This window comes from Coturnix japonica, unplaced genomic scaffold, assembly GCF_054131305.1.
Source record: "Coturnix japonica strain WE unplaced genomic scaffold, WE-NBRP24 Scf071, whole genome shotgun sequence".
In the NCBI taxonomy this organism is placed as follows: Eukaryota; Metazoa; Chordata; class Aves; order Galliformes; family Phasianidae; genus Coturnix; species Coturnix japonica.
In genome coordinates, this window is record NW_028188974.1 from 88426 (window position 1) to 158813 (window position 70388).

General features: G+C 47.4%; 3 protein-coding genes and 1 long non-coding RNA gene across 7 annotated transcripts in view; 3 read left to right on the forward strand and 1 right to left on the reverse strand.

The window, feature by feature from the left end:
* Positions 1 to 16372: 16372 nt before the first annotated feature.
* Positions 16373 to 18198, reverse strand: LOC107315471 (inositol 1,4,5-trisphosphate receptor-interacting protein-like 1). The gene is made up of 2 exons (XM_085533942.1): positions 17788 to 18198; positions 16373 to 17562 (listed from the first exon to the last, which is right to left on the reverse strand). Exons 1-2 carry the CDS (start codon positions 18196 to 18198, stop codon positions 16429 to 16431), a joined length of 1545 nt encoding a protein of 514 aa, XP_085390068.1. The 3' UTR covers positions 16373 to 16428.
* Positions 18199 to 18589: 391 nt separating this feature from the next.
* LOC146751602 (uncharacterized) lies at positions 18590 to 21388 on the forward strand. The gene is made up of 3 exons (XR_014941327.1): positions 18590 to 18655; positions 20134 to 20208; positions 21120 to 21388. It is a non-coding gene; the product is annotated as an uncharacterized LOC146751602 (long non-coding RNA).
* A 28775-nt stretch (positions 21389 to 50163) lies between these two features.
* LOC146751603 (uncharacterized) lies at positions 50164 to 55004 on the forward strand. The gene is made up of 3 exons (XM_085533944.1): positions 50164 to 50292; positions 50375 to 52807; positions 52928 to 55004. The coding sequence occupies exons 1-2, from the start codon at positions 50164 to 50166 to the stop codon at positions 52316 to 52318; spliced, it is 2073 nt and encodes a 690-aa protein (XP_085390070.1). The 3' UTR covers positions 52319 to 52807; positions 52928 to 55004.
* Positions 55005 to 62706: 7702 nt separating this feature from the next.
* The window catches only part of LOC146751604 (uncharacterized), an 8060-nt gene continuing 378 nt past the window's right edge, over positions 62707 to 70388 (forward strand). Inside the window, exons 1-10 of one of the 4 annotated variants that reach the window (XM_085533947.1) lie at positions 62707 to 63124; positions 64326 to 64406; positions 65980 to 66057; positions 66400 to 66459; positions 67173 to 67241; positions 67383 to 67454; positions 67546 to 67647; positions 68348 to 68491; positions 69207 to 69348; positions 69534 to 70388. The exon at positions 69534 to 70388 is cut by the window's right edge and continues 377 nt beyond it. In XM_085533947.1, coding sequence (XP_085390073.1) covers positions 64367 to 64406; positions 65980 to 66057; positions 66400 to 66459; positions 67173 to 67241; positions 67383 to 67454; positions 67546 to 67647; positions 68348 to 68491; positions 69207 to 69348; positions 69534 to 69630 — 804 coding nt within the window. In that variant the 5' untranslated portion in view covers positions 62707 to 63124; positions 64326 to 64366 and the 3' untranslated portion in view covers positions 69631 to 70388. Of the gene's footprint in view, positions 65308 to 65979; positions 66058 to 66399; positions 66460 to 67172; positions 67242 to 67382; positions 67455 to 67545; positions 67648 to 68347; positions 68492 to 69206; positions 69349 to 69533 lie in introns of all 4 variants that reach the window. The other 3 variants (XM_085533945.1, XM_085533946.1, XM_085533948.1) reach the window with 3 other exon arrangements.

Sequence of the window (70388 nt, forward strand, 5' to 3'; positions counted from 1 at the left end):
TGGGATTTTGGAGTCGAGCATATAAAGGGTCTGAGGAGCGCTACACTCCAACTGAGAAGGAGATCTTAGCCGTGTATGAGGGGGTTCGGGCTGCTTCTGAAGTAGTTGGGACAGAGGTTCAGCTTCTTCTAGCACCTCGCTTGCCAGTAATAAACTGGATGTTTAAAGGACAGGTTCCCTCCACCCATCATGCTACTGATGCCACTTGGAGTAAGTGGATTTCATTAATTACTCAACGAGCTCGAATGGGAAAACTCAGCCGTCCTGGAATTCTAGAAGTGATCATGGACTGGCCTGAGAGTAAAAAAATTGAAATACCACCTACAGAAGAGGTATCACGTGCTAAAGAGGCACCACCATACAATGAGCTACCAGAAAACGAAAAGAAATTTGCCCTATTCACAGACGGATCATGTCGTATTGTAGGGAAGCATCGCAGATGGAAAGCTGCTGTATGGAGCCCCACACGACAAGTTGCAGTGGCCACTGAAGGTAAAGGAGAATCAAGTCAATTTGCAGAGGTAAAGGCTGTTCAGCTGGCTTTAGATGTGGCTGAACGGGAGAGGTGGCCAATGCTTCATCTTTATACTGATTCATGGATGGTGGCAAATGCCTTATGGGGGTGGTTGCAACAGTGGGAGGATGATAAGTGGAATACTGATAGCAAAAAAAATACAAAATTATTAAACCATGACACCAGCACACTGTCTGTGTGATACAGACGTGCTCCTCGTGGCCATTCACAGAGGTTTGCTCCAAGTCCTCAGCTCCAAATGCAAATAAACAATTATAAGTCATCAATATGTCTGATATCATGGAATTCTTGGCTGGCAACAGCTATCCTGTGTTGTATAATTGAAAGAAATGCAATGGAGTGTTATTTAATAGGTAATCAATCAGTGCTGTACTTGTACACCTGAGCTAATCAATTACTGCAGGAATGCCAGTGCTGGCCACCTGCTGGGAAACCACCTGTGTACATCAGGGCACCAAAATGCTCCCCTGCTTGTTGTGGGTTTATTAACAAAATTTCATGAAGAAATCTTATGTTCATAGATGCCAGTCATCTAATAAATGTTGTAGAGTTGTTTCTCAATCTAAGCTTTTTAATTTTTATTATTCCATAGAAAGTCTGAAAATGTAATAAAAACAGTTTAATAATTCTAAACAAACAAATGAACAAACAAACAAACAAACAAAAAACCTAAAATGGTAATTCAATGTTCCTGACTTGCTTTAAAAAGATCCCAGATTTAAGAAGTAATTAAAAAGTGCAGGAGAAAAAAATACATCCTAGAAAGCCCATCTGTGCTTTGCAAAAGTGGCCTCGTTGGTTCTGGGCTGTGTCCTTCAGCCCTATGCTTTGGGTGCTGGGTGCCTGCCCAGAAGGTGTTCTACAGTCCACTACCTGCATCTCATCATGTGCATCCCACCTGAGCACTGGGATTCTACAGCCCTCTGTATTGCTATTTTATTTATAAAATGTTACCAATAAAGCCAGAAGCTTCAAACAGATTAGATTCATTCATCCAGCCTTCACACAACGTTGAATTACTCACACAAACCAGGCTGTCTGAGGCAACGACAACAGTGTTTTCACAAATTGTTTAATTAGACAACTTCTGGGCAATTTCTTCCAATGGTTTCACTTCCCCTGCCCACAGATATTCTGGTGCTCACCACATCTGTCATAACAACCCTTCCTGGATGCTGGAGTTTTGGGGCCAAGCCCAAATTTTTTATTTATTTTTATTTTTATTTTTTGCTTTGAAGGACAAAAAGAAGCATAAACAGCAAAGAACCTTCTTTATTTTTTCCTTTTTTTCCCCCCCTTTTTCTTTTTCTTTTCCTTTTCTTTTTTTTCTTTTCCTTTTTTTTCTTTTTCTTTTTTTCCTTTTTTCTTTTTCTTTTTCTTTTTCTTTTTCTTTTTCTTTCTTTTTCTTTTTCTTTTTCTTTTTCTTTTTCTTTTTCTTTTTCTTTTTCTTTTTCTTTTTCTTCTTCTTTTTCTTTTTCTTTTTCCTTTTCTTTTTCCTTTTCTTTTTCTTTTTCTTTTTCTTTTTCTTTTTCTTTTTCTTTTTCTTTTTCTTTTTCTTTTTCTTTTTCTTTTTCTTTTTCTCTTTCTTTTTCTTTTTCTTTTTCTTTTCTTTTTCCTTTTTTTTTCTTTTCCTTTTTTTTTTTCTTTTCCTTTTTTTCCTTTTCTTTTTCTTTTCTTCTTCTTTTTTTAAGGAACAAATTATCATCATTTTGTTTGCTTAGCTGAGAACTCAACCAAGGTCTGGCGGGCAGCTCTGAGGGCACTGCAGGGGACTCCAGGCTCAGCTTCATCACCCCAGGCTCAACCAGAAATCCAAGGTCCCTCCTGCAGCCACAGCCATGAGTCACTGATGTCTTATGCAAGAAAATTCCTCTTCCCATTTTAAACTATGGATGAGAATTTCATCAGAGGGAAGCAGCTTCGGAACAGACGTTCTCACAAACTCATTCTTTGGCTCTATCTGTTTCCAATGAGGCTTTACAATCTGCCCTTCCAATAGTATTCCCATCTTGTGTGGTGGCTTTTATCCAAGTTGGTTAATAATTTCTGTTATCGTCCTTCGAGCCTGAACAATTTTAGCTCCTCCAAATCCCTTGTTGTTCCTTATTAAGACACTAGCTACTACTGGAGAAAGATGACTGATTGCAATAGCTGTAGGCAGAACTCATGCTGATTAACAAATCACTTGAAAATAATATGCTTTTTAGCCATTAGAGTTATTAATAGTATGTTTGCTCCCTTTCTTGGGGCATTTAATGCTCAAGGAATTAGCCAATCTGGAGAGTAAATCTTTTAGTTCATAGTGGACACCAAACTCAATCTGTCTAGCTGGAATGGGACTATACACTCATTTTCTTTTCAAGACTCCACAGAATTTGACATTTTAGTAGAAACTTAATAGCTTGCAGTAATTTTTTTTACTACCCGCAGCAAGATTAGCTGCTAAGATAAGGAGCTGATGGAGCTGGTGAGTGACAGGGCACGTTCACCTCATTTAAAATATGCATAGGGGAAGGGAAACACTTTGGTACAGAAGTGCTGCTGCTGCTTCCCAGGCATCCAACGACCCTCAAAAGACACTGCCGTCGCACTGAACCTTGCCTATGGGAGCCTAGTCAGAGAGACAGCAGGTGTTTCTAAATGAAATCTCCATGCTGCCTGATTTTAATGGGTCCTTTACTTTGTAAAACCAAGAATTATTAATTAATATTTATACTTTGTTTACGAGTTAATGGGTAACTGGCTTGGGTAAGATCCCTGGATGATCTATCAGTTCACACTGGGAGTAACTGTCATGCAGAACAAGCAATGCTATTAATCAACACAAAGCAGAAGATCACATGGAGGATATTCTTTCTTGCTCTCTTTTTCAGTTTTTTGTCTCCCTCTTTGTTCTCTCCCTCTGTGCACTGTATCATAGAGTGATGGGTAAGACTGTATTTCAGCCTCTCTTGAGGAATGGTTTTGTGGTAAGGAGCCCAACAGCCTCTGGTGTCAATGCTGCTCAACAACCAAAGTTAGTTAATGTGTAGGAAGAAAACAAGTACCTCTGGCATAGGTGTGGTCTCGCAGTGCAGAGCAATGTTCACAATAAAATGGCTGTCTGGGATAGAATGGGACTGTTCCCATATGATGAAACAAATATAGGTCTAACCTGGCATAAAAGTCTACAGCAATTAAACAAGTGGCTGTTCATTTTGGTCTTTTAAAGAATTTCATCGTATCCTGACGCTGTAAGCCTTACCAGGAAACTCAGTATGTGAAAACGGAGGAGTAATGCTTGATTTGATTTGATTTGACTTGATTTGATTTTTTTTTTATACTGATTACTGTGAATATCACAATGCATTTGAAATACCTATATTTGAATTGCATTAATCTGCAGAGTGTTTCTGAATCTTTTTAAAAATCTAGCAGTAAAATAATGTCTGCTTGGCATTTAATAATGTCAGATACAACAATAAATATTCACTTAGGCTGACTGTTTTTTGCACTGTTCTGTCCATCAAAATATGAACAGAAAATGTGTCCCATTAGTGCAGAAAATGTCTGGAAAAGATACTCCCTGATTAAGGCAGATGTGTCTGCTGATGGTTTGATTTGGAACATGGATTGCTACAAATGAGTCACATTCCTGGGAAGGGGATTTAACGCTCAACAGGTTCAGGCTCCAGGCTTTCCTCTGGCTCAGTCTCACTGCTCTCTTTCTGCTTCACACTTCTTTCGTACACAACAATTCAGTTGTCCCTTATTAAGAGTGCTCCCTCTGTCAGTTCTTCCTCAAGTGCATAACCTTGCTACGCCCAATCATATTAAAGAGTGACTGAAATGGCTTTGCTTTCCATCACAAAAACAGCTGCTACATCAGTTGTAAAATCCTGTCATTTATCTTTTCCCATTTCTATCATCTTATTCAATGCATGAGACAGACACAAATGCTCTGTATTATAGATATTAATAAACCTCCAAATTCTGTGCTATTTCCATGCTGGTTAAACATGGAGTAATCCTTAAATGGAAAAATAAAGCAAGATAAATGCAACCAAAACTCAGAAAGCCAAGGTATACAGCTTTTGTCTATGTACAAGCAAATCTTCATCCAAATGGCTTAAAGGAAATAATGGTGATATGCACATTCCATGCAATTATCATAAAAAGGAAACTGTACAACAGAGCATTTGTCAGAAATCACTGTGAGTAAATGACGACTTTCAGGAAAATCAGAAACATTCTTTGCTATAGTCACTGTCTAAAACTGAGGAATAGAATGAGATGAAATGAAGCAAACCAAGAGATCTCCGATGGAAGTTTTAAAACATTACAGCTAAAAGCAGAAGCTGAAATAATAAAATGAAACTGGTCAGACCCTAGAATTAGAGATTATGTGATAGAAACACATTTTGTTAGATTGTGGGTGACATGCAAGCCTGATTTCTTTTAGTTCTATTATAAGAAACATCACTGGATTCAAAATATCTTGGTGTGGTTTTCAATCATACTTCCATTTTACAGATAGATTTTCAGTTCAATACTCATGGTGTCCTTTGAGAAACGAGCAACTACATAGCTGATGTATACATATTTAGTATGCACATGGCAATCAATTCTGGAGGGGCTGGAATTACATGATCTTGAAAGGTCCCTCCAGACAACTGTTCTGTGATTCTATGATATATTCTAAGTATACAAATACACAATAATTAAATGTTTATATAACATGTGTAATATATACGTATATTTAAGAACAGCAAATCACACACAAAAAAAATGTTAGACAAATTTTGGAAGAATGCAATTCCAGTCCTCTGCTCAGATGTGGCCAGCCTGGAGGTTTGTTTCCACTGCAGACCTGGGCCAGTCCAGCTCCGACTCTGACTGGGGATGGAGAACCCACAGCTTCCTTGGGCTCCGGCAGAGTTCCTGGCCATCCTCTCGCCAATAGCGTCATCTTGTGCCTGCTCAAAATGTACCTCACTTCAGCTGTGCCCTCTGTCTCTTCTATGTCCTTCCATGTCCATCTGCCAAGGGCCTGGCATCCCAGAGGGCAACTGGATAGAGGAATAAAATACCCATTCTACACCTCTCACCCAGCTGCCAATACTCATTCACGCAGCATTGCTTCACGCCACCCATTGCCCATCATGCCTTGGTCTCTAAGTGCTACAAATTAGGAGGTTTTTGAAAATGCACAAGGGCATAGATGTTGAAAATATGTACCATCGCTTGGCTAGCAGAGCTCCAGTTAAGCCTTTTGTGTGTTTCTGTAATACACAGATTTTGTAAGGTAAAGGACGATTTGCACTTTCCCTAATAGCTTACTGGTAGTTTGTGTTCATGGCTAACACACACCACAAAGATCTCTCCAGCTGCTTGTCATATCTTTGCAGGCATTGTTTAAAGGATGAACTGTACTGAATAAGTTTCATTCTGCATACATTATTCATCAAAAAAATATTACTTCCATGAACTGCAATTAGTACAGTTGCTGTCCATAGACTTCAGTGTATTTTGCCATGAATTTTTCTATAGCTTTTCAAAGAATACACAGTTCCAGGGTTCTTTTTCTCTGTGCCTTTTTTAAACTTTCTTCAACAATCACTTGTAGCTGGTGATATGTTTCCATTGAAAACCATATTGTGATACAAAGCAGTGTGACAGCTGCAATTTTACACAACATGAAATATCAGCTGAGGAAATTACAAAGAGCATTTCCCTGAAACCACGATTTCAAGAACAAATCAATTACCTCAGTGAAGCTGCTGCTCAAAAATTAAACAACCCTGATTATCCTCAAGTAAAGTTCACATCTGAGGAACTCACGCTGAGGCCCACTTGGAGTTAGCAGAAAATCTTTATTCTAGGGTAATTGCAAGGAAGGAAGATTGCGATCCCACACATGTTGATAAGGAAAACCATTATTTATTACAGCTGTTTGTCTTGCTCCAATTCATAGGAAGGAGAGGAGGTTCTTTGATATATGTATACCTGACATGAGATTAAGAAACAAAGAGTTCAAATGTTGGTCCAACCAGCTTATTACAAATCTTAATCAGGGAGATGGGGAAGGGGAGGACTGGCAACTATTATGAATTAGGGTGATGGGGAAGGGAAAGTGGGCAATAGGAAATATAGGAAAGAAGCAAAAATTGCATAAAGCAGGGATAGTCACCACCAAGACCTAGCAGTGTTCTGTTGCATGCCATTGCAATGCCCCAAGGCAAAAGTGCAGGGAAGAGCAGCAGCAGAGTGGCCGGCCTTAGGCAGCAAGCAGGTAGAGACAGAGCAGGCCCAAGAGGAAGGGGCAAGTTTCAGGTAGCAGGCTCAGGAGAGTCTATCAGCATGCAGGAATCATGTTGTGAAGCACCTGATGTCATGTTTATTGGTCCCTTTTTTATCCTTCTTCTGCCAATGTGGCATTCCTGGGTACTTGGGTAAGAGCCATGTGCAGAACCCCCGAGATGGCATCTCCCTTGAGAAAAGACTGCTTCCCAGCCACTAAGCTGTGGCTTATCTCTTTCTCTATCGTTGCCCTTGGACTGCAAATCTTCAGACAAAATATTTCATCAACTCTGACTGTGATTTGCCTGGACTTGTCCATATGTGTCCCTAGGTTGGATATTAGGAAACATTTCTTTACAGAAAGGTTGTTAAATACTGGAATAGGCTCCCCAGGGAGGTGGTTGAATCGCCATCCCTGGATGTGTTTAAGAGCCATTTGGATGTGGTGCTCAGGGATATGATTTAGCAAAGGGTTGTTAGTGTTAGGGTACTATTGTTAGGCTGCTGTTGGACTTGATCTTCAAGATCTTTTCCAACCTGGGTAATTCTATGATTCTATGATTTAGACAAAGGATTTCTCAACCCTTGACCAGGACTTGTCCATCTGTGTCCTCAGCAAACTTTGAGACAATGGTGTGAAAGAATAATCTCTTACACTGTTTTATAGAGATCCTCAGATGAAACAATAACAGAAATGTATTAGTAGTCTTTGTGTTTAGTTATCCCTCAAGGCAGCCCTATGACTCCCTCATAGCAGCTCCTCATGTCAGAATGCAGCTCCATGGCAGCCTAAAGCTCCCCATGGCATCCCTACAGCTCCTCATGGCACCCTACAGCTCCTCACAGGGAGTGGAGGGGTAGCACTGAGCTCTGCTCTCTGACAGCCACAGGGTCTGAGGGAACACATGGAGCTGTGTCAGGGAGGGCAGGTGGGGGTGAGGGAAAGGCTGTGCCCCAGAGGGCGGTGGGCATGGCACAGCTTCCAGGGCAGCAGGCACAGCCCCGAGCTGCCGGAGCTCAGGGAGTGTTGGGACACCATTCTGACACCAGGTCTGGGTGGTGCTGTGTGATCCCTGTGGGTCCCTTCCAACTTGGAACCTTCTATGTCCTATGGTGACCCCACCACGCAGCTCCTCACGGTCCTGGCACAGTGGCTCTCTGTAGCACCTGCCCCTCAAAAAAGCTTTCCCAAATCTCTGATATTTTCATGGAAAGAAACCCACGCAGTTCTCAAGCACCTCTGTAACACGTTCCTCCTTATGCTGTTCTATCAGCCAGCTGCAGAAATCCCAGCTGCTGCGGATGCCTGTGCCAAACAGTGACCATGCCAGTGATTGTAATCTGGAATTTGGGCTGTGTTCTAGTCTTGCTTATTTTGCACTGAATACATGAAGGTATAGTCTGCTTCTGTTTTAATCAACATCAGGAAATTTACACTGTTGCCTTTCCACAAAAGGAGAAAGAGAATCATTTTTACCTAAGGTAAATTAGCATGACTTCAGTGAAACTAATTAAGTTATCCCTAAATTATGTGCAGAAATCAAGGGAAGCGCTTTGTTCTCCCTAGAAGGCTGTCTGTAAAAACACACTGCTTTTTCTCTTTTCTTAGGCTTTCTGCAAAATTACTCCTGGGGAGCCCAAATGGCTCCAACTGCCAGGAGACAACCAGCACTGACAGCTCCTGCAGCACTGAAGGCAGCCATGCAGAAATGCAGCCATGCAGAAATGCAGCACTGCTCCTTGGCCACTTTGTGTGAAGTGCTCAGGCACTGCCCCCGTCAAACACAGCTCTGTCTATGAGCTCAGCAGCCAGTGATGAAACTCTGGGAAGAGAAGCTGCCTAAGATCCCTTTTATATTCTTGGCAATCATATTTTGAATGTAAGAATTTTCACTCAGTCAAAAGCACCGATACACACTGCAGGTGTGTATCACAAACAGGTTGCTGTTTGTCTCCCAAACAGAAGGTTGTGTTGAGTTATGGAAGTAAAAAATACGTATATGGTACTGTATCCGGTTCTTGAGTACTGTATCCAGTTCTGGGCTGCCAGTACAAAACAGACAGGGATCGTCTGGAAAGAGTCCAGCTGAGGGCCACAAACATGATAAAGGGCCTGGAACATCTCTCCTATGAGGAAATGGGTGACCTGGGTCTGTGCAGCCTTGAGAAAAGAAGACTCAGAGGGGATCTGATTAATGTTTATAAGCATTTAAGTGTGGGAGATAAAGGCACATGGCCACCATCTTTTCATTTGTCTGTGTGGACAGGACAAGGGGAAATGGCCACAAACTGGAGCATAGGAAGTTCCACACCAATATACAAAGGAACTTCTTCACAGTGAGGGTGATGGAGCACTGGAACAGGCTGCCCAGGGGAGTTGTGGAGTCTCATTCTCTGGAGATATTCAAGACCCATCTGGATGCCTACCTGTACAGCCTGCTGTAGAGTGCCTGCTTTGCAGGGGAGCTGGATTCGATGAGCTCTGCAGGTCCCTTCCAACCCCTACAATTCTGTCATTCTGTGACATCTGAAAATGGGGAAGGGGCTTACAAAAATGAAATAACGATTGCATCTTAGGGATGTAGTTGCTGGCTGATACAGCTAGAACACTGGTCATGATAATTCTACACACAATTCTACAAGTTAATTTTGTTCGTTGCTGTTCAGCATAAGTCTGGGAAGCGACCCATTTAAAAAAGATTCTGTGCCAAATGAAATAACCCTCCTTGGAATTGCAGCTGCTCTTTGAGAGTGTGACGTGAGTGGCATGGTGAGGGCTGCAGCAGGGCCGGAGCTGCTCTTGCAGGACCTGGGGCTGCCCCTGGGGGGTGTTGGAACCCTGGGTCCATTCACCTTAATTACTCCATCCTAACCACAATACAGTAAGACACAAACCAATGGCAGACGGCTGTGTGTGATAGAGTTGTGCTGGATGATGTAGCACAACCAGTGACATCCCATAAATCCTAACAGTATTAAGCAGCCATGTATAATTTTGTACCTAAATTCTTTTTAAAATTTGGCTGTATGTTTGAACTAGGTAACTGTTCATCTTACTGATAAGACATGGGGATGCTGGGTGAGGGTGCTGCTTGCCTTCTGCACTTCTTATCTGAGCACTCACAGGAACAATACTAGGCCACAGACACTGTTCCATACCTTGTTTGTTCTGGGTACGTATAATGACAGGACAATACAAAGGGAAAGTCAGTTAAAAAATGAGGGAACAGAGTAAGAAGAAGTGGCACAGTGGCACAAGAAGTGACACTGCAATGGGAAGAAATCTTTACAATAAGCAGTTTAAAAGGACATGAAAATAAAAAAAAATGTTCCCATCAGCAGAGTATAAATCACAAGTCAACCACTTTAACTCCAGGAACTGCTTAAATTGAAGTATATGTTTGAAAAGAGTTGTGAATCCTTGAAAGAAATTAGTTTACTGAGAGTACATACATTAAATAGTTGGCAAGAGACTGCTTAATGTGTTACACTTATAACCATAATTGCACATAATTCTGTAATTAATTTCATTGCGCGTGTGACACTATACATGCCAAACATAAGTGCTTGTGTGCAGATGCACACTGCTTATAACGTGGTCATTAATTCCCCCACTGTTGACAATCAGCTCATGGAAATAAACTGCCAAATCCCAGTAGGACTCCAATGTGTCAGATGTGTTCCTTTCTTACTGCAGATCATATCCTGTGCTGAGTGCTGTGCTTCTGAGCAAGCAGAAAACAAAATTCTCATGAATTGAATGGTGTCACTTACTTCACAGCTAATTACACGTGGTTTTGTTCTGCTCTGGGTTAAGTGATCTGTTTGCAAAATTTATAATAGGAAGAAAAAAAGAAAGAAGAACATGGCTATTCCACAGAAGTCTGTAGTCCTGTGAACAGGATCCTGGCTCACCTAAGCCAGGGCTTGGTGACTTGTATTTACAAATGAGGGTGGTACCACCTGTTGGTTTAGGACCCTTCACCAGTCTCTGGGTGTCTGTTGTTTCCTGCATTTGGCGGAGCCTTGCAGCCGGAGCTCCAGGCTGGTGCCTTCCAGTGCCAAGCAGTGCAACTACAATGGGGGGCAAGTGGGAAGCCAGTCATCATGGTAACACTGGAGCACTTCTGACATCCTCCTCTCCAGATCCTCCTCTCAGGCATGTTAAACTTGACTCTGTGCTTATCTCAGGTCACTGTGCTTAGCGAAGGCCTTTACCAAAACAGTGTTGGAAATGTCAGTGAAGCAGCTCCTCAAACTGTTTGTATCCTGTTCCCCTTCTGCAATCTGGTCAGCCTCCACATGTGAGGCTTTGCTGCTGCTGCTCAGAGAATCACCAATGTGGGTTCCTCTGTAGGCAAACCAGTCAAAGCCCCTTGCATTATGCATCTATCCAGTGCACCCTCAATAATTTTGCACATGACAGCAAGTTGTTAGGAAGTGCTGATCTGCCTTAGGGTAAACAGGCCCCACAGAGAGACCAGGACAGGCTGATCAATAGGCTGGGGCCAATGGGATGAGGTTCAACAAGAGCAAGTGCTGGGGTCACCACCCCTGAGTGAAAAATCTTACATGCTTGGAAGAGGCAGAACACAGCAAAGACCCATTCCATCTTTATTCTTGCAATCTGAGCTGTATTTTTCCTTATTGAAGAATCCACCTTTGCTGGATTAGGACTTTTCCTGAAGTCATTCTCTGAACTGCATAAAGGATGAGCCAATGTCTAAATCCATACTGCTAGCACAGGAAAAGCAGCAGTGCTAAATAAACACGGGAATATATTTCCACAGGTTGGAAATTCTGGGCAAAATCAGTGGATAGAAAACTAAAAAAGGTGAGACTAAAAAGGAAGGGAAATAAAAACATTCCATCCAAAAATGACATTTCACTGTCACCATTACTAGAGATATATTCTTGGGTGCTCTGCTTTATATATGAATCTTACTTTGATGTTAAAAGAATATCATAAAGGCAAGTATGAGACTCGGCTACCAACTAAGAGATTTCTTTGGCATTCGCCCACCAGGATCCGGCTCTGTCTGCATTCAGAGGCTGCAAGGCAGAGAACATGCAATGGTCCAGCCAGGGAAATCCCCCCGAGCACAGTGCCTCATGGACAGCCTCCCGTTCCACTCCTGCACGCTCCAGGCCCTGCAGGCACCCCCCAGAGTAAATGAATGAGCTCAGGAAGCCAGTGTGATGGTGGCAAGGCTGGGTGGTTGGTTACAAGTGCAGGCAGAAACTGGCAGCACTGCCCACTGACTCTGTCAGTGTCTCTTTGCTAAGTCCTTTGTTGTCAGTTTCTCTCATCCGCTTGTGGATGGACTCCTGTTCTGGGATTAAGAGGTATGAAGCCAAGCGGCATGTTGCATTTCATTCTTAAGGAGCATTTGTTGGGGTGAAAGCAGCAGAAGCAGAGATCCAGGCACCCTCTGTGCAGCCAGAACTGAGCTCCAAACCTGTAGGGCCATCCCCAACCTTGGGACTCTGGAAGCACTCAGCTGGCCACTGTCTTCTCCCCTCCCCATCCACATTAATGACTCCAGCAAGAAGCTGCTCCTCCCTGATCTCGCTAAACATCAAGTCATGACTCGGGGAACAAAAGAACCACAAGGAACACTTCAAAACTTTGAACAAAAGATGAAAGCTCCAACAATGTCAACCCAACCAGGTGTTGCTGTTTACCATGATGGCCTCATAATCCTCCAGATGAAAGGGGCCCTTTGCCACCCTTCAGGCAGTGAGACAGGGAGAGCAGCCGACATGATAAAAATGCTGTGATACATCCCTTTCATCAGCACTCCAAACAGTAAGTACGCAAAAATTATGGTTTGCATACAGCAATTTCTCTTTGCTTACACCATGCATTTCACTTAACTACAACCTATCCCACCGGGCAAACACATACAGAAATCCAGGAGCGCATTCACTGACTCCCATTTAAAGCTTGATTCAAACCAAAGAATGATCATTTAAAAGAGAGATGAAGGTTTCCAGCAAATGAAACTCACCATAGCAAATAAGGGGCCAAATACTGTCGTGAACACAACACAAAATCATGGGTGCTCTGATCTATTATTTTGGTGTTTCCTTGCTTGAAACCCTATAGGCAATCAGCACTGCATGGCAATGCTCCTATAACACAAAGCCTCTTCCTTTCATCTTTGCGGTGCCACCAGCGATGGAATTAGATGATCATTGTGGTACTGTTCAGCCCCAGCCATCCTATGAGTCTATGATGATGATTCTGTGATTCTCTAACTGCTCCTCAGTGATGCTACAGCAATGCAGCATCCCAAAGATCAGCATGGAAAGGAGCAGTGAGAGCACAGCAAAAAGCCTCCAGGTAACAGCAGGGACAGGAAATGCTGAATGGGACTCTCTCTTCTAAATGGTCCGAGACAATAGCTGTTAGAAGGCTGTCATGGTTTTGTAATTTTGTAATTTTGCTATCAGTATTCCACATCATAACATCATGTCAAGTATGGATACTTCTGTTGAATGTGCAGTCCACAGAAGAAGACTACATATCCCAGAGAACAACAGGAGTAACAATAAGTCACGGGACCAGGACTCTATATAATCTCGTTCCCAGGCTGGAGTGCCCTCCTTCTTCTCTCGAACTTCTCGGAGAGTGGGAAGCGTTCCAGCCGTGTCGCCTAGAGTTCACAGTAGGCCTCTCGGTTTTCGGAGACTCTCTCTCTCTCTGTTTCGTTCGATTTTGTTAGCCTTAATTATATTATATTGTGTTATCTTGTATTTCGATATCATATTTAGTAAAATAAGTTTTTCCTCCTTAGATTGTCGCTGTTTTATCCCACTCCCCTTTTCCCCCTCCTTTCCAGGCCCCGGGGGGGGGGGCGTGGGGTGGCTTCCCCTGTCACGGGCATAGGTAAATCTAAGTAACCCGTGACAAAGGCTTAGCACCAGGTCAGGTTTGATAGGAGGAACTGCAGCTCACTATCATATGAAATTTCTCCTCGTTCTGGTTGCAAATTGCTGGAAGGCAATTCATCTTATCTACCACCTGCTTTCAGCTATACCTTGGCAAGTCCCTGTCCATGTGGGATTGCTCTGTCCTTGCTACCTGCAGGCAGAACCCAGAGATATGTTCCATCTGCACAGGTAATAATCAGGTGGCAGGAGATGTGGCTCATCCACCTTTAGCACAAGGATTTACAAATCCTTCAGGAGCCCATGGACACAGAAGGGCAGAAAGTGCCATTTTTAACAGCAAACCTGTGCCAACCTCCCACTGGTCACAGAGTTCTGTAGTATGTTGGGGTGCTAAGTTGTCTTTGCGAGGATTTATGAGTACATACAGTAGTTCTGAGTAGATGGAGTGTTCTAGAATAGCTGAGTTAGGCCTGTAGGTTAAGAGTTAGTGGGCTGCGGGTTTAGGTAGGTGTGTGTATAGGTTCTCTCGCGTGCCTCGGGTTTTGCGTAGCGGGTGTACGTGTCTGCGTGGGATTTAGGATGGCATATAAGGTGTGTGACAGAGCAATATATTGAGAGAAGACATGATGGCATCCATGTTTGTGTCTCTCTCCCCGGGACAGTTGAAGTCCTGGGATAAGTCAGGTTAATTGGCGAATACGTCAGTAGTACCTCTCAGATTACTTTCAAGAAGCTGAATTTTTTACCTAATCCTCTCTCTAAAGTGGATTTTTCATCTCTCTTATTTACTGATAAACTTCCAGGGCTAAGCATCTACAGCACAAAACAGACCTGTGTAGTTCATCACCATGCTATATTTTTGGTCCAACATGATGAAAAAATGGAGCAGACATTTAGAAAGATGACAAGAAGATCCAGAGCAGAGCAGTTATAGTCATTGATTATTATATCAAAATATTGTTGAAGGAATATTAAAACCCCTGCTTCAGGGTATAAAATAATATATACATTTTTGTCAAACAGGTGGACAGAGTAATATATGTTTGTCCACTGTGCTGCATTTATATACCCTTCTGAAAGGTCTATCATTTTTATATATGTAAAGGTATATTATTTCTATATAATACTGCTATCGATGGACATGAGATCTGGTCCTAGTGAACTATACAGGCCTTTATGCACCATTTGTATTCGTAAAGCATCTACCAGGATACGACCCCAAACAGGACACCCAGGGCAACACCAGCAGTATTTGGTTAAGAGCACATGAAAAGAAGCATATTGCAACAATAATCAGACAGCGATTTATGTCACCCATCATACAATCATGAAATGGCCGGGGTTGCAAAGGTCCACAGTGCTCATCCAGTCCCAACCCCCTGCTGTGTGCAGGGTCACCAACCAGCAGCCCAGGCTGCCCAGAGCCACATCCAGCCTGGCCTTGAATGCCTGCAGGGATGGGGCATCCACAGCCTCCTTGGGCAACCCGTTCCAGTGCGTCACCAGCCTCTGAGTGAAAAACTTCCTCCTAAGATCCAACCTAAACTTTCCCTGTCTGAATTTAAAGCCATTCCCCCTTGTCCTATCACTGCCCACCCTCACAATGTCATGGTTTTGTACATTTTTCTATTGGTATTCCACATCATAACATCATATAGAGCACAGAGAACAAGTACATGTCCCAGAGGGTCTCACAGTCAGAGAGGGAAACACATCACGGAAGTGATGCTGTCTCTCTCTCAAACTGCCTGGTAGCGAGTCTGGGTGTGCTTCCAAGCCGTGGCACCTTCAGTTTCAAAGTAGGCTTCTCGGTCTTCGGAAAACCTCTCTCTCTCTTTCCCTTTTATTTTACTTGGCTTATTAGCCTCAATTTCCATTAGATTGTAATTAGTAAAATAATAAGTTTTCCTCCTTAGATCGTTGCCACTTCTCTGTTTGTTTCCTTGAGTCCAGCTCCCATCTCCCTACCCCTTTCTTATTTTCCCTTCCTATACGCTGGGAGCCAGGGGGAACAGGAGCCTACTGCCCCTCCCCGTCACAGACATAGATTGATCTAGATAACACCGTGACACAGCAATTCCTCCTCTGTATACGCTCCCTTCAAGTACTGCAAGGCCACAACGAGATCTCCCCAGAGCCTTCTCTAAGCTAAACAAGCCCAGTTCCCTCAACCATTTCTCACAGGAGAGCTGCTCCAGCACCCTGACCATCTTAGTGGCCTCTATATTCTTTCAATATACGTACACACGACGGCGAGATTGAGACACAACAGGATATATAGTTTATAAGAGTTTATTAAAAGTTGTTGTTGTTTAGGGAAATGGGGAAGGGAAGTCGGGTGATAGAAAAGAGATAGGAAATAAAAGCAAAGAGTCTTTGTAGAAAGCAAGAGAGAATTAGTCACCACTGGGTTTCCAGCATGACTCGTAGTTCAGATGTTGATCTTCAGTAGAGATGGTCGTCAGAGGGAGCAGGGAAGCATCTGTTTGCATCTTGCCTTCACAAGATACAATGGTTCCATCCCCAGATTTCCCATACCAAGATGGAGTCATTTGGTCACAGGCCGGATCTTCCACTGGTAAGCACTCTCCAACGTGACACTGACTGCCACAAGGAAACAGCCACCTCTGGCCTCCTAAATAGGTCTCAGAGTCTTATTGCTCACAGGATGTGAGCTTGCAGCCAAAACAAGAGAAGGGTTCGGACAAAGGTCTCTCTCAGCGTCCGAACAGCAGCAGTCTGATGTAGCGATCTTTCAGCTCCCTGAACTCACGCAGCGCTATGGAGTGGGCGTCCGGGTCCTCCTCCAGGTGCTGGAAGAGGTTGAGCGGCTTGGCGGATCGGAAGGACTGCGGCAGGACAATTGTGCTGTGCACCGACTTGCTGCCAAGGAAGAAGTGGTTCAGGCATTTCTCATCCAGGCAGAAGCGCAGATACCGCAGGAGATTCTCCATCCGATTCAGGAAATACTTCCTGCGCCACTTCTTCAAAGGGATGATGGCCAAACTGTGGAGGACAAGAGTCTTGATGACATAGGTGGAAAAGCCCATGCCCACTAAGATGCTGGCAAGCAACGTCAGGCAGTGCAGGTGGGAGCTGTCCTGTCCGGTACTCCTGGCCGTGTGCTGGAAGAACTTCTTTTCTGCCACAGCACAGCTCTGTGGCCATGTTGTGCTGGGCGTAAAGCCGGCGTCTGTGTTCTGGCTGGTCAGGTAGATGTCCGAGTTGTCTTGCTGCACCCCGAACAGCAGCTCGACGAGGACTTTTTCCCCGCTGGAGGCTTCTGTCAGCTGGAGCTTGCAGGAGCGTCTGGAAGGCAGCACCTTCAGGTTGTAGGCGTGCGCGTGGTGGGTGGTCTTCCAGATTGCTGCCACCTGTACGGTGAACCAGGTGACAGTTCTCTCCACATCCAGGTAGGAGTCAGTGCAGAGAGTCTGTAGCAGGCTGGGGTCCTGATTTTGGCTCAGCTCTTCCTCATGGTGGTGGAGGAAGCACAGCACATTCCCCAGCTGCTTCTCCCTTTGGCACATGCACTGAAGCTCCACGCGGACGCGGGAGTTCCTTGCCAGCCCGTGCCCTTCATCTCCCAGCTCCAGGAGGAAGGTGTGCCCGGGGGGAGGCTCTATGGGCACGAGCAGGCAGTACACATTGTCCCACTCCTGGGGACTCCAGCCTTCAAAGGCACTGCCCACCCCAATGGCGGGCTGCAGCACCGGGAAGAAGCTGTTGGACCAGATGAATCTGAAGGTCTGCACGAGCTCGTTCATCAGCTCCTCCACTATAGGGCACCTGGTGGCCCTTCCTTCCACCTTTTCCAGGGCACGCCTTGTGAGAAATTTTGTCAGTGCTGAATCTTTGAAGTCTTCTTCCTCGTCATCCTCCTCTTCTTCCTGTTCCTCCTTTTCCACCAATTCCACCTGCTCCTGCTGTTCTACCTGCTCCTGCTGTCTGCCCTGTTCCACCTGCTCCTCCTGCACCTGCTGTTCCTCCTGTTCCACCTGTTCCTGCTGCACCCGTTCCTGTTCCTCCTGCACCTGCTGTTCCTCCTGTTCCACCTGTTCCTCTTCCGCCTGCACCTGCTGTTCCACCTGTTCCTCCTGATGTTCCTCCTGTTCCTCCTTTTCCACCTCTTCCTCTTCCTCTTCCTTCACTCCCGATGCCTCCTCCTTGCCACTGGAGCTGTCATTTTCACTGCTGCTTTCATCACGCTTTTTCATTTTTAGGGACTGCACCATGTTCCAAAAGAGCAACAGAATCAGTCCCATACTGAAACAGATCTTCCAGTGCTGCAGCAGAGCAAAGAGCAGAGATGACATGTCCACCCAGCTCTGCTGCTCATTCCTCTGCTCAATCTCATGCTGCGGAGGTATCATGTGCTTTTGCAGATCAACCTCGCGCCGCTGCACGTTCTCGAGCATGAGCACATCAGTATTGACACTGACATTTAGCGCCCGCACCAACAATGCGAGAACAAACACCAAAGCCATGATCTGCAAGAGATGGGAGAGAGGGGCTCAGTGGGGCTGGGAGGGAGCGGGGCCAGGAGCCGCATGGCCCTGTGCTCAGGTAGGAGCAGTGGGTACGAGGGAGCTGGGTGGCAGCAGGGACCGAGGCCAGTGCTGGCAGGGACAGTTCCAAGCACTGCCCGTGGTGCTCCCACAGGGGCCGGTGTTTGCACCACATCCCTCGTCCAGCCCGACCTTCCCCTGCTGCTGCACTCACCATTGGCCCAGGTCAAAAATGCAGCAGCGCTGCCTGCCTGTGGCCCTAAACCCATCCCCTGCATTGTGATGCAATGCATTCCTGCTGATGTCACAAATGGGCTGCCCGACTCCACCCTTCTCAGCTGCCCAGGGTGGGCACATGGCCACTGAGCCACGGCACTGCCTCAATTTGGAGGCATATCTCTGGACAGAGCTCCTGGGGACGCTCTTTACTAAGCAGGTGGGAGCTGCCCGGGCCTTTCTTTAAAATAAAATGGGGTGGTATTTCCCATGGATGCTGTGCTCCTCATGTGCCACCCCACAGGTTATGTTCCAAACACACTGTCCCTGGAAAATCATTTGGACAGAAAAGGAAAATCAAAACTACTGCTCCTGAGGAAACATAAGAATTTGCAGCATATGCAGAAACTCATTTTAGTGCTGAAATGCCACAGAGGGAACAAAGCTGAAGATCAGTGCCGGTCATGTCAAAGTCTCAGCACCTGACATCACACAGCCCTTTGCTGATTGCTCCCTCAGCCACCGGTGGTCTGAACGTCCTCTGAGCAAAAGGCCAGATGGCTCGATCCAAGCAGCTCAAAGGGGCTCTAACAATGATGATTAGGATGCCCACATGTGCAGCAGCCTCTTCAGCTGCATGGGCTCTGGCTCCTTTGGGTGAGCTTATGCTGTAGAGAAAACAGCAGGAGCAACTGCTGTCTACCCCATGTTGCAAAATCACATGTGCACGAGGCAGGAATATTTCTCAAAGGCCAACAGAGAAAGGCTTGGCTGGGAGCCTGTGGGTGTTGAACCAAGGCAGCCCTGCAGGCACAGAGTGGTCTGGTAGGTAAGGAGACAGCCCTGTAGGACAGGAGCGTGATGGCAGCTGTCAGACCAGCTGTGCTTCACCTGCATACCTTGCTGCCTGCAGCACAAGGCTCCCAGCCATGGCTGTATTGACTTCTGGGAGGTAAGGCCAGAGTCACCTCCTGAAGCCAGGGGAGATCCCAGATCAACAGGGTTGGAAGTCATTTGAACCTCACGAGATCCCCTAGACCAAATCCCCTGCTACAGCAGGTTCCCTAGTGTATGTTTCTCCACAGAAGATAATCGCTCTTCTTCTCTGTTTCCGGTAACAAGGATATCAATAAATATTATTAACCAACAGAAGCTGTGTAACCCAGTGAAACAGGACCTATTCTTTCCTGAATCTGAATTCAGCATTCAGATTTCTGTACTTCACCAGTCTCTGGGTGTCTGTTGTTTCCTGCATTTGGCGGAGCCTTGCAGCCGGAGCTCCAGGCTGGTGCCTTCCAGTGCCAAGCAGTGCAACTACAATGGGGGGCAAGTGGGAAGCCAGTCATCATGGTAACACTGGAGCACTTCTGACATCCTCCTCTCCAGATCCTCCTCTCAGGCATGTTAAACTTGACTCTGTGCTTATCTCAGGTCACTGTGCTTAGCGAAGGCCTTTACCAAAACAGTGTTGGAAATGTCAGTGAAGCAGCTCCTCAAACTGTTTGTATCCTGTTCCCCTTCTGCAATCTGGTCAGCCTCCACATGTGAGGCTTTGTTGCTGCTGCTCAGAGAATCACCAATGTGGGTTCCTCTGTAGGCAAACCAGTCAAAGCCCCTTGCATTATGCATCTATCCAGTGCACCCTCAATAATTTTGCACATGACAATAAACTTCCAATCTCTACTTTTTGCATTTCAGGTAAACAACTAAACTGAATACTCATTAACAACCAAGAAATAAATCCGGACAAGCACTTGAACTGCACACTCACAGGTGAGCACTCACCACAGTGTGAATGCAGACTGTGTGCACAACTGAGACAAATGTAGTTTGCAGCCCTGGAAGGAGGATGCTCTCCACTGGTTCCCATCATTTATTGCTCAATTTCCCTCAAGTGAGACAACGGAGAGAAAATCAGCTCTGTATGCAGAAACCAGGAGCTGTCTATTAATGTGCTTGATTTTCACTAACCTGAAAATCATGCTTATCTTGTTCAAGTTTTTATGCAGGTCTTACTTCATATTTTTGAAAGAAATCTTTCTATGAAGTCACAAAAAACCTGTGATTTTTTGTCAGAAGTACTTTTCTAAACAAAACAGTGATGACGTATTTCCAGTTCTTCTCCAGTCAGTTCACACATGGCCTAGTGCATCCCCTCCAGTGGTGCACTCCCCATGTGAGACAGAAATGCGATGAGAAATGTCATTAAGTGTCATTGTGTTGTTATAAACTGTGAGGTCTGGAGGCTGCCACGTGGAATCACCTCTGATTGGGAGTGAGACACTGAAGGAAGCTCTCATTTTGAAGGGCTTTTATCCAGTTACAGTGGGCTCATAGTTTCTCTGATGATGAAAATATAATTGAGGAAGGTGCTCCTGTCAGCAAGACTGATGCTAAAGTGCTCCCAAGCTTGGAAAGTGTTTTATTGTTTTTCTGTTGTTATTGTAGCTTTAAAAGACAAGAACGGGAGAGATGGCCAGCAATTCTTTTTGTTGAGTTTGAACTTGTTCTTGGTTGTGGCTGAGGCTCCTTCTTAACAGTTCGGGTTTAGTTCTAACAATGAAACTTTTAAATAATAGACATTTTTCAAACCATTCACAGTGCAGGCTGAGTTCAACTCCCTGGGAAGCCGTCTGTGCAAAATCATGTGTGAAGGAATACTAAAAGTAAGTTTGCTTTTCCAGGCAGAATGTACTGCATAAAGCAGTCTTTAAAGCAGCCCATGCCTATGAGATCACACAAGTCATCTCAGCCTCATGCAGAAAGCACACAGTGAGGGCACGGGGCAGTCTGACCTCTACGCCTTTGGAAATTGAAAGGATTCACTGAACTTCTCCTCCAGAGAAAAGAGAGCTGTTGTTCCTTTTAAAGACCTATTTTATTTCTGAACCACAACACATCAGACCACGACCCAGCATCTGCCTTAAGATATCAAAAATAGTTTTCTTTTCAATGCTGTGTGAAATTTCAGGTTTTCCTTTTCTCATTCTAAGTGTGTAAATGCAGCACTGGCTGCTGACTGCCCGTGCTATGCTAACTTGTTTCAGAGATAATAGAGGTTTCTTCCATGAACACTGAATCTTATTTGCTGACTATTTCCAGTGGAGCACTCAGGAATATTTCTTTTAGTTTTCTTAAAAAGATAATCAAGAATATACAGATGTGCTCACAGTCTAAGTTGAGTTTGTCTCTATACTGACATCTTAATGCCCTTTTTTCCTGAAATCATGTTTCTTTTGACACCTGTCTGAGAACTGATCAGGGATGAGGGGAAGTCAGAGTTGCACCATGGTGATGCCACAGTTTTCCCTCACATTAACGCTGCACGGGAGAGTTGGTGGAGACAACTGCGGGGTGCTGAGCTGGGAGGAGGAGGAGGGGGAAACGGCACCTGCTGAGCCTTCTGTGCGCCGGCTGTGCTGTGCTGGGGCTGCATGGACTGCAGGCACTGGCTGCTGCCTGCCTGCACGGGCTGCTGGGGGAGCATGGAGCTGAGCCCAGGCAGTGCCCCATCAGAGCAGCCAGCCCATCCCTGTGGGATCGGATGAACCTTTACTGCTTTGCAGTCTCTATGGGCTGAAAACAATCCTGATATAAATAATTTATATGAGAATGTTGTGGAGACAGATTTTCAGTTGTTTTCATTCATTCTCAAAACATGAAATGGTAAATGAGATAGATTTGCTCATCTACACAACACTGCTCTCCTTCACTCTCAAGCCCAGACCAGAGAGGCAGGATGACCTTCTAAGAATCACTGTGGCCCCCCAGGACCAGCAGAGGGAATCCCTCCCAGTGCTGCCTTCTTTTATCACAACCAGAGCAATGTAATCACCGAGGTCTGCTCCTCAATCTGCATGTGGTGCTCATCTCAGTCAAAGAATGTCTGTGGAAGGTTGGCTTTGATTTTTTGTGTGGATTGCATCAATGACACGTTGGACTCCAGACTCAGTGGGATCATTTTTCATTGCGCTCCTTCCTCTGCAAATCTTCCAAAAATGTTGGTTTCTGCTGAGCTAGAGGAAGGAAGGAGTTCAGGCCTCCTTTAATTTGAACTAATTCTGAATTATTCTTCCATGAAAGTGGGTGATGAAATAAAACCTTCAGTATATGCAAAAACAAAACAAACAAAGCAACAAATGCTTCACTGTCTTTGCATCCTCTAGTTGTATATAGCTGCATCTTGAGAAAGATGAAAGGAACCCAGTGCCTGAATACCACAGTAAACACAGCAAACATTCCCTTCAGTTTGAAAATAAATTCCAAACTCATGGGAGTGGAGCATTTTTCTCAGCACGTTCCTAATTTATCGAGAGCACTAAAATCAATAAAACTATTTCTCTTCAACTTGGAAGCAGACCCAGAGCTCATGAGCATTTGTCTAATTTTAAATAAAAAAGCAAGATCACTTTTCACGTGCTTAGTTTACCCAGAAAATACTGTGTTAGCTCGATTCAATACATCTTTAGGACACTGAAGCAGTCTTCAATGTGTCTGTTTTCTAGTGGAGAAAAATGGAAATTCTTTGATCAAGAAAAAAGACCAAAGTTGCAAAAACTGACCAATAAAACCATTCCAACGTAAATCACATCATTGGATGCACTGGTAACATACATGTAAAAATCTGGGAAAGCACCATGTGAGGATCACTTTTAGGTAACATTTGTGTAATTCATAGGATGAGTTTTGCATGTATCAGCTTTCTATAAGTATTCAGTTAATTCAGGTATTCATGAGGCTTCCTACTGAAGCACGGAATTTTAAGTTAATATTGCAGGGTATTTTGAGACAGGATATTCAGAACTGAAAATCTCAAATATTTGTATCTGGGAATGGGTCCTGAAAGTCCTATATAGATTGAAACAAAGACAAATTGAAGACTGGTACATGTTTCTTTCATAAAGACACATAGTGAAATCATAGAAATAGGACTCCTCTATTCCAGACAAGACTGATTCTGTAATGGCAGAAGTTATTCAAGCCAGAGAAATATCAAGAAGAAGAATGCTAGCAGCATTTAACCAGAAGTATATAACCAGAAATCCGAGAGCAAGGAATATGGAAGTAAAGATGTGCAATATAAAGGTCTCCATCAGACTAACTCATTTAAAAATCTCACATTATTATACTTGATCTACATTCATAGAAATAGAAGGTGTCTTAGGACACATTGTTCCTGTAAGTTTTTTGTGTATCATCTTTGCATCATTCTGAGAAGTCTGTTCCCAGGCCTGCCTGCTTATTTGCTTTGCTCGTTCTTCACTCTGGAATAGATGTAACCCTAATTGAAGTCTTGGGTCACCCTCTCCTAAACCTGAAGCAAATGAAGAATAGAAATATTTATTTTCTTTCAAGCTGTTGGTTCTTATACAGCATTTTGAACTCAGCGTCACAAAGAAACACAAGTATTTCATCAGGCAGTTGTTTTTTAGAACTGCCCTTGGCCTACACTGTCTGCGGTCAAGTGAGCTTCACATTCATCATTCACAGCACACAGTCATTGGTTTTCCTGGTACTTTGCAAGTGCATGGGGAGACACTGTTCCTGATCTGAGTTCGCAGCCTAATGAAAGACAAAATAACAGAGACACTTGTGGCATTCAAAGTACAGGATTGAATTATGGGAGAATAACACACATCACATTCAAAAGTGTTTTCCTGGCAATGTCTGTTCAGAGGAGAATGTGAAAATTTGCTTTCACTGAATCTGAGAAGAAGAGGAAATACCATAATATATTTTCTGCAGATGAAAATGATTTTACAGTGATTTGCAGATTTTGTGTAATTAATCTGAAAATGGGTTTAGAGTTACAGTATGTCCAGTCTGGCAAATTATGGGGCTCAGCCCTCACATAAGCCAGAATTCTTGCCTCCCCAGTGTTATAGGCTCTGTTTAGGGTTCCCACTTTGTTGTGAGAAGACCTACTGAAATTTTTGTCTCTGATCTCATTCATAAGAAGCTTCTGACAGTGGGGTAGAACTGCCTGCACAGGCTAACCATGGTGTTGCCTTATTTGGCAAGGCTACAGGCAACAGATGAGTTCAAAAGAATTCAGGCAGGCAAACTCTTTGATCGCAAACCTTTCCCTCACAACAAGGGAACCCCTCATGCCAATGGGAGACCTGCTGTGCCTATCAGAGACATTTCACTGCCTTCATCTTCACATGGAGTCAATAGAAGCCAAAACTGGAGCACAGGACTTCACCACCTCTTGTAAAAGTCTCATTTTGTTATGACCCTCAGTAAATTTCTCATCTACTTTCCTCCCTTCCATCTACTCGGTCACATCTGTATGTACCCTCTATGATCTTGGTTTGCTTTCACTGCTCCTCTGCTGTTCCCCCTTTGCTCCTCACATTTGTCTGGTTCATTATTTTGCATCAAAATTACATGCATTAATCCCTCTTATTCTAAATATAATCCTATAACTGATCCTATTTGCCTTTCCTATCATAATTCATACTTCCTCCAGCTGGAAAATTACTTGACAAGCAATACAGACTGACTTTCATCTGTTCTATACCAATGACCAAACACTTGCAAACTTTGTCCCAGCTGTTCCCAGTTAGTTTGATTCCCCAAAAACACAGCACAGTGGAGAGCGATGGATTCCTCTCACAAAAGCCCACTGAGTAATCAGCTCATCAGCATAAGGAATGAATGGGCAATTGATTCCCTGCCAGCCCCTCTCTTCCATGTATTTCTCAACTAATAATCAAGCTTGGCACTGTTTATGCCATCAGCTATTTACATCTCACTATTTCCGTACTCACCTCTGCACTCTGTCATTGCCTGAATGTGTTTAGATCCAGCTACTGACTTGAATTTTCATCTTACAACTGTCTACCTGAGCAAGTTGATTCCCATTTGCCCTATGGTCTCTGCTCAACTTTCACACTTCGATTTTTTATAATGCCTATACTAACCAAGTCCTAAATGTACTGTTAGTAACTCCATTAGCCACAGAAACTGCTCATATGAAAATCTCTGAAAAACTCCCCTTGGAATCCACACTTAATCTCCTATCCATCTTCTGTTATATCGACTGTGAATCTAAAAGCCAAATAAGTAAATTAACTTCTATTTTTCAAAAATAAAAAACAAAGCAACAACAAAGAATTAACATAGGATCCACTGTCTGAAATATGGCTGGTGCTTTCTATTTCTGATTTCAGCTAGATCTGTTATTCCAAAATGAATCTGATGAAACTGACAGTTACGAGGGAAAAGTCGGGCTCATATGTCTGTTTCCCAAGTCAGAAGGGAAATAATTCTGCTTTAGAAGAAGAATTAACAGGTGCCTCCCATCATTTGCTTATTTAAGCACTTACTAAATCTCAGCAGTATTTGACAGTATAAATGGTTACTCCAGTGTGCTAACAGGAGACCAGGGGCTATTTCCTTTGTCCCTTCCAGTTTCAACATCCATCTGCTCCTCGTGCCTACAAGATCTCTTGGCACTGGGCAAAGCCCATCGCAGTTAAACTGTGCCAGGTGCTTTGGGCAGGACCTGAGGAAACTGGGAATTCCTGTGTTTTGGAAGAAGTACAAGAGAATGACCAGCAAGGTTTTTTGGTGGACTTGACAATAACTGGGCCTGACAGCAAGGGATTCCATCTGTACAAGCTTCAGTCCGTGACAGCCTGGTAGGTCACATTAGATTCACAGAACAAGAAATTCAACACATACATGTCTGACATTTTCAGTAGGATGAAGGGCTAACATCTTTTTTATAACTAAAGATACAAACTGTTTCTGAAACTGTCTACTGCTACTGCTTGTGGACAGTCACTGCAATTTTCACTTTAAAACAGTTGTTGTGAGTAACTTCCTTGCTGAGCCAGATGGCACAATACTTGCATCATTTCATTCAACAATGCCGTGATTTATTCATTCATTTTTTAAGCTATCAAGCCCAGGAAAAAAATACCTCAGTGCTTTAGCTCCTGTGTTTTTGTTTCACTGCTCTATATGCAAACCTATGGAGCAATATGATGTGAGTTGCTCTCAGGCCACTGATTCCTTCCAGCTCCATATGTGTTGTGCCAAGAATGTTAAAACTGCTGAAAGGTGTATGTTATGGTAGTAAGGGGCACTGGATAAATGTTTCTCTTCTCACACTCATTAATTAGGCTAATATTGTATCTAAAGAAATCATATGTAGTATTTAAAGAAACAACAAAAGAAAACTATAAAACTGATTTTGGCATGAAAGGATGCACATCCTGAGACCATTCTTAACAAAGTGCAGTTTGTAGCACACTGCAGGACTGAAGATGCAGCAGACCCTCATAGGCAAAGCTATGTGTAATGGTCACTGCTGGAAGGGCAGCAGGAGAAAAGGAAGATGAAGACATTACTGGACAAGAACAGGCTGTTACTTGGTGAGACACAAGGAAGTTGCATTGAGTGGAAGTGGTAGTGGGTGTGTGTGTCAGTACAAAATCATACAGCCCATCTTGTGCCAGACACCAGCGCTGCTAAGTGCAGCATCTGAGTGCTTTCTACTTCAGTGTTTATAAAACCAAATAATGTGATCTACCAAGGAATAGCAGAGAACTTACAGCCACAGGCCTTCTGTGGAAGGCTGGAAATTTGCTTTTGACCATCTGCAGAGGCTGCTGGGCTTTAGGGAGGTGCAGACAAGGTAATCAAAGGACAGAAAGACAAAGCTTGGCTTTGGGCACATACCCAAACTTTCACAATATTCCTGGGTAAATTAAAGGGAAAATACACTCCTAAGGTAAGGGCTTGTGAACTGTTCTGCACCCAAAATTACTTTCTCAGAGAGGAGTCCAACCCTGCAAACATAGTGCAGAATTAAAATGCTTAAACAACCATTACAGCAGAGATGTGAATATGCTCCTGTAATTATATAGCTGTTTGTTCATTAAAGGAGAAATTTAATGCAATTAAAATATTTACAATCCTGCACACTAAAATCCAAAACAAAATTAGTTTGTACCAGAGATGCAGGCTGTGTTGCCTCCCCTCCAAACTGGCCTTTAGATACCAGAGCTTACAATGGAGAACTTTCCCCCTTCAGATGATGTAACCCAGAGTTAAGAACTGAGCTGGTGACTGAAGGGTCCCTAATAATCTTTAAGATATCAGATTCATGCCAGGCATGCCGTGTAAAGTTCTTGGGATCAGAAACCAAAGGAGAAAGGACCCTGGGACAGCCACACAGAAGGGTCACTGGAGCTGCACTGCTTGCTGTGTCTGTGTTCTTTCAGACTGGCACATGGCTATGTGGGATGGGAAGACATGCTGCTCAAACTCTTGCCCTTTTGCGCGCTCCCTGAGGGCTGGATCTCTGAGATTAAACATTTTCACTTCTCTCTTCAAATGAAAACATAACAGAACAGTCCAAAGGCCATCCCTACCAAGAGTGCAAAGTGCAGACACAGAGAGGCACAGAACCACAGCAGACAGATGTGAATGCAAGCTGCAAGCAGCACATTTCAGATCCAGCTGCAAGGAGAATAGAGAAGCACTGCAAGAGCACGCTCCTCTCCCATACAGATAGCTCACTGCTATATTGGACCTGAATTTACATGCCATTTCACTGCACCTCAGCCTTCTCCTTGCCTGTTGTTACCAGCTTGCCTGTGTCACTCACTACTGCGGGGGGGGGGGGGGAGGGAGAGGGAGTAGGGGGGTGAGGAGGTGGTACACCCTTGTGGACTTTTCTTATTGAGGTACCTGTAGAAGACTTTCTTGTTCTTCTCATCAAGTTTAGTTCAAGCTGGGCCTTGGCTTTTCTGACTACATCCCTACACAAGCATCCTCATACTCCTCATACAGGACCTCTCCCAGTTTTTACTGCCTGTGCATTTTCTTCTTGTTTTCCAGTTTGACAAGCAGGTCCCAGTACAGCTATGCTGGTCTCTTACCTTCCTTTCCTGACTTGCTATACTTGGGGATGGAGATGTCTTGTGCTCTGAGGAAAGCATCTGTAAAGCTTTCTCTCATTCTTCAGCCATCAGAAATCATCCAGTGAGTGCAAGTAATGAGGATGACATGGTGCATGTAGAAAATGTAATTGGCAGAGCTGAGGGGACCGAGAAATGTGAATGAACCTTCAGTACTTTCCAGCAAGAGTGGCTTGGTATAAGATCTGCTCTTAGCCAAAGAATGCAGGGCAAGCTGAGGAAAAGCTGGAACGACAGCTTGGACAGTTATAGTATTTAACTTTATTCTAACACTCATTACTCATGGAAAACTTAAATGAATAGCACACTGAAGGCTGCACTTGACTTAGATGAAGTGGATGTAACTAAAGCATCTCTGCTACATCATTCAGACTGAATGTATAGTAACAGGAAATCAATTAATCTCCACCAATATTTGTTCTTTTTAGTGTGAAACTGCTTTAATGAACTCATTGTGAGTGGTCAGTCACCACTCACTCTGGAAGAGCCTCACACATTTGATAAAGCACCGTACTTTTAAAATTCATGTTGGAAAAGTGACAAATGTTGAAGATGAATTGCTTGGCATATGTGATCAGCTAATGAAATATCTTCCTCATCCCTATTATTTAATTCATTTTCTGCTGTTTTTCCCAATTAGGCAGTAGTCTTCTGCCTTTGGCTCTGAGTCCAGAAGCAAGCCTGCCATTATCACTTGTCAACATTTAATTTGTATGCAAAAAACTGCTTTAGTGGAGGTGGCAGTCACCTAATTTTTACCTGGTACTTTCTGTAGTCATTAAAGTGTTTGAAATGAATAAAAGCCACCAGCAGCCCAGGGTAGGTCCTTCACTGCAAACAACATGGGGTAAGGGAGCCCATTGCTTGATGGAGCAGCTACAAAGGTGTGTAAGGGAGTCCCTGTCAGCTGCATGAGGCACACCTACACTGATCCAGGCAGAAGTCAGTGTATAGAAGGGAGAACTGAAATGCATGGAATCTCTAATAAGATAATAATTAAAAAGAAAAAAACAACCAAGCAACCAAACAAAAGAAAGAAAACCACTGAAAAACTGAAAAACACCACAATCTTGGGCCCACGTCACTGTCTGAAGCTTCATACCAGCTGGAACATTTGCAGCCAGATAAGCAAAGGGAAGCTCCGTGATTGCACTTGTTTGCTTTGGTGTCAATTTTCTCAGTTTTGCACACCACTGAATTTTTTGACTGCACACAGGCAGGTTTTGGTACATAAGGAGAAGGTAAGTGTAGCTTCTGCTTGTTGCAACACAGCCCACGATAGAACAGATGTGAAAGAGATTAGAAGGGGGAAGAGTGGATGAGCCTGTGCTCCTGCCTTGCAAACAGAAGGTGCCAGCAAAGCCCCACTGCTCTGCTGGGCAGCAGGGCTGCCAGATGTACCCACACCAGTGGTTGTCTGGCTGACACACCCCAGGGTTGGTAGGAGGGTCATCGGTAATGTAGAGAGCAGAGAAGAGGGGATTACTTTGGAGCAGATGTTTACACCTTTCCATCTTACTTCTTCTCATTGCTTTCATTTGCATCACCTGCAGGAGCTGCCTCATCCCCACTGGAGCCAGTTTCACCACTGAGGATGATTATAGGGCTCTTATCAAGTACATGCAAACCACTTCTCCAAAGCAGGCATAGAGAGTGCTGATGACACCCTGATGAGAGACAAGGAGTATGGGTCATGACTATTGTCTGTGGGCAGCTCTGGCTGCACCTTCCTGAAGAAGGAGCAGAGGTTACCCACAAGTACTAACTGGAGGCCAGAGTGTCACGGTTTGAACTAAAAATCCACCTGCGCCCGTGACAGAGGCCGTGGGCCCCGGAGGGGCCCTAGGCCGAAAGGAAAAAGTTAATTAGGAAAAGAAAACAGCGGCAACGATCTAAGGAGGCACACTTATTTACTAAATACTATATCAAAATACAGGATAACACAATATAATACAATATAATTGAAAATTGAGCTAACGAATCAAGCAAAATAGGAGAGAGAATGAGTCCCGTAACCGAGAGGCCTACTGTGAATCTAGGCGAACGGCTGAAGGCTCCCACACACTCCCCTGAACGCCAGAACTCGAAAGACGTCAGTCTGTTCTGCGACAGAGTTAATATAGAGTCCAGGTCCCGTGACCTATCGTGTTGTTCCCTGGGAGATGTAGTCTTCTTCTGTAAGTTGCAGATTCAGTAAAATTATTCATGCTTTATATGATGTTATGATGTGGAATACTGATAGCAAAAACTACAAAATTATTAAACCATGACACAGAGCTACAACAGATAAAACCTGGAATGCCTCACCTGGTAATCAGGTGGCTTTTCTAAGCAGGAGGTCAGGTGTTGCATGATTATGGTGATGGATGTAAGAGTGCTGCACAGCACCCCAGCTCAGGGAGCAGCAGCATGACAGAAGCTCATTTACGTCCTCTCAGTCATAGAGCTTTGTTGTTGTTGTTGGTGGTGGTGGTGGTGGTGGTGGTGGTGGTTTATTTCCCCCTCAGAAAAAATGTAGTAATCCAAGCTTGCCTTGACAAAGTCCTTCAGCCTTATCTTCCACACGTTATCACTGTTTGGAGGTCTGTGCAGGGAGAACAATGTCCTGAACTACTTAGCAGCAGGGAGGCACCCACTGGCTCTCACCTGGCCTGCCCCAGAGGAGGGCTTGTTTCCTGGTGTTTCTCATTTAGAGCCAAGGGAAGAGATCTGAGTCCCTCAGGCAAGAGATGGCTATAAGAGATGGGAGGCGCTGCAGCAAGACAGGACAAAGTGCACTAAGCTTCCCAACAGCGAACTTAGTGGTGGCAGAAGTCACCAGTGTAGGAGAACTTTAAGGAAAAGTCAGTGCCCTGTTTTCCAGCAGTGGCTGTTCTGAGGACATCCCCACGTGTTTTTTCCTCTCTTCATGCAAGTGACAGGAAAGGAAATAGGTAGTTAAACACCTTATGAAGATAGCCTAAGATTGGGAGAAAAAGATGATTAAAATATATATATATATAATAAATGTTAATTAAAATATTAATAAGGAAAGACTTCAGTCATTCATGTATAAATGAAAAGATAGTACTGTGGGCATGACATGGGAGCAAAGCAGAGCTCTGACCCCCAGCATGTACCTCACACTCATCCTTCTCTGAGCACACAGCAGCAATCTTTGCAATTTGTGTGGCCATAATTATATTCTCAGTATCTCTCCTTAAGCTGTCTTTGACAAGTCATTTATATTTTGCCTGCTTCCATGAGCTTTTATAGAAAAAAATGTTGGCAGGCAGCTCTCTGCTATCCTGCCTGTCTCTTGTCTGTCTGATGACTGATTTCCAGTGGGAGTCAGTTTTGATACTTGAAAGGATCCAGACTGTTATTACTGCACATGTGAGTGGTGCGATGGAGGTGTCTGACAAACGCAGACGGGTATTTGAGTGAAGGGTTCAAAGGCTGAGGGAAGTTCTGGATCATGTGTAAACCACTGTCCAGTGGCTTGTGTCTCTGCATCACACAGATAATGGAGCAAAGGCAGCACCAGAGGAGCACAATCAAGTGAAGGGAAAACAGAACAAACTGAATATTTCAAACAAGCCAGCAGAAATAGTAAATTCTCTGAGGACTGAAAAATACAACACACGATGGGACAAAAAGAACTGATCCTGATTTATGTATCTAGGCAAAAACCTCTCCAACGGGGAAAGAGTGTGCCCCTGATCTGCACTAGTATCAAGACTTTGGGCAGACAAAATTGGGTGGATACTACAGAAAAGGGAAAAAAATCACACCTGGTCCAATAAACAGTCTGAAGCCAATGTGAGGGTTGTTGGCAGCTTGATGTGTCCTCAGCCTGGGCTTAAGATGAAGTTTGTAGGTGGGTAAACAGAACCACCCTCAGCTGAGGACCAGGCACTGGTGAGAGTTTAGAGATGAGCTCTGCCAGGACAAACACCATGCATGGAGCCGGGCAGTGTCAGCTGGTTACAGGGCATGCCCACGTTGCACTGCTCAGGGCCCAGTTCCAGCTCAGAGCATCGTGAGCAACATGTGCAGATCTTGCACAGGACAGCTGTTTTTTCTGGAAAACACACAAAGGTTACGCAGTTTGCACCCTCAGCCGTGGCCCCCCCCGTATCTCATTGCTTATGTCAAGCACACAGCTGGGCTGATACAGCACTCACATTATTGCTCACAAACTGCTGAGGGGAAGGCACGTCAGATGTGAGGCAGTGCTGTGCCCTCAGCAGCCAACAGCTGTGAGCCATGAAGGAACTCACCTCTTGTAGCCAGGTGGGCAAACACATTTCAGGGAGCCGGGGGAAGGATAACAGCCATGTCTTGAGGCACTGAATGCACAGGGAAATGCCACTCATATGTGCAAGGAGTCATCATCACAGTGAGGCACTGTGCTTCCTCACCACAAAACCAGTCCTGAAGCCTGACTCTGCTGTGACAGTGGTGGTGCATGGTGTGATCCTGGCATTGAGTGGGCAGAGCAGTGAGTGGGGTTGGCACTGTGCAGGAGCGACCCAAGGAGCTGTGCCCTACAGCAGAGCTGTGCAGGCAGTGCTCTGCAGGTTGGGGAGAGGTCTGCCTTGGCCTTTTTGTCATCAGTCCCAAGCAGGTACTTCCTTTGCTGGGCTTGTTACAGCAGGTGCATTATTTCTGGGGGTAACTACTCATTGTCATGTTCTAGTACATCTTGTCAATTGACTTAATTGATTTATCAACTAACTTAGTTGATTCAGGTGAGGGTTGGCCTCTTCTCCCACATAACTAGCAATAGGACAAGAGGGGCTGGCCTCAAGTTGCACCAGGGCAGGTTCAGGTTGGATGTCAGGAAAAAAATATTCTCTGAATGAGTGGCACTGGAATTGACTGCCACGGTGATGGAGTTACCTTGCCTGGAGGCAACATGTAGTGCATCACTAAGGGACATAGTTCAGTGGAGAAATATTGGTGGTGGATGGATGTTTGGGCTGGATGATCTTGGAGGTCTTTTCCAGCCTTGGTGGTTCCATGATTCTATGATTTTAACTTTTTAATTTTTTTTTTCTCACAGTTGGATTTGTTTACCAGTTTTATCAGTGCAAGCTGTTTCCAGGGTGCTCATGGATCACACATGCAGCCATCCCACCCAATCCTCCCAAACTGTCCCAAATCCACCCTGCTCCAGAACCATAAAGCAGAACAGGATTCCCTTAAACTGTTCCATGTTTTGATCTGCAGAAGTCTTTCGGGCTGCTCATAACATCTTTCCACTGTTCTTCAAACAAAGAGAAGAAAATTTTCCTAAGATCAGGAAGTCCATAAGAGTTAAACAGCCTTGCAGAAGAGACACATCATCCCATCCTAACACAGAGACAAATGCTGTCAGAGCCTTCATTAGCACTCTGCTTTGTTTTTCACTAATCAAGTCAGTGTGAATGATGCTGCTCATGATTGTGCTTGATTGTATTAGTGTTACAGATTGAACAGTCCATTTTTTAATCTGCAGAAAGCAGCAGCATTATTGCTGAACTATATTTAGAGATTTTATAGATAGCATGCTCTGTTCTCTTACTGCTTCCTTGTAATAGGATATTACATGTAGAGCCCCAGGGAAAAGGAAATGTGCCCTACACAGGTGGCTGCGTGGTAATTTTGCATGATGAGCATGTGCATTTCTGAGTCATCAGTCATTTCACATCTTCCTGTCTGACCAAAGACCATGATGGTTCCATACAAAAACACTGTCTCCTCGGATGTTGGTACAGATCCTGCACAGTGGTGGGGGTTGAGGCAGAGCCTGGCAGATGCTAAAGCCCAGAACCCTCTTCTGGAGATTGGTAAAGCCAGGTCAATAACGCAAAGGAGAAGGGAAATTTTATGATTTCTGGTGTAACTTCTAATAGTTTTATTAAACTGCGGGCAGTTTCAATGTCAGAAGGACGGAAGATTCTATATGCTCTCAACTCCTACATCCCCCACAAAGGTGATGAGAAGATTCTCTTAGTCCCACCTTTGTCAGGTGTCAGCAAGAAATAAGGTCAGTAACTGTGAAGAGAATAACCCTACTCTCATTTTAAAACTACTGTTATTTCTAATGGTACTTTCAGTTTGGTATTTTTGGATTCCTAAAATAAAATTAGGTAAGGTTGATAAGGAATGCACTCATAGGCTGCACAATTGCTGATAGAGGAAAAGATAATGCTCACCTCCATCACACTCTGACTTCAGTGCTGCTAAATAAAACCCAGAGGTGACACTATAGTTTTAAACCTCATAGACAAAATCACATTTTGTAAATCACATCCACCTTGCCTGCACTTATACTATATCAAAATTAATGGAGACATTTTCTGCTCCAGCAGTAAAAAGTAATTTATACGTCAGGCCTGAAGTTATAATTGCAGGCAAAAAATATGTGAGCACGGGAAGCAGATTTCTATGTAGCTTTAATCACCAGCCACGGTCCTTTGAGGCCACAGAGGCTTGAAGGTGATGGTGCAGCACCATTGCAGCCATAGCAGGATTTATGGGCAGCTCCACATGGTTTCCAAGAGTGGGGAGCAGAGCCCTGGCAGCCCCCTGGGGCACAACTGGAGCATCGGGGCCCCCACCCCATTCTGGCCCAGAGCTCTGGCCAGGGCTGCAGTGTCCCATGGGGAGGGCCTGGAGTGGAGGCACTTCTTTGTGGGAGGGATGGCTCTGACATCTCTCCTCCACTGATGGCCCTTTGGGGGGCTGCCAGGACATGGCTCTGTGGGACCCCCTGCACCGACTACCAAGCACCTGCACCACATCTGTATCACATCCTGCCCTAACACCAACAGTGTGTAGAGGTACAGGTGCCATGGGACGCAGAGCCATACCTAATGCAGCCATGAAGAGAGGGAAATTGAGCATTTGCCTCACTTTTACAAGGCTCCAGCTGATCCCTTTACACTGAGTAAATTGGTATGTTTGATTCCTCCACAGGAAGGAGCAGATAAGGAGACAAACAAAATCAAAACAAATATGCACAGCCAGAGCAGTAGATTTGTTTGCTTTAAAGAATGGAGACCATGGTTAAGATTCTAGACTATGAAGCTACAGGATGCTTGCAATGACATTAGTTGAATGGTTCATACATTTGCTCCAGTGAGAGGTGGGTACTGACATGTGTGACTCCGGAAGGATGAAGGAAGATCTGGATCCTGCAGCTCAGCAGTGGAGGGGGGGGGGGGGGGCAGACCCTCCTCAGCAGAACCTGCACACCCACCCACTGCCACTCTGCTCTGCTCAGGCTGTGGCACTTCTCAGCCAAAAAGGGCCATGCAACCATTCTCTAAACATCTTTGTACTCATTTACTAATCCATTTCTGTCAAATATTCTTGCCTGATGTCAAAAGCACAGTTTCTATTACTCTGCTCCTCACATTCACTTTACCTTAATGCTGTCTGTAAATACAGAATTTGCATAATGAATGGTATTTATGAAAACCAATTGCACTCTGTGCGGGTGACTCTGTGACTTCTTCACCTCTGAACGCAGAGGTCTGCAGTTACACAACAGTGGAAGGGAGTAAGTGCTGCCAGCACACAGATGGGGCTGCGAGGTGGTGGGGAGGGTGTGACAGACACTAATGGGCTGTGGGAGCTGAATGCACAAAGCCAGTGCCGAAACAACACACAGCTGATGGGATGGGAAAGCACAGTCAGAGACCCACTTCTCAGCTACAGGCAGTTTGTTGCATTGCTACAGCAATTGAAAAGCCATTATTAGAGGATGATGCTTACAGACTTGTGTAACATTCAAGTATTAATGATGCCACACAGAGAAAAGTCATCCAATTTTGCCTCTTTTTCAGAAAAAATGAATTTAGTTGCAAACCGCATTCTGGGCCTAAGACTTTATTCATGCATTCTCTAATTATCTCAAAGTTTGTGAAATCAAGCTTTCTCCATTCATATGCTCGTATTTCCTATTACCCACATTTCTTTCTGTCTTTGTCATGCTACAAAAGCCTCAGTCCATCTTTATGAAGTCTCTGAAATAGAAAAAAAAAATGAAAACACCAATGGAGAGGGACTGCACTGGAGTTGGGGATCAGCACTGAACCAGAGGGTCATTTGAGGGGTGGGAAATGGGAGCCAGGACCAGGCCAGGGGCTGAGGTCCCATTGCCTGAAGGCAGTTAATCACAGGGAAATCATCGTATTCTCAGCCCAGGCTCAGTCTTTCAGTGAGAAAGATGTGAGATAAAAATAAATTAAAAACAAAACAAAAAACTAACCAACCAAATAAAAAAACCCACCATAATGGCAGGTTTGGGTTCCTAGTAACTGCTTAGTGGTACCTGCCAAGAGCAATACGCATCTCCTTCATTAAGCTGATCACCTCTGGACTGCACCAACAGAACGCTCACAGAGAAGCAGTGGGAGGTGGCAGGAAGGGCAGCCCCCAGCACTGCCCAGCCCCAACCCCCTACAAGGTCTAGGAGAAGGAACAAGGCAGCTCAGGGAAGGCAGAGGTCTACCCCCAGTCCCCCCGCTTGTGCCACAGGACCCCAACTCAACCTTCACCCCCTCCCCCCATTGCCTCTGCAGAAAAGTTCCACAGGAGTCCTTGGGTTGCCCCGCCAGGTGTTTCAGTGCTCGGATGAGTTTTGCAAGGCTGGGGGCTGCTGTCCTGGAGTGACATCGGGACATGCTCAGCCAACAGGCCTCTATGCGCTGTGCTGCTGCACAACGTCCTTTCCATTTTAAATGCAATCAACTTGCTCTCCCAGTGAAGCAAGGAGAAGTACAAAGGAAACAGTAAATGTGCACTACTCGTGACACATAAATCACAGAACAATCCTGCAATTATTGTTCTTTCAGATAAGTCATAAATAATATAGCAGAAGGAACGAGGCCTAATGAGAGAAAAGGAATCCGCACTGAGATTGTTTATCAGCCCTGCCCAGAAGAGGAGCAATCTGTATTTCTAACAGTGAATTTCCAGGCAAGCAGCAGAGACTGCTTCAAGAAGTGCTGCTGCTGGTCTGCTTTGTTCATGTGCTGCAAGATGCAGTGCAGAATGTTTCTCAATTGTTTTCCTTCCCTCTTCCCATACCTTATCTTTTGCATAGACACCTCTTCCTTGTGCTGAAGAACTCCATTACATTTGGTTATGTCCTTTGTGAAGTTCACCACCACATTTTCCAGCTTGGCAGGATCATGGCTGCACAGAGCAGGGCAGAGGCCAAACCAGACAGCGCTGCCTCAAACTCTGAGTATTCAATTTGCCTCTTGCTGTCTCCAAGACCTGATTCAGTATCAAATATTTGCAGTGATGACATTTCATTTGCTTCTTGCAGAAATACCAGATACCTAGTTATGCACTGTGTACAGTTCACTATAAACCTCTGCCTTTTGTTTCAGCAGTATAAACTTCATCAGTGATTTTATACCTGATTATTTAAAGCCGACACCAAAGGCCTGAAAGAAGGACCTCACACAACTAAGTATCAAGAGAGAAAGTGATGAAGTCCACTAGCAATGGAAGTTTTTCAGCATAGGCTGAATCATCTGCAGGCTTTGTGTTCCCACTATGTACTGAGTTTTCCAGGTTATCTATTGAAGGAGAAACAAGAATGAAGTGTCCTTGCAAAATAAAATTTGGGAAGGATATGGGGTCCCCTCAAAACAAGACATAGAAAAAGCTGAAAAGAAGAATTTCAGCCCCAAGGATCTGGTTAAGCAATCTTATCTTGTAAATATATGGCAGGAGATGCTAGCTTAGCACCTGCAAGTAAATCTTGTTTGCAAAAGCGAGACTTTACAGGATACAAACATGGTTCTAGTTGGGCAAAGCAACAAACTGGTGAATCAAGGAGAACGTGAACCCTGAGTAGCTCAGCCAATGGAGAAAGGGGAAGGGCTCATTAGTGTCGGGGCTCAGGGGACTGTGCTCCCCAGAACCTTGAGGCCCCACAGGGATACAAATACAGAAAGATGAAGACTCTCTTCAGTCTCTTTCTGGGATTAAAAGACAACTGAGCAAAATGTTTGGAGCTGAAATTTTCCCAACATCTATGAACAATATATACTGAATATATTACGTAGAAACAAAAGACAACAAATGCTCTCTCCACACATCCCACAGCACTGTTACTTTGCAGAGAACATTTGGTGAGAACTTTATAAAAAACTTAAGGAAATCCAAATATGCTGCAGGAACCAGGCATCTCTGGGAACATTTTTTATTATTATTATTTTTTTAATCAGTAAAGGTAAGAGACAGCAGTGCTGCTTCCTGCAGCTCCCAACACACCTCACCCACAGCAAAACACTGACTGTGCTACAGGGCGCAGCCTAGGGGAAGGAGTGATGCTAGGACACTGCTAGGACACCACTGGGAGCAAGCAGCACCGTTTGCTCTGAACAGACCGCAGGGAAGAATCCAGACCCAAAGCACAGGACAATGAAGAGTGGAGAGCAGAAAGTATACAGATCCCGAAGCACCAGCTAAGCAGAGAGGAGAGTAACAATTAAGGTAACATTATAATATAACATAATTAAGTAACAGCAACAATTAAGGGTTTTATAGCTGCAACTTGCAGGAGCAGGTGTTGTCCATGGGGTCAGGGGATGGCATTAGATTGGGTGGGATCCCAAGTAGCAAGGGTATCCCTGGGCAGCAGCAGCACAGGGTGGGGGAAGCACCACGTGGAAATGGGCAACATTTCTGTGGGGAACTGCATCACAACGATCAGAACTGTGTAAAGTCCATTAAGTGTTACACTTAAAAACTGAGTTTAATTACCACCTTTCAAAATGAAGAACACTCCACATGTGAGTACCAACTTCAGAGGAGAAAATCATGGTTTGTGTTACAACAGAAACACAATAGAAAGTGCAGTAATAACAGCATTGTAGGCTGTAACAGAGATATGCTCAAACAGAGCAGGTATGTACACAGAAAAAAAAAGAAAAGATAAGAATCTGCCTACTCTTTCAAAGCCTCAACTACACAGCGATCTCCAACAAGAAATACTCACCTCCACTGCCAACCCGTTAATGAGGTCTGGGAAGGGGAGGATCCTGGTTCCACCTCTTTCAGTCAGAGCTCCCCTGGGTTGGCTCTGCCTTCCCACCATGTGCTCCATCATTGCTTCAGGCCACGACAGCATTTCCACTACAGCAACAAGTATTATTGAAGTAATACAACTTGTGTATGAGTTAATGTTATTTGTTTGCTGTAGTCTTATGGTTCCCAGCAATGTTTTTGCACATGTAGCTGCAGTGGGCATCCTGCCTTTTCCCATGAGTAGTGGGAATGAGCAGGTGAGCACCTGCTGCAGCCATGAGATCTGGATTATCATGAATCTGATTCCTAAGATTTCAATAATGCTCGGTAATGCCATGGTTTTGGTTATATATGAGGTGTGCCCATGTAAGTACAGCGCACAGCTGGGCTCCAGTAACTTGTGTGACCCTAAGAGCCCTGGCAAGAGCAGCCTTGCCCCAAGGATGGCTCAGGCTACATACACTTACTGCACTTAGTACTCAGGAAACATCGCATCTAAATCCCACAAATCTCAGGGGTGAAAACATCATGCCATCTTTGTGTCTTTCTGTTTCAGCAATGATGAACAGTTTCTCAGTTCAGTTAGTGCCTTAATTCTGACAGGACACAGAACTATAATGCTCTTTTGCTCTTTTACTAATGGAGGACAGCTCACTAGCAATTTCTGGCTGATCAGTTGTCTACCTTTCCTGCTTTCATGACAGCTGTAAGAAAGTACTCTTAAATGACAATCAACAGATGATGATTCCCACCTGACAATGCAGCATAATGAAAGGAAATAATTCTTTTCAGTTTTACTCAGGGCAGTTAAACTGTAAAACAGACACCCATGCTATCTTTGGGCCAGACCCTTCTGTCCTAAAAAAGGCAGAAATGGAGAGATGGTGACACTCGGTGAAGCTAGTGTAACTTCTGTGAGGTCAGGGAGAGAGGAAATGGGTTATGGTCCAGGGGATTGGGTGATGATGGGAAGGGGCATCAGCACACAGGGGTTCATCCAGATGGACGGCAGTGGCAGAACCAGCTTGAGATAGCCATCATCAGGACATTATGTTGTATAAAAAATAGACGCACAGAATCATTAAGGTTGGAAAAGACCTTTAAGGTCATCAAGTCAACTGTCAACCCATCACACCATGCCCACTACACCACATTCCTACGATAAATACTAAGAAAAGAAAAAGAGAGAAGAGAAGAGAAGAGAAGAGAAGAGAAGAGAAGAGAAGAGAAGAGAAGAGAAGAGAAGAGAAGAGAAGAGAGGAGAGGAGAAGAGAGAAGAAGAGGAAGAGAAAGTTGGAGGAAGGGATTCCTCAGTGAGTTTCCACTTCAATCAATATTTTTGTTCTGTGTTCTGTTCCTTCCATTTTCTTTTCATCCCTTTTCCATTATGGAAAGATGGAAATGAACTGGGAGAAGCAGGAAATGGTGACCTGAAATTGCAGATGAGAAGGGGATTAGAACTGAAACATTTTCCAAAAAAAGAGAAAATTCTTCCCAAACTCTTGATTCTTATTTAAGCAAAATTTGAGGGGGGGGAAAAAAAAAAAGAAATATGTTTATGCTTCATTTTGCTGAATTATTTATTTATCCTGCGGGAAAAAAAAATAGTGTGTATTTCTGAGTGGCCGTGGTGGCTTAGGACTTTCAAGGCAATCATGAGATAAATGGGGCCTCCAGACTGCTCAGTGCTGCCAAGCAGAGTTCATGGCATGTGGAGCAGTGATAAATAGTAACTGCTATACAGTGCAGACTGAATAAATGCATACAAATTGGGAAAATAAATAAAGCACAAAGGGGACACCCGAATGGGAAAAACACACAACTTGGAGGCTCATAAAGTGGATTGTGAGCCTTGGGAAAATATGGAGGACAAGTTTTCAGTAATAGTTTATGCGATGTCTGTAATACATCAGATCTTCTTTGATGCATTATTAACTGTACCCACAACCGAAAGCTTGAATTAACACCTGTGCAGCAGTAAGTGTTGGTTCCTGGGCCATGATGCTCCCTGAGCTTCACCCACAGCCACTCTGCCATTCTGTGTGCAATGTGCTGCTGTTTTCATTTGGCACACCCTATGTTAGAGCACAGCAAAGCTCTGCTTATGGAGCTGTTCTGAAAATCACAGGAACATTTTGTATTTTTGGCCTTTTTACTTTTCATTCTGGCTTGCAATTAAAAAGTGTGAAGCACGTAATTAGCCAGAGCAATCCCTTACATGTTTAAGGCTTAGATGCATTATCAGCAGCTCAGCTCAGGGTGAAAGGAACTTCTTCCTGGATGCATTGTTTTGCAATTCTAAAGCAAGAGAACACAAATGTTTCTGTCTTACAAAGGATTTTTATTATTATTATATTTTTTAATCAAATTGACACTTGCAGAAGAGTCAGCTTTGTGAGGCAGTTGTAGACACCACTGACTGGGATTCCCCACTGGCTGTGCCCTTCCTCAGGACAGAAGCACCGCTGCCCATGTGAAGCACAGCACTGGGGCTGTGGTGCTATCAGGACAGCAGCGCTGAATGTTCACAGCAGAGGCAGGATCCTGTGCTTTGCTGCCTAATGCACTGGAAGAACACTGGCAATGTTTCAGAAACAAAAGCTCTTCAGATCTGAAACTTCACCAACCGTATCAGTGGTTCTATTAAGAAATAAAATCTCTCTACACATCCTTTACCATCTTTAGTGTTTAGATGAGGGCTGCCATTGCTTTACCTCTGCAACATGGAAAACTAATCACATTTTATGTGTTGCGAGATGCAGCAGATGATGCAATTGGTTCTAATCAAAAGCCCACTAACATCTATCCACTGTGAGCTGAGTCTGAATCGTAAAATAACAAAGTCACAGAAAGGCCTGGGTTTGAAAGGACCATAATGATTATCTAGTTTCAATCCCCCCACCACATGCAGAGCCGCCAGCCTCTAAACCAGGCTGCCCAGAGCCACATCCAGGGATGGGGCATCCACGACCTCCATGGGCAACCTGTTCCAGTGCATCACCACCCTCTAGGTGAAAAACTTTCTCCTAATCTCTAATCTAAACCTCCCCTGTCTTAGTTTAAAAACATTCCCTCTTGTCCTATCCCTATTCATCCTCATAAACAGGCATTCCCCCTCCTAAGTGCTCCCTTCTAGTACTGGAAGACTGCAATGAGGTCTCCCTGGAGCCTTCTCTTCTCTAAGCTAAACAAGCCCAGTTCCCCCAGCCTTTCCTCATAGAAGAGGTGCTCCAGCCCTTTGACCATCTTAGTGGCCTCCTCTGGACCTGCTCCAAGAGCTCCATGTCCTTCCTGTACTGAGGGCCCCAGGCCTGGACACAGTACTGCAGATGGGGGCCTCACAAGTGCCAAGCAGAGGAAGGGCAAACCTCCCTCTCCCTGCTGGCCACCCCTTTTTTAATGCAGCCCAAAATACAGCTGGCCTTCTGGGCTGCAAGTGCACACTGCTGGCTCATATCCAGCTTCTTATCCACCAGGACCCCCAGGTCCCTCTCCGCAGGGCTGCTCTCAAGGAGATCTTACCTCAGTTTGTATAAATACCTGGGGCTGCCCTGACCCAAGTGCAGCACCCTGCACTTGGCCTTATTGAACCTCATTAATTTTACACAGGCCCACTTCTCCAGCCTGTCCAGGTCCTTCTGGATGGCTTCCTTTCCTTTCAATGTATCGATGGCACCACTCAGCTTGGTATCATCTGCAAACTTGCTGAGGTTGCACTTGATGCCACCGTCCGTCATTGAGGTGTTGAAGAGCACCAGTCCCAGGACTGACCCCTGAGGGATGCCACTTGTGACTGGCTTTTTCAACCCTGAAGATTTTTCAAACTGTATCTGAGAAAACAACCAGAAAATGACTTCAGGTGTTCTCACCACCTCCCAGAATGTTGGTGCCACACTCAGCAAGCAGTGCCAGCTCTGTCTGGGAATTGGGTGCTGGGGACTATGGAAAGGGGCACATATGAGTCAGATGGAGAGCAGGGAGGATAGGAAACTCCTGAGGCTGCTTGTTTTCTGCAGCATCTCCCCACATCCCTCCCCTACAGAAGAACATCCTATCCTCCTGGCCGTACTCAGGTACCAGAGACTCACACAGCTTCCCCTTTGCCCCCACTTTCACAGCTGCAGCTGGAGCTGCTGTTTCCTGGCCTTTACCTGCTTGGCCCTTGGGCTGGGCAGAGGGACCAATGCTGTCCAAACAACCTGGTAGCTGATGGCAGGCTGGTGTGCAGCCTGTGCTTAGAGAGCAGACATGATCCTTCCAGGAGGAATCCAAGCACTTGAGAGCTATTGCACAAGCCTTAAATTCATTATTAACAATGTAGAATTGCTAATTGTAGAATTGTGATGTAGAATTTGGTAATTGCTTACTATACAAACACTTGAGCAATTTAAAGAACACATCTAATTACTGGCTTTCAACATAATGCAGGCTTGTAATAACACCAGAGCTGCGGAAGAGCACGGCTCAGCATCCCAGCAGACTCTGCAGGTGAAGTCAAGATGAAGTGGATCCGTGCTGAACTAAGAATCCTTCCTCACCCTCCTCTTTCTCAGCCCACTCACGCACAGTCTGTGCTGCACAGCAGGATGGGGCAGCCGCATGTCTCCCAGCAGGGCACCTGTACATGTTTTGTGTGAAATCCATGTTTGGTATGGAACTATATCAGAAATGAGACCAGGTGTTTTGTGTGGGTTCTCTTTTGTGTGTTTTGGTGCCCATCATGTTTGAAGATAAAACCAGGAATGTCAAAACTCTCCTCTGCTTTTCTGCTGGAAATATACACAGACTTACTGAGTTGCAATGGTAAATTTATTTTTTTTAAATGATTCTAAAATCAGATAGAGCTAATAAAATCTCTAGGAATGTGGTTAAAGATACTTCTTTCTTCTCTTGTTGTTGTTTGTTTTTGAGAAAGCAAACAGCTGTGTGGATCAGTCCCTGGGCGATGTGTGGCTCTGCAGCAGGGAGCAGGAAGGGCTTTGCCTGCAGTGAGTGGGGCCCACATGCACAGAGCCTTGGGGATGGGCTCTGAACCAACTACACAGGACACACATTTTTGGGTGTGCTGACTGAGAACATCTTGTCCGTGAGTATCTGCACTTCTCCAGGAGGTGAAAAGCTTTTCTGGCAGCACACCCTTTTGCTATCCAGCCTGAAATCTGAGAGTGGAGTCATAACAGAATGGACTAAATGGAGACAGTAGTACTTATTTCTTTACTGTACATAGACAGCCCCACTTTGATTTTAAAAAAATCCCTTCCTACTAACATGTAGCTGTGTGCAGCGCATTTAGGCTCCTCCACAAAAGGGAAAATTTGAGCGATGGTGCCTCAAATGGATGAATGTTTTAAAGAGGCCATAAGAAATGAGAAAACTTGCAAGAACTGGGGAAAAAAGCTTATTGACCGTAGGGAAATGCATCCAGGATTCAATGAAAATCACAGAGGAAACAAAGGTTTCTAAAAGAAAAGTAAGAAGAGGTTTTGATGGAGCATGTGAAGTACTATGAGAGAGGTGGAACAGCAAAGCAGGAGTGGAAGAGGGCTAGGGAACATGTTTCAGGTCAGCACCAAAGGGCTGGTGCTGCTACAGCAGAAAAAAGTGAATTTCTGATGTCCACTTTTAACAATAAAAATAATAAAGTCACCTGGGTTTTAGCAAGAGGGTGGGCTGAGGGAGCTTCACACGTCCCTTTCCACCCCTGTGGTTCTGATTTTGTGACATACGTATTCCCCATAGACTGCCCCATGGCAGCCATGAGTAGAAAATAGTTCCAAATGGGCTTTAAAATGTGCTTGCTGCCTGACTACGTGGGAGTGAATCCTCCATTGGAAACACTGCCACAGCTAAACTCAGTAATTCAAGAGTGTTCGGAAATTGCATAGTATCATCTTTATTAGATTTATCTCACAGCTCTTCCTTCCTCCTCTGTAGGGTCCTTTATTCAGAATTTGCTCAAATATTTTTCTTCAGAAGATTTAATATCTCAAAGTGCAAATATCCAAACCTTGTATCATTTTGTAATTTCATACTCCATGGTTCTTTCATATGCATATCACTCATTTGCTATCCCTTTGAAGAATGCAGCTTGAGTAATGGAAGTGAAAGAAAACCCATTCAGTGTTGATTTTAATTGAACAAGCTTGGAAGCTATGGGGATCCATGCCAGATTCCAGCTCCCTCTCTTTTGAAGAATTATTACAAGACTTCTTTTGCCCATGTGCCTCTGCATTATTTTTTTTTCCCCATTGGCAAATTCCTGACAATATTAGTTACCCCAGCATCTTTCCATTTCTACTTGTTTGGGATGTTTCTGCCTAGGTCATTCTATCTAACTCCTTTTCCTGCCCAGTGGAATATTCCTTCTCTGGTCAGAAAATCATCAGACAGAATTAGACCCTGCCAGTACCTGTGAGTAAAATTTTGGAGTAACAATTGATTTGCTTTGATGCAACTTTGTCACTGAAGTGTGGTTATGCCAGTGATGAAATTCTGTAATGGAATTCTGCTTTAAGCTGTGACCACAAAGACTGTAAACTGAGTGGTTTTTTGTTTGTTTTTTGTTTGTTTTTTAAAACTTGTGTGCATAAATGGTTCTTCATCCTCCCACTCATCAGCTAATTGAGAGCCTTCAGCTGATTGGGTGGGTATAATAGATAGGACATGCAGAAGGAAGATGGAACAAGCGGCTCAAATTACTCTTCTCCACTTAAGTCTTGGCCTAAGGTAAATACTTGAATCAGCAGCTGGGAGACAAGCAAACCATTTTCAGTTCATGCTGTAAACCAGCCCTTCACCTGGCTGCTTCAGAAGCAGCAAGGATGCTCAGGCAATTCATGCAGGCTGGTGATGCTGACTTTGCTACTTCCTATAGAGATGTCATCTCCACAAGTAAAATATAAGTCACATAAGGAATAATGTGAATAAGAAAGCATTAAAAAAATAAAAACAACCAAGCAAACAGCAACATGAAAAGAGTGCAAGTGTTAAGGGAGCTCATTAATAACTGCCAAGGGCACACCTAAGTACTGCCAGAAGAAGGGAAAAGGAGATGGGCAATGGAGCACATCCTTAACCCAGATGCTTGGTTTTATTTCATGAGCACAGGGGTGGCTGCAGTGTGTGGGACAGAGGCACTTCACTACAGCTGGGTGCAGCCCGTCCCATCCCATGCACTCCTCACCCAGCAGCTCTGCCTGCCTGAATGCAGTGGGAGTGCACTGACCCTGTGGTGAGCAGGCTGGAAAGATGGACAGTGCTGACGGAGGCACTTGGAGTGGTGCTCTGTGTTCCTCCCCATCCTCCCCGTCCCCCATGCAGCCTGGTGCTGGGGCCACGCTGCTGTCCAACAGGCCTTGTGCTGGTAGTGATCTGCTGGGTGGCATTTGTTAGATAAAAGAGAGATATAAACCACCATTTTGAAAGTCAGGTGCCAATTGGTAGAAATCTTCATTTTATCGCAGACGAGATTTAGAAATCAACCCAAAAGGTGTCAGTGCTTTGTTTTACTTCTTTCTCAGAAAGCGAGGCTGTTAGAGAACAAACAGTATAATACTGTAATCATGAATGTAAATCTAGGCTGAAAAGATTTGTAAAAGATTAAAAAACAAAACAAAACAACAACAAAAAAGCCCAAAACAACCCACAATCAAACAAACCAACAAACCCATAAACTAAGAATCCCAAGGTGCACATCAGCAACCAAGCATCTATTTCACCTGGCTTAGTTTCAGCCAGGGAACCAAGCTGACCTGAGGACCAGCCTGCTTCACCATCACCCAGCAGTGAAGCACATCCAGGGGCAATAAATGAGTCCGTGCTGCTGCTCACGAACACGTGTACTGTGGGCTTCAATGCAACGCCAGTCCACTTTACATAGCGTTAGAGCTATTAAAGTAAGGAAGAGGCTTATCCAGCAATCCCTTCCGTGGGCCAGGCTCCCGCGGAGTCATCGCTGGTGATGGATCGGGTGAGCCCGGCCCGGGAGGCTCTCACCGCGTGGAACCGGGAGGAGCAGCCCGAGCGGTTCTTGTGCAATGCAACAGCTCCCCCATCTTACAGACCGCAGAACTGAAACTAAAATAATTTAAACCGTGGGAAACCAACAGCGATGAACCTGACGTACCGCGCTGCTGCCTCCGGACAGAGCGTCCCCTGTGCCCGATAACCGCAGTGCTCCCATTGCCCGGCCCTCAGGGGAGGACACACTGCATGCAGCGCTGCCCCGACATTTCCGTCACTGAGGCATTGAGCTTCTTGTAAAAATGAGTAAAAACCGCAGTTCCCAAACGCTTCTTGATTAGCCACAACAGACTACCATAAAAAGAAGCATTTACTCCCTCTTGCTTCAAAGTTCCAACAGGGATGCTAAACCTTGCAGCCACCCATCCATTGCTGTTCTACCTCCCTGCACTGCTGTTGGTCTCCTTTAGGGTGTGTACATAGCACACTGCATTAGCACTCAGAGGTGGTTTTGGTTTGTTTTTAAGCATTTTGCTCAATCCAGACTGTCTCCCTAATCTGTCACTTCCCCAGGTTTGCACACAACACCTTAGGAAAGTATTTCTCCTTCCTTTCCCCAAGAAAAACGCCTGCGTGCCCAGCTGCTGGGCAGCACTTCTAACTGATGGCATCTTCCCCAGCTGCAAGGCCAGCAAGGGGTTATGGTGTGAAGCAGGTGGGGACAAGCAGCCACTGTGCCTAGGGCTGAGTGGGGCACATGGCTCTGGGGGGCAGGAAGCACTTGGGCAGCATGACAGGTACAGCACGTAGCTGCAGCCTTCCATCTTTATTTCAGCCAAAAGAGACCAAAGTGATGTCCGTGAGCCAGTAATGTGCCCTCACAGCCCAGAAAGACAACTGTATCACAGAATCACAGAACTGTAGGGGTTGGAAGGGACCTCTAGAGATCATTGAGTCCAACTGTACCCTGGGCTGCACAAAAAACTGTGTGGTCAGAGACTGAGGGAGGTGATCCCACCCCTCTGCTCTGCTCTGTGAGACGTCACCTGGAGTACTGCTCCATATGTGGAGTCCTCAGTTCAGGGGAGACACAGACCTGATGGTGTGTTCATCCAGAGGAAAATGGTTAAATGGTTTCAAACTGAAAGATGGGATATTTAAATTGGACATAAGTTTTTACAATAAGGGTGGTGTTGGCACTGCACAGTTTGCCCAAAGAGGTGGTGGTGCCCCATCCCTGCAGGCCCTTAAGGTCAGGAAATGGGTTCTGAGCTCCTGACGGAGCTGTGGGTGTCTCTGTGCATTGCAGGGGAGGTGGATGGGATGACTTTCAATGGTTCCTTTCAACTCAAGCCACTCAGTGATTCTATCAAACAATTCTTGAATGATACCTACGAAAGGAGAATATAGGGTAACAAGTGGTCTTCTGCCAGAAAGAAGGCATTTATCCTGTTCCTGAAGGCTGCAGTAAGACAAAGCTCCCTCAAGGGCTCGTGGGGAAGGGTGGGAGTGCAGGTACAGTGGCTGAGCTGTGGCACAGCGGGTGCTCCCCATGGCCACCTGCCTCTCAGCGCTCCCAGACCCTCTGGAAAAGAGCATTTTTCCCTGGGGATGTTACCAAAGCAGCAGGGCCATTTCAGGCCCATGCCCAGCATGAATTTTGAGCTGGCAGTAGCCCCTGCACAGTTCTGAGAGCAGAGGGTGCAGGATGTTCCAGAACCTGCCTGTGAGGAGGCAGCTGCTGGGAGGTGCTGTCACGGTACCTGTTCAGAGTGATTCTGACCCAGTCCTGGTGTTTGTGTTGGATGGTAGCAAAGCAGAGCAGCCTCCACTATGAGCCTGACTTGGAACAAGCTTCTTCTGTCACCAAGAAAGTCATACCCAAACATTTGCTTCCTTTCCTCGCACCAGAACACAGCTGGCACCGCTGCTGTGCCCGCCCTGCTGCTCCTGGGCCAGAACGGAGTGCCAAGGCAGCAAATGCTGGGAATGAGAGGCCTGAGGAGGCTGCTCCATGTGGCAGAGGTCAGCCAAGACTGCAGATGCATTACCACAGAGCGCCTTCCTGTCTGTCTGCTCCCTCCAGGGAGCACACTGCTAATGCTGAGCAGGGCCAAGCATGGGACTGAGGAACACCAAACACACTCCCTCCAGTTCTAAAAGACAGCAGTGATAGAACTGAAAATGAGGGATGCACAAGAAAACCCCGGCAAAGCCAACTTTCTGACGTGGCTTTTCTCTTAGGGGAGCAGAGGAATCAGTCGCTCCCTTCCTTCATCACTTGGGCCTCTCTGCCCTTGTAACAGCCTGATCCTGATCCATGGAGCAGTGGGCTTGAAAATGGATAGAGGAGAGCTACCCTCAGTGCCAATCCTCAGTTCCCAGCCCCAGGCAGCAGTTGCTGATAGGGCAGAGGTGGCCACTGCTCTGGGAAGGGCAGTTTTGATGGTCCACAGGCACAAGCTGTGGTGCTGATCTCAAAACAATGCTCCTTTTCCCCCTTAGAGGTTGCAAGAACTGTGTCCTCAGGCTGCACAGAGATGGGTCTGGGAGCAAAGCCGCATTCCCTTTCCTTGCTCACACTGACCCCAGGCGCTGGATCCCAGGGCAGGAAGGTTTCCAGGAGGAAGGTGTGAGGTGCAGCGCTGCAGCTTTCTTCTTCTTCTGGGGCTGTGCTCCCCCCACGTGCGCACCCAGCACAACGCCCAGCACAAGGTATCCAGAAGCACTGCATCCACCCCGGCACAACGATGGGCTGTACCCACATGCTCCACAGTAACCCTGGCCCCACGCTCCTCCAGCTGCAGGCAGCATGAGAGTGGGGACAGCCCCAGCCAAGCGGCACCACTGCTGTCCCCACGGGAGGGTGGCCGAGGGGCCAGGGTTCATGGCCAGTGGTGGGGGCCTCTTTCCAGGCACGGGGTTGCTGCATGTTGGCAAGGTACGGCGGCTCCTCTCCGGGCAGGCAGTGTTTGTCACGGTGCTCTGCTCGCCGTGCTGTAACATCGCTGTCATTTTCTGAGAAAACCGGACCAAGGTTTCAAAATGTCAGAGCTGCACACTGCGAGGACTCCAGGAGACAGGTAACAACCTCTAAACCCCTGACGCCTACAGAATTTATTGACCCCGGAGACAACGTAACCTCTCATTTCCGCGTCGGGCTCATCTCCTCCACCCAGCCGCGTGTCGGGGCCGGGGCCGGGCCGGCAGGAGCCCGTTCTGTTCCGCTCCGCGCAGCTCCGCGCTCGGCTTCCAACGCCGCCTCGAATCCGTGCGTGGCTCCTCCTGGCGCCGCAGCCGTTTCTGCCGGTTCCCTCAGCGGAAAAGCCGCTCGAAAGCCGAGCACGCTCCTGAGCGGTGGCAGCAGCATTCCTCTCCGCTCCTCTCCTTTCCTCTCCTTTCTTCTCCGCTCCGCTCCTCACGCACCCGCCTCCCCACGGGGCCCGGGGTCCCGCGTCCCTCCCGCATCCCGACCCGAGCGTTGGTCAGACTCGTGGCTCCGTGCTCCCTGTCGGCGCTGCCCCGCCCGGTGCGCGGCTGCCCGGCCCGCGACACGTCTGCGCGCGGTCGGGCGGCTGCGGCTCAGCCGTGCGTGCGGGGCGGGGAGCGCCCGCATCCCGTGCCCGCCCCGGCGCGGCGGCGCGGCGCGGGGGAGGCGGCGGCCGCCTCCGTGCTGCATCGCGCGGCGCCGCTGGCGGGGGCCGGGGCCGGGCGGCAGCGCTGGGTGCGGAGGATGGGCGCAGCGAAGGGCCGGGCCGAGCACCCCGCCCTGCCCCACCGCACCGCGCGGCGCCGCGGCTGCTCCGCCTGAGCGCGGAGCCGCATGGCCCTGCCGCCCGCCGCGCCGTAGGTGCCCCCGGGGAGGCTCCGCGCCCCCCCCCCCCCCCCCCCCCTTCCAAGCTCCGTCGTTCCGCAGCGAAGCGCGGACACGCAGCGCTCGGCGAGGATTCACCCGGCTCGGCTCCACCGCGAGGTCGGCGGGCGCGGAGCGGAGCGGCGCGGGCTGCCCGCGGCGGGGCGATGCGAGCGGGCTCGGAGGGCTGCGCCGCTGCGTGCCCCGCGCCCGCGCCGTCCCCCCGCCTCCCGCCCGCCCGGCGCGGTGTGTGCGTGTGTGCATGTGCGCTGCCGCTGCCCGCGCCGGAGCCGGAGCCGGAGCCGGAGCCGGAGCCGGAGCCGGAGCCGAGCCGCCGCGCTCCATGGGGCCGTCCGTGCGGGCTGCCCTTCCCTCCGCGGCCGCCCGTGCGGGCTGCCCTTCCCTCCGCGGCCGCCGGCAGCCGCCACCGCGGAGCCGGTCTAGGATGCGGCTGCTGAGCCATGGCACAGGGCAGAGAGGCGGCCAGTCTGCCTGCTGCGAGAGTCTGAAGCCCCGCCGGAGCCCGGCCGCGGCCGCCGCTGCAGGGGAAGCGCTCCGGACGCCGTCTTTCCCCGAGAGGCACCAGGTAATCGCGGAGCTGGCGGCCGTCGCCCGTCTCCCGCCGCATTGCAGCCGCCGTTACTTATTCATGGGGGAAGGGGCGCGGGAGGGCGCCAGCGGCGGGGTCCCGCCCGGCTCCGTGCAGGGCTCGCCCCGCATCGCACCGGGACGGGACGGGACGGGGTGTCCGCCGGCGCCTGGGACTCCCCTCCCGGGGGGGCGGCGGCCGCGGGGCCGCGCGGGGCGAGGGTGGGGTGGGCGCCACGAGCCGGGCCGGGCCGGGCCGCGCTCCCATCGCTGCCCGCGGGACGGCGCCGGCGGCCGCCCGCGGCTGGGGGTGCTGCAGGGCCGCGGATACCGCGGCGGCCGCCGCCCCCTCCGCTCCTTGGCGCGGTGCTGCCGCCGCCTGGGGAGCGCCGGCACCGCCGGGCCGGGCCGGGGCTGCGCGGTGCCGCCCGAGCCCTGCGCTGCCGGGGTCGCGGCCGTGCCCGCGGTCCTGCCGGGCGCTCGCTCGGGGCACGGCTCGGCTCCTCCGGCTGCGGGGGGTTCTTGAGCTCCTCCGCAGGGAATGCACCGGGTGTGCGGAGATGCGGCTCCCGGCTCCCTCCTGCCGCCTGCCCTCACCGCGGGAGGCTCCCGTCAGCCGCGCCGTCCCGCTGCCCTCGCCCGGCACACGCCTGTCTCATTGCACTTCTATCCTGGGAGGCTGTCGCTTGTCCCCGGGATCCCAGGATTTGTGTTAAGTGCCGTCCCTTCCCCTCCCCTCCTTTTTGTGTGTAGTGATCGCTCCTCGTCTGCGGGAAAGCAAATGTAGGACACAATCAACCTTTTTTTTTTTTTTTTTTTCTGATGGAAGGTTCCCGTTAGGGGAGACAGCACGGCAGTTGTTGAGGAGCCAGCCGAAACCTTGCAGCCATGTTGATGTCAGGAACAAACAAACCTCCCGACTGCAGGGATCGGCTGCAGCTGAGGAGGGGGCCACGGAGGGCGGCTACACGGAGGGGCAGTTCAGTGCTGCCACACCTGGGGAGCACGGGCAGAGGTGGGCGAGGAGCTGTCACAGCCCTTCGTGCTGTTGCTGCTTGCCAGGCGCTGGCTTGGCATCAGCATGGCATCTGCAGATCACGGCCACTGCCCTCTGTCATTTTCTTCTGTGATACAGGGCAGCAGTATTTCCTCTCCTGTGCTGTTGTCTTCTCTCTCTAGCCTGGTCTGTCATGTCTCCAGGGCAGGCAATTTTCATTGCATTGAGCAACTGGAACAGGAGGGTGTGTTGGCCTTAGCTGCTGGTGTGAACATCATCTGACCAGCCGCCAAACCAAGGAGGGGAAAGCTGGGAGCCTTTAGCTGGGGCTGTCCCTGCACGGTCTCTGACTGTCTCCTACAGAGCTTGACAGCCCAGGATACCTATGCCTTTCTCGTCATGTTGCTGGTTACTGATCTTTCCCATTCACGTTTACATGTCCCCAGAGTAAGGTGGTGTCTGCTCATTCCTTCTGAGAATCCTTGTCTGAATGCTGCATGTCCAGCCCTTTTCAAGTGAAGGTCGACAGACAACAAAGTAGTGGGATGGATGGATCCTCCCTGGGTTGTTGGAGCCTTTTGGTGATAACTGTGTGTCAGAGGGTTTCTACTTCCTTGGGAGGGCTGGGCTGGTTCTGGCAGCACCCATCCTACCTGCAGCCATCGGCAGGAGCACAGTGCCCAGGGCTGTTGGGCCAGTGTGTGCCTCGTGGTGTGGTGGGGCCTCTGCCTGGTTCCATTAGCTTGGAGTCATCCCCTGGAGCCGTGGGCTGTGTGTGGGTCTCCCCTTGGTGTCAGCCCACTGCTGTGTTTTACTGCTGGAATCTGTCCTGGTGGGGTGGAGCCGCTGTGCTCCAAAACGTGGAGCAGCGATTCCTCTCTGTTGGTCTGAGAGTCAGGTTCAATTCTGCAGGAAGAACCATACCAGAAACTGAATGCTCTCAGTGCCCAAACACCTTTCTGATCTACATTTCTAAATATAAGCTGTTCTCAAGGGATTATGCATTTGTTTAAATGCATAATAAATGCATTTTAATGCATTAAGGCTGTATCAAAATGCACACCCAAGCTTGCCAGCTAGGCCTCCAGTCACAAAGCTTACTAAGAAGCTTCCCATGGTATATTAGCTTGCATTTCTTCTTTCAGAAAAAGCAGTTACCAGTTTTCTCATGGCAATGCAGTCAGTGGAAATAAATCCTGGCTATTTGAAGAGTCTCGCATGAGTTAGAAGCTGAGCTGGTCTACCAGTTTTGTGGCTTACTAAAACCTACACAAGTCCAGGAATGGACTCCTTGCACTCATCAATCTCATCTTTGGTTTATGCTCAAGGAGGTGCAGTGTTATTCAGATGGTTTCTTGGGTGCTGTCTTTGAATTTTTTGTATAAATCTTTTGCCTGAAAAGATTTGTATTTGGCTGCATCATTATGAACATTGGTAGATGTTGACCATGAGGTAGAGGAAGAAGGTAAGGTGTTGTCCAACCTAAGAATGGGACTGATGAGGTATGTGGGGCAAAACAGGTGGGAACCCAAAAACAAATGTGTCAGAACAGCACAGAAAGAGGGAAACGGAGCTTCCCCAGGCCAATCTGTAACTGAGCTCCCCACGCAGCTGCCTTGGTGTACATTTTTTTCCAAAAATTTCAGAAGATGGGGATGGTGTTCCCGCTGGTGTGGTCTGGGCAAGCAAAGGTGCCTGCAAGCAGTGGGGAGATGGAGCGTCCGAAGGTACCTGGAGAGCTTGTCGGCCTGTTGGGGCGCATGGGGATATGTTAAATGCTGAAAGGCTAATGGCTTTCCATTGTTGATCAATATTTCCTATGCTTTCAGATGTGGTAACGGGTTTAGTTTATTAGAACAATCTTTGAATATTCTCTAAGCAAGCAACCCATCCAGAAAATCATGCTAATAGCTTTGTTATTAACAGGCCTGGCAGAATTTGAGCCAAGTAGAAAAGGCTTGTCTAAGTGCTGTTGCAGTGTTTGGGGCCAGGCAAATTCCATGCATTAGGAAAGATTTGTACTCCTTTGACCAGACATCACCGACTGTTGTCTATTTATATGCATCTAAATATATCCTCTGCAGACTTCAGACTCTTAGATAGTAGTAAAATTACTTTTCGATATTATGCTATTAAAATGTGCTTGCTGACACTACTTGATGAGTTTTATGCTAAGAGATGTGTGTGTATGTTTAAAATAAAAATTGTTCTTCAAGTTGTTACCTGAAATGCTTTGGAAGTGAAAGCGTGTTATGGTGCAGATGGAGAGCAAAAAGAAATATGGTTGAATCGAAGCAGTACTGGAGACATACTCAAGCCTCTAAGGCCAAATCCAAACAACTACAGGCTTTTGTTGCTTAAAAGTGAGCCATTCCCTCCATAAATATATATAAAATAATTGTTTACTTTGTGATACAATGGGAAGATTTGCTTCTGATTAGTCAGATATACCTTCTGACTACATGGTTCCTGCATGCTGAATACTGTGAAGTTTGAGACATCATTTTGGAAACAAATCCTGGAAGAAGCACCTTCTTGTCTGTTGTAGGTGTGCATGAGGCCCAGGCAGCCAGCCAATGTTCTTCAGTGGTGCTCCTGCTGGGGCCACCCCTCATCCACAACAGCGCTAATGTGGGTACCCACCTGTGCTTGGCAGCAGGGGAGCTGACAGAGAGGAGCATGAGGTTCTCCTGACCAGGTTAACTGATCTGTCAGCTCCTGAGCTCTGGGTGAGTGGGAGCTGTGCTGTATGCTGCCCCAAAGGGACACACCAGGAAGTAATTGCAGGTGGAGGGGCTGATCTCACTGCATGCTGTGGTGCAATAGTAATTGCTGTCCAGGTAGTGTTTTGGAACTGGCAGTACAGATCCAGGGGTAAAAGATGATACTCTAGTTCCAAGCTTTCATAAATGTTCCCAGTTAACCCTGCTGCAAAAGTGGTTGCGTTGGTGATTCTGTGTCTGACTGGCCTTCAGACTATGATGGAATGGTAATAATAGTAATTTTCTGTGGCATCTCTTGCTTATGGTTCTTGAAGTAAGAAAACCTGTAGAGGAATTGAGAGCAATTGGTATCTGTAGGATGTTGAGACGGGCCACAGAGAAGTTAAATGTATGGTTCTCAGAAAAGGTCTCAAGTCTGGTATTTGGTCCCCTGATGCTCAGGGACAGGTACTGTGCCATCTTCAGCTCCTTGAATCATAGGATGGTATGGGTTGGAAAAGCTCTTAGTCATCATCTAGTTCTAATGCTTACATCTTTCTCTAGATCAGGTTACCCAAAGCCCCATCCAGCCTGGCCTTGAACAACTCCAGGGATGGGGCATCCATAGCTTCTCTGAACACCCTGTGCAGTGCCCTTACTACAATCATAGGTGGACAATCTGAGATCCAGACTGTTAGTCAGAGGAGTCCATTGCCCTGCCATGAACTGGGGTCATGGATTTCAGTGACAGCTGTCCTAGCTGCCAAATAGTCCTGTCATTTAGAAGGGTGTAGTGAAGTCTGTGATGCCTAAAGGGAGTAAGACCTAGGGGAAGGTCTGTGTCTGAGTGCACATTGACGTAGTGCCTGGTGCAGAGGAGGGTGGCAGCGCTGGCCACAGGGCTCCATTCCCCCGTGCCTGCCTTGCTGGCTGCCTGCTGCCTGTGGCTTGGGGCTGGAGCTGTTCTGCTGGCCTAAGCCAGTGTAGCAGTTCTCATGTTCTTGTGGGTTAAATCACTCTACAGATAATGTTTGTCCTGAGCAGGCTGAATAATGCAAAAGGTGATTTGTCAAATGGCTAATTCAGTGGCTAATGGGAAACCTCAGTAAAGGCCTCTTTAATTGCATAGCATGGGACTGGCAAACTGAGTGCTTGTATCTGGTTCCCAGTGCTGCAAAACCGTGTCTCATGCTTTATTTTTGAGGTTGCTCTTCCTGCTGAGTTTCTCAACAAGAACTCCTATAAGATCATTTCCATGAGAACACACGATTAGCTGACTTGAAAGTTGAATGCCTGTTTTTTCCCTTGAAGTTTTTTGTTGTTGTTGTTCAAGTTTCTCTGTCAATGTCATGTTGGATTGTTGTTTTTGTTTTGGTTTGGTTTGGTTTATTACAGAGATGAATAAAGCTGTTTTCATTGCCAAAGCATTGTTACGTTGCCAGGTATCTGGTATTCCAGTTTATAATTCCTCATTGTCACGGAGTTCTCTCTAGAGCTCACTCCGGGACAGTGGGCACAACCCGGGGCAGCAGGAACAAAAGCCCCCCCCCCTTTTCTCTAGCGGCAATGCGGCGCGGCCCGGCGCGGCCCGGCCACGTGCGTTTAGGGAGACGGGGAAGGGAAGGGAGATTGCGATTAGGTCTAACAAAAAGTAAGGGAGAAAAAAAAGGTGATCTGAGAACGAATGGCAGTTTAATAACCTAATAATGCTAAACAGCAACAAGAGAGTTTCAACAAAGAGAATACCAAGTCCCAAATCTCACCGATGGAGCTGTGGAAGGCAGGAAGGTCTGACCACGTTGTCTCCTCGCAGGGAGCCGGTCCAGCAACGCCGTCCCCTTCCTCACTTCCCTTCCGGTGCCCCACCCCACATGCTCATTAAGGCAGTTCACAGAAAAAAAAACTTGTCCCCTTTACTCCCATTATTAGCATGGTGTTCTGATGTGGAATACCAACACCAACCAAATTGCAAAACCATAACATTCCACCCCTTATTACACATCATCACATCATGCCTAACTTTTATCAACATATAAACAGAACAGTAGTTAACATGCATTACATATGTACATACAGATATATATATATATATATATATACACGTGGAATCACAGGCTGCACTCCCCCAGCATCAGATTTCCCTGTGGCACACACTGAACATCCCCATCCTTCTGCATCACCCACCAGGTGTACCCAGGTCCCTGTGCAAAGACAGTTCCACGGAGGGGCCTCCCTTTTCCAGAGGCTGGAAGGACCCAAACCGCTTTTCCCAGCATATTCTTTACATGCACCACAGGAACCTTGTCTCCCTCCACGGTACACAGGGAGTTGGACTGTGTAGGGCCGTCTCGGTTGGCTGATCCTCGGGTGTTTACCAGCCAGGTGGCTTCTCCCAGTTCTTAAATGTTCCACCACCCATCGCTTTCAGCGTGGTTTTCAGCAAACCGTTGTGGCGCTCGATCTTACCAGCGGCTGGTGCGTGATAGGGGATGTGATAGATCCACTCGATGCCATGTTCTTTGGCCCAAGTGCTCACCAGTGAATTTTTGAAATGAGTCCCATTGTCTGATTCAATCCTCTCTGGGGTGCCATGTCGCCACAGGATTTGTGTCTCTAGGCCTAATATGGTGTTTCTGGCAGTGGCATGGGGTACCGCATATGTCTCAAGCCACCCAGTGGTTACCTCCACCATGGTGAGTACATAATGCTTACCATTACGAGTCTTTGGCAGGGTGATATAATCAATCTGCCATGCCTCCCCATATTTATACTTTTCCCATCGCCCTTCCCCCCAGAGAGGTCTCATCCTCTTGGCCTGTTTGATCATGGCACAGGTGTCACAATCATGGATGATCTGCGCAATAGCGTCCATAGTTATGTCCACCCCTCGGTCTCTAGCCCACTTATGTGTTCCATCTCTGCCTTGATGGCCTGAGGTCTCATGGGCCCACCGAGCTAGGAATAACTCTCCCTTATTCTGCCAATCCAGGTCTATCTCAGCCACCTCAATTCTGGCAGCTCGATCTACCTGGTGGTTATTTTGTTGCTCCTCTGTTGCTCGACTCTTGGGCACGTGGGCATCTACGTGACGCACCTTTAGGACCATGTTCTTTATTCGGGCAGCAATGTTCTTCCATAGTTCAGCGGCCCAAATAGGTTTACCTTTCCGCTGCCAGTTGTTTTGCCATAAGGCATTGGCCACCATCCATGAGTCAGTATAGAGGTAAAGCACTGGCCATTTCTCCCGCTCAGCAATGTCTAGGGCCAGCTGGACAGCCTTTACCTCCGCAAATTGACTCGATTCTCCTCTTCCTTCCGTGGCCTCTGCAACTTGTCGTGTGGGGCTCCACACAGCAGCCTTCCATCTGCGATGTTTCCCAACAATGCGGCACGATCCATCAGTGAACAGGGCGAACTTCTTTTCGTTTTCCAGAAGTTCATTGTACGGGGGAGCCTCTTTGGCGCGTGACACCTCTTCTGCTGGTGGTGCTTCAAACTTTTTACCTTCGGGCCAGTCCATGATCACTTCTAGGATCCCTGGACGGCTGAGGCTCCCCATCCGGGCCCGCTGTGTGATTAGTGCAACCCACTTACTCCATGTGGCATCTGTGGCATGGTGAGTGGAGGGAACCTGCCCTTTAAACATCCAATTCAGCACTGGAAGTCGAGGTGCCAGGAGAAGCTGCGTTTCGGTGCCAATTACCTCAGAGGCAGCCCGGACCCCTTCATATGCGGCTAAGATCTCCTTCTCAGTTGGAGTATAGCCCTCTTCCGACCCCCTATATGCTCTACTCCAGAATCCTAGGGGTCGGCCTCGGGTCTCATCTGAGGTTCTCTGCCACAAGCTCCAAGTGGGACCTTTCTCCCCAGCAGCCGTGTAAAGGATGTTCTTCACATCCTGTCCCATCCGTACTGGCCCCAGGGCCACAGCACGGGCTATCTCTTGCTTGATTTGCTCAAAGGCCTGCTGCTGTTCAGGGCCCCACGCGAAGCTATTCTTCTTTCGGGTCACCTGATAGAGGGGGCTCACAATGAGGCTATAATTTGGGATGTGCATCCTCCAGAAGCCTACCACACCCAGGAAGGACTGTGTCTCTTTTTTGTCAGTGGGCGCAGACATTGCAGTAATTTTGTTGATCACGTCTATTGGGATGTGGCGATGCCCATCTTGCCATTTCACCCCAAGAAACTGGATTTCTTGGGCAGGGCCCTTCACTTTGTCTCGCTTAATAGCGAAAGCAGCAGACAGGAGGATCTGGATTATCCGTTCTCCTTTTTTAAAAACCTCCGTCGCTGTATCACCCCACACAACGATATCATCTATATACTGCAGGTGCTCTGGAGCACCGCCCTGTTCCAATGTGGCTTGGATCAGCCCATGGCAGATGGTCGGGCTGTGTTTCCACCCCTGGGGCAAACGATTCCAAGTGTACTGAACACCCCTCCAAGTAAAAGCGAACTGTGGCCTACACTCTGTGGCCAAAGGGACAGAGAAGAATGCATTGGCAATATCAATGGTGGCATACCATTTTGCCTCTTTTGATTCCAGTTCATACTGGAGTTCCAACATGTCTGGCACTGCAGCACTCAATGGGGGTGTGACCTCATTAAGGCCACGATAGTCTACTGTCAGCCTCCATTCTCCACTGGCTTTGCGCACTGGCCATATGGGGCTATTGAAGGGTAAATGGGTCTTACTAATTACTCCCTGACTTTCTAGTTGTTGAATGAGCTTATGGATAGGGAGCAAGGAATCCCTATTAGTACGGTACTGTCGTCTGTGTACTGTTCTCGTGGCAATTGGTACCCGTTGTTTTTCCCCCATAGTAACCCCACAGCAGATGGGTCCTCTGATAGGCCAGGCAAATCAGACAGCTGCTTAATATTGTCTGTTTCTATAGCAGCTATTCCAAAAGCCCATCTGTATCCTTTGGGGTCCTTGAAATGTCCCCTTCTTAGGTAATCTATTCCAAGTATGCAAGGAGCCCCCTGGCCAGTCACTATGCGATGTTTCTGCCAGTCTCTACCAGTGAGGCTTATCTCGGCCTCCAATACAGACAGTTCCTGCGAACCCCCAGTCACCCCATGTATATGTATCCGTTCTGTCCCTTTGAAACCTGAGGGTATCAGAGTGCACTGTGCACCGGTATCCACCAGTGCTTTATATTTTTGTGGTTCTGATGTGCCAGGCCACCGAATCCACACCGTCCAATACACTCTATTATCCCTTTCCCCCCCCTGGCTGAGGGCAGGGCCCCTCTATTGGTTGTCTGCAGCGGTAGAGGCAACCTCAGTAGTGGCTGACCTCTTTTGTAATTTTCTTACCCATGCTCGCAGTACAAAATTGGGTTCGTCATGCCACTTCTTCATATCCTCTCCATGGTCACGCAGGTAGTTCCACATGGCACCACGTGACATAGGCTCACTGCGGTCCTTCACTCGGACAGGTGTGCGTTTGCGTCTGACAGCTGAGACTGCCACAGGTTCACTGTGGTTCCTTGCTGCAGACCAGCTCTTCTGCATGTTGTCCTGTCTTTTCTCCATTCGGTCCATTCTATCCACCATTTTACAGATGGCTGCGATGGTGGTACGGTGTGGCAGTAGTGAGTATTCGATATTTTGCAGTGAAAGGATGAGCTCAAAAATTTCAGGTCTCCTATCCAGCTCATCATACCTGTTAGAGTTCGTTAATAGTATACTGGAATACTTCACTGGTGCTGACCGTATGAGTTTCTTGCATATTTCCGGAGTACCGCTCACCTTTTCTGGGTCATGGTAATCCTCTGGGTCCCCAGGGACAAACGTGGGATCGAACAGCATTTCTGCCACAGCCATTTCTCTCAGGTACTGGATACCTTCCTCAGCTGTACTCCATTTTTCCAGTACAGGCTCCAAATCACTTTTGAGAAGACAGGTTGCCTTTACAGCTGATAGCATCCTCTCCCAGAGATTGGCGACTCCATCGAGACATCTGCTGATCCCTCTATCAATAGATGAGTCTCGAGCAATGTTTCCTAATTGACGAGCCTCATCGCAGCTTAGAGACATGCAGGAGGCCCCATTGTCCCAACACCGGAGCAGCCAAGTGACAAGGCATTCACCTGGGAGTCGGGCAAACTCCTTTCTCGCACTTTGGATTTCAGTAATTTTCAGAGGTTTACGAGTAGAGGAAGCAGTGACTTTTCCCTCATCATCACTATCTTCTCCGCGTCTGTTAGTCTTCTGGGTTGCCTTTCTCAGTGGTTTTGGGGAGGGTCCCTCACCAGGATCTTCCTCTACTTCCTCCATCCGTTCCAGACGTGAGGGCACACGCTCCCATCTCTGGCCTTCATCGTCACTATCTTCTCCATGTCTGTTAGTCTTCTGAGTTGCCTTCCTTGGTGGTTTTGGGGAGGGTCCCTCGCCCGGATCTTCCTCTACTTCCTCCATCCGTTCCAGACGTGAGGACACACGTTCCCATCTCTGGCCTTCCACTGGGGCGACTGACACTGATGCTGGTGCTTCCTGTGGTCGGCTGGGATTAACTTGTTGCCTTCCCCTTAGGATTTGGATCTCATTCTCGAGACTCTCTATCTTTTTCATAAGCCATTCGTTCTGAGATCCCCCTGATCTCCCACACTCACTCAGGGGTTCTATTAATTTCCCAAGGTCCCTCTGGTGTTCAGGGGTGAGATTACCTGATACTGGGGGTCCCGATGCTTCTGGCCCTTTTCCTGAGACTCTCTGCACTATTCTTTGCAAGTCTCTCTGCAATTTATAGTAAACTACTACAATCAGAGAGACTAACAACACAGTATTCCAATTGACACCCCAGTCATACTTAAGGAATTCAGAGCATTCGTGAGCCAGTTCAAGCACGGTGCCTGTGATGTTCGTTAGTCTGGAAGGGAGCCAGGCAGATATCTCTATCCCTGCCAGCCATCGGCTTAATAAATCTACCCCTACCCCCAACATCAGGAAGTCCTTAAGCCAGGACCACAGGAACCTACGGACTATCAGTCCTACATACAGGGCTGCTGAAAAAAACCTAATAATGCTAAACAAACAACAAGAGAGTTTCAACAAAGAGAATACCAAGTCCCCAATCTCACCGATGGAGCTGTGGAAGGCAGGAAGCTCTGACCACGTTGTCTCCTCGCAGGGAGCCGGTCCAGCAACCCCGTCCCCTTCCTCCCTTCCCTTCCGGTGCCCCACCCCACATGCCCATCAAGGCAGCCCACAGAAAAAAAAACTTGTCCCCCTTTACTCCCATTATAAGGCATGTTGTTCTGATGTGGAATACCAACACCAACCAAATTACAAAACCATAACAATCTTATACAATTAATGAATGGGTGCAAGGAACTACAAGAAGGATCTGATTGCACAGCAGTCCCCATTGGAGATAGCAATCCATAGGATACAGGTAGGGGATGGGGTCCTAATAAAAACTTGGAAAGAAGCTACACTAACACCACAAGGGGAAGGTCCCTATGTTGTTTTATTTACTGCAGAAACAGCTATTCGAACCGCAGAGAGAGGATGGACTCATGCCAGCCGTGTTAAAGGACCCATCGGTGACGAGAAGTGGGAGGTAGCTCCCGGGAGTGACGACCTGAAACTCACACTGCGACAAGCCCAATGGGTATTCCAGGTAAAGGCTTCCCCTGAAGAACACTACTGCTGCTGAGAAGAACTAAAAAAACCCCTCGTAGCTGGACCCAGTTGACGAGTGAGGCAGAGGAGTGAACTGTGGGGAAAGATGGGCCTTAGGGGTATCCATTGGTACTTGGGGATTCTCACAGTGATCACATTTTGTATAGCAGCACAACGCCACCCACACCAAGCTTCCTTACATCCCTGTGTGACCTGGTACCTATACAGCCCAGTCTAAACCAAAAGGGTTACTATTTTTGCCTAAGCTCAAAACCCAGGGAGGGGATACTGTAACCACCCAGGCTCATATTACTGTGCCTATTAGGGATGTGAAACTATTGGCTCAGACTGGGCACCTGGGGCTGGGCAGGATAAATATCTACAAGCAGGGCATGGACCCTATGGGTGCATACCTCCTAACCGAAACCCACAGTTGGGAAGATGGGCTGTGTGGGGATTTAAGACAGAGAGAGAGAGAAACATCTGCCAGCAACTATGGATAAGTGTAACAAATCCAGATAACCCAGTGTGGCTGTTAGGGAAAATATGGGGTGTAAGTGACTTGTGGAATCAAACTCTATAACACATAGATGGGTTATAAAGCAGGTATGTTTATTCCAGCGCTGGGTGCAAGGGGGATAGCTCCACCTGACTTGCACACGGACTTGTAAAATCGTGACACAGATATAGGTACATCTCATACATAGTCAATGATTTCTCGGAATTCTGATACATATTCAATAGTTGTTTAGCATGCAGACCCCCTCTTGTTCTTATCAGGGGGATGCAACTCCTCTTCTGGTATTTACAACATCTATTCTCCTCCTTGCCTGATGTCTTCCGTGAGGTCTCACTCCTTATCTGCATCCTTCCTGCTCTCCCAGGCCCCTTGTTTCCTTTAAACAAAGAGGGAAGGAAGGGAGGGGTGCTCTGGGGGGGGAATGGGAGGGGTGGAGGAGGGTTGATGTCAGACTGTGAAATCGATTTTTTTAATCTTAATTCTGCTTCAGAAACAACATCTGATTCCCATGCTCTCTGCTTGGTATTTTGTCTTTTGATGCAAACACGTAAGCCCCATTGGTGCCTGGTTCAGCAGTTCAGCTTCCTTTGCGCCCTTTGCCTGGTTGTAGGGAAGGTGGCAGGCTCTGATTCAATGAGGGTGTTGTATGGACACAGTATTTATCGCCATGTATCCAAAGGTGCAACAGTTTCTGGAAACCCAGGTGGGATCCTATAGGTGATGGTTCTCTCGCCACCAAGCATCCAGTTGCCAGCAATGGGTGAGTTCACTGGGACTTTGGGGATGGGAGGTGCCAACTAGCAAGCCTTCAATATCTGCTACTAAAATCAGACTTGGAAGCATGTTACACGTGGGAAATACACTTGGTGCAGGAAAGGGGATTTCCTTAGCCATCAAAAAAAGATGAAACTGCAGATCTATCAACAAAAATGTAAGCACGTGACACTTGACTTGGCGGGTCTGTGGGAAGGTCAGCTTCTCCGTGTTTGTATTTCAGCCATCATCCTCCACACTGGAGAGGATTTATCCACTTGGCTTGCTTAATTGCAGCACGTTTCACACGCGCGGATAACCTGTGCATATTGCGTCACTACCCCTGTGGCCTGAGGTGGTGCACCAGGCTGGAAATAATGCCTTCTTGGGGTTGTTGAAGCTCTGCAAAAGTTTGCCAAGCAAAGTTGTGGATGCTCCATCCCTGGAGGTGTTCAAGGCCAGGCTGGATGGAGCTCTGGGCAGCAAGACTCTGTGGGTGGCATCTCTGCCCGAGGCAGTGGGGCTGGGGTTCTGAGTTCTTCACTGTCCCTTGCAAGCCAAGCCATTCTATGATTCTGCATTTCTATGATGTAAGCACCAGCCCCACACAGCCCTGGTGCAGTGCATCACAAGAGCAGCAGCCTGCAGGGAGCCACCACCCGGAATCACAGAGATGTGAGGTCACAATGCCCCATCCTATGACTGTGCTGAGCTGCGTCATGAGCTCACGAGGCCTGGCTGCAGGCTTGGCTCAGTGCGACACTCACTGTGGCTGCAGCGGTGGTGTTGGAAGCGTGGTGCAAGTGTGGGGGTGGCCATGGACCCTGCCCGCCTTGTCCTCTTCCTCCTATTGGTGGCCATGAGTTTTCAGGAGAGCTGTGCTGCTCCGTGGCGAGCACGGGGAGCAGGTGAGTGGGTAGAGATGGGACCCAAACTGAGCAGCACTGGGAGCAAGAAGTCAGGCTGTGTCCCCACGGCCCTGTAGTACACTTGCCTGGGGCCTGCCTTCCATGGGGGTGTTGCTGGGTAGGGGGTGATGGGCAGCACTGCAGGAGCCGGGCAAGAGCCCGTGGCTGCGCTGCTCCCCAGGGCTGGCTCCAGCCATGCCAGGCTGTAGCTCTGCTAATTGCTGGCTGCAGCACAGCCTTCGTCCTGGGAGATGCCCGGGGAGAGTTCAGAAGAGGCGTGCTGGGCGTGCATGAGCATTTCTGCTTCAGGCTCATGGCACTCCCCAGTTTCCAAGCCAGAGCCCCAGTCCACAGCCCAGGGGAAGAGACAGGTGTGCTTTCCTCCAGTGCCTCAGTGTGACCTTGCTGTCCATCAGAGGCCTCCCAGTAAGAAAGCCCTGGGGGGCTGCATCTTCTTCCACGTAATCTGTGAGAGATGTGGCACGTGGCCCGGAGAGAGCACTGCATACGCTGCCAGGTGCCAGCCTATGGGTCATCCCGTCCACCCTGCAACTTTGGAAATCATGACCTGAGTTATTCTCCCATGCCCTACATCCAGTTACTGAGGGAGAAGGAGATCACACCATATAGTGTATATAAGTGGGAACTTATCTCATCTGTTCTTGATTCTAGATGATGAGCTTTGTGCTCCCTTTCCGGATGCTCCTTTGGATCCGGACTTCACGCCTGTGCCTGGGGGACAACCCAGGGGTAAGTTGTGAGTGTCTGTTTCCTTGGAGGCTGAAACGTTCATGCTCTCATGGTTTACCTGGGTGCAATTTTACTGGAGATCCTCTCCAGGTCTTCCAAGCCTGTTTGTGCCCGGAAGGGTTTGCACAGATGAGCCATGAGTATTTTTTCTCTCGGAGAGCTGCCAGTTTCAGTGGGAAGGTTACCGCTGCCCCTCTGCAGCTGAGGGAGCCCAGACCTTTGTATTTGGGCTGTGGCATTCCCCAACCACCGCCAGACCCTACAGGTCACTCAGGGAAAAGGAGGCCCCCACATGTGCCGGAAGCTCTCCTCACCTGTGTCTGATCACACTTGTGTCTGCAGGCCCTGCCGGTGAATCTGCAGAACTGAATCCTGCCTATGATCCCGAGGGCGAGACTGGAGGTAAATCAGCAGGCTTCATTTCCTTGATATTTGTTCATATTTGGCTGGGACGGTTCATCGAGTGTTCTGCGTTTAATCGGACAGAGGGTTCTTCTCCCTGAGAAGCATGGATGGTCATCGTTTCTTGGGAGCTCCGTGCTGTCAGCACTGTGTTGGCTTTGTCTGTGTATCTACGAGGTCTCCCAGTAAGAAACTTTCAAGGGGCCAAGTGTTCTTCCACGAGGTCCCTGAGAATTGTTTCCCACGGCCTGGAGACAGTATCTGGAAAGCTGTGGAATACCAGCCAGCAGGTCGCCTCTGGCCTCTGTGCAGCTTTGGAATTTCCCCCCCGTGTCATTACCTGAGCCACTTCCACCACTGCAGCTCACTAAGGAAAAGAGAGATGGGCACATGCAATGGGAACATTTCTCCTCTATCCGTGATGACAGCTGTGTCTCCAGGAAGTGGCTTACCAAAGCTGAGGTTTACCCCACTCCATGCAGTTTAGAGCTGGGGTGAACTCCAGGAGGGCGTTCCTCTGGGCAGTTCCACACAGGATTATTTAAGCACGATGGTGAGGCCCCTGTAGGCAGCCCGGAACTGTTTCCGAGGCGCTCCTGTGCGGAAGGGAGAGAACAGTGTTGTGAAGGAATCCCTGGCTTTAATTGCATCCTGCGACATTGTGGCTGAAGGGTTGCTCAGTAGCAGTTGCTCTGTCCTGCATTTGTTTGCAGATTTGACTAGAGGAGTTGATCCAGCTTCCTCTCTGAGATCTGGAACTGAAACTCTGTCCGATCGTGCAGGTATGTCATAGCTTTGAAATTCTTTAGAGAGCTTTTGCTGCCCGTTTCAGTGCCATTTCATGGCACAGTCCCCTGTACGCTCTGCTACTCAGTTGATGCTGTAGTGTGTGACTGAAACTTTTCATGGGTCTTTGGTTGCAGAAGTGCCCCCAGTGTGGGCCCTGCCCGGTCACCGGTTTCCTCCTGTGCTGGAGCCCAGCTGGAATCCCAGCAGTGAGTACTCTGTCTTCACTGACTTGGCTGACTCGCCGCTGATCTTCAAAACTTCATGCACGTGATATTTAATTTCATACATTCTGTTAAGGTCCGGAAAGAGAAGAGGATGAATCCAAACGAGGAAAATACTCTCAGGGCTCATCCCGTCTCCTGAAGCGACTGCTGAAGGAAATGGAGAAGGCAGAGCGTGGTGGGTATACTTCAGTCTGTTCACTGTGGGACCTGGGAAGCTGAGGTGTGATATACAGGTGTGGGCAGGCTGTAGCCTGCACAGCAGGAAGGGATGGGTCAGAGCCGTGCTGCAGCCGTGTTCCGTGTATCACCTTGCAGGTGCTGTCAAGCACCAGAGCTGGTCTGCTGCCAGATGGTCTGCATCCAGCCAAGACCCAGAGGCATCTGCTCCCCCAGCACAACCATTACTTGTCAGAGCTGCTTTGTGCAGTCATTGGCACCCAGATGGCAGCAAGTGGCAAGTGCTGTGCTTCTGTTCATCCAAAGCCCTCCGTGCAGCTGAGCAAGTTCAAGGCAGGAGGAGCATCCTGAGCAGGGTTGGCTGCCTTTGCTAATGCTGGAAATGAGGTGGAGATGCTAATTCTGAAGGCTTGGACTGTGTGTTAGAGCTTGGATTTCAGCCTGCAGCTACCTGGCTGTGACGGGCTGGTAACAGCACAGAATGTGAGGGCCTTGCACAGGAGCTGATTTCTCAAGAGGTGTGAGGGAGTCAGCATTGTCCAATAGCTGGGAGGGCCCAAATGCCCTTGGGTAACAGAGGGGCTCACAGTGTACTTGGGGGGGGGCCTGGACTTTACCTGAGCTCGGGATTGGAGAAGCTCAGTTTTTGATGAGGGCACGTGACATCCCAATCCTACTGCCCTGCTTTCTTTCTAAAGGAACGGACCAACAAAGTGAGCGGGATGCGTTCCAGGAAGGTGGATATCCCACACTGCCGGTCCCGGATGCGCTGCAGGAAGGCGGTTATCCCACACTGCCCGTCCCCGACAGAGGAATGCAGGCAGCACCAACCGGCATGCCAGGTAATTTCTGTCCTATGATCATACGGTGTCACAAACCAGAGTCACTGCGTGCCTGCAGGCTCTTGCTGCCAGCTCTTGCACACCAGGTCAGCAGCCAGACCTGAGCGTGTGAGCATAGAGCACATGTAAAAGAAGCCAGGGGTGGCTCTCTGAAAATGGCTGGCCTTCGTGGGGTGTGGAGAGTTGTTCCAGCAATGTGCCAGAGAAGGTACTTGCAGACCTCTGTGACCCTGCTCAGCTCCCACTGCTCCCAGATCGCAGAGTTTTCCCTTTTGGAACGAAGCCACCTGAGGGTGATGAGCAGGGTCTTGTGTGGTAGGAGCCTGCAGGAGTGTTTCTCCCCTGGGCTGGCTCTGGCTGTGCCCTGTGCTGGCTGAAGCCTGACCTTCAGCCTGGGGGGCGTCCCACAGGAGAGCTCAGGACACGCATGCCGGGAAAAGCGTGAGGGATTCTGCTCTGTAGCTCTCCCCACAGACCAAGCCCAGACCCCAGGGTACAGCCCCAGCTCTCGGCCCAGAGGAGGACACGGGTAGTGCCTGTGCAGCCTCTCCGTACCCAACGAGAGGTGGAAGCAATCCTTCTTGTCCTCCGGTGCTTCGGCACCAGAGACGGAGGCACCCACTGACAAAATGACCTCTTGGGTCCATGAAGCACACTGAGAGATTATCTGTAGCGCAGCTGAAGGTAACGTGGGATATTGTCTCATTTCTTCCAGGGATGAACACAGGCAAAAGCACAGAGGCTGCTGCTCACAGATCTGTGCGGAAGCGCCGCATTCCGGTGACGGTCTCAGCGATGCTGCTGCCTGCGCTGGTGCTGGCCGTTGGTGTTGTGATATGGGTGCTCAAAGACTACCTGTGAGTTGGCCTTTCCCCAGAACACCTTATTGCTGCATTTGGCAATGAAGCATTTGTGGTGCCAGGATCCTGGACGGCCAAATCAGCCGCTGGCAGTACACTGCCAGGACTTAGGTTGCAAAGTCTTTCAAGCTTCCCCTTATTTCCTGTCCCTGAGTAGTGCTTTCTGAAACTCATTCTCACAGAGCGCGCAAGAGGGAAAAGAGAGCAGCAGAAGCAGCAGATGGAGCTGGGGAAGGCAACGAGACAGACTCTGACCCAGTCAAACAAGAATCTCCGTAATAGCTCCAGTCCGTTCCATTCTGCCATTGAAGAGGCCCGAAGTCTTCAAGGTCATCTGGAAGACCTGGAGCTTGAACTCAAAGCCATGAAAGAGATCCTTGGGAACAGTCCTGAGTGCTGCCTTCTGTCAGAGGACGGCCCTGAATGTGAGAGCAGAGCTTTTGTCCTTCATCCTGCATTCTCCAGGACAGGTATCACCAGCAGTTTGAAGATTCTTAGCTCGACACAGCTACATTCCTGTTGAGGGTCCTAATGAGGACCCAGAAAACGAGCTTCCTCTGACTGCCGGACAATGCGTAATGTCTTTGGAGATGTGGGTGAGAATGGCTGGTTTCAGGGAGAGCTGACAGATGGCACAAGAGGACTGGTCCCTTCCAATTTGGCTGCGGAGCTTTCAGATGATGAACTGGATACACCTGGAAATCCTGTCAGAATTCCTGCACTGCTCCATCTGCAAGACTACCATTGCTCCACTCGATGTTGAGCAGAATGTCGTTGAGCTCCTTCGGGAACTCTCTGAGGCGACTGACAGCGGAACTGCATAGCTTTATTGTATATTAAAAACAACCAAACAACTGTCCCCTCCCTCTCCCTTCCCCTCGCACCCCCCCCCGCCCCCACAAAAAAAAAAAAAAAAAAAAGACAAAAAAAAACCCCCAAAAACCCTAAAAAACCAACAAAAAACAACCCACCCTCAATAAAACAAAAAACCAAAACCAATTAAAATCTCAACGCTGTTCTTTTTCTGGGATACACTG

Coding starts and splice junctions, on each gene's coding strand:
- LOC107315471 (XM_085533942.1), bottom strand. CDS start 18,198: ATGGCTTTGGTGTTTGTTCTCGCATTGTTGGTGCGGGCGCTAAATGTC. Junction 17,563..17,787: donor AGGAACAGGTGGAACAGCAG/GTGCAGGCGGAA, acceptor GACTTCAAAGAT/TCAGCACTGACAAAATTTCT.
- LOC146751603 (XM_085533944.1), top strand. CDS start 50,164: ATGAGAGTGGGGACAGCCCCAGCCAAGCGGCACCACTGCTGTCCCCAC. Junction 50,293..50,374: donor GGTTGCTGCATGTTGGCAAG/GTACGGCGGCTC, acceptor TCATTTTCTGAG/AAAACCGGACCAAGGTTTCA.